At 37.3% G+C, this 72,089-nt stretch overlaps 1 pseudogene; it reads right to left on the bottom strand.

The window, feature by feature from the left end:
- Positions 1 to 24,912: 24,912 nt before the first annotated feature.
- LOC144308861 (small ribosomal subunit protein uS12-like) lies at positions 24,913 to 68,837 on the bottom strand (annotated as a pseudogene).
- Between the last annotated feature and the right edge of the window lie 3,252 nt (positions 68,838 to 72,089).

Raw genomic sequence — 72,089 nt, 5'->3', positions numbered from 1 at the left:
CAGAGTAACCATGTCAGACTTTCTCCAGTGTTCTTGAACCTTTGAACTCTCTCCACCATCTCATTCTGCTTTCTGTTTAGTGATAAGCCTTTCATCATTGTTTTGGATCTTTTCCCATACTGCTTCATCTGTGACCTTACTCCATCAATTATTCTCAATTTCTTCTCTAGTTTCAGCCTCTTCCACCTTCTGTCCCCATCGATCTTAAATATATTCGGATTGTTCTCAGATAAAAAGACAAAAAAAAAATCAAACAAAGCCTTTCCTTGCCTCTATGCCCATCTCCAACTATTATCCTGTCTCTTGTCCTTCTTAGCCAAACTACCAGAAAAGAATGGTATACATTTTATGTTTCCAATTTCTCACCTTCTCCTTTCTCAGCCTGTTTGTATCATTAGGGTTCTTATGAAATTGCTCTCACTAAGGTCATAAATAGCTTCATTGTTGCAGAATCAAATGGTTAACTCCATCTTTACACCTAAGTGATCTCTTGCTAGCATTTAGTCACCTTGTCCTTTATACACTTTATTTTTCTGTGTACAAGAAAACTCTATAATATATTCTTAAACAATCTAAACATTTAAAAAATATATGGTACAGAAATGGAAAAGCTCAGGCACCTGGGTGTCTCAGTGGTTGAGCATCTGCCTTTGGCTCAGGTGGTGATCCTGGGGTCCTGGGATTGAGTCCCACATCAGGCTCTCTGCCGGGAGCCTGCTTCTCCTTCTGCCTATGTCTCTGCCTCTCTCTCTGTGTATCTCAAGAATAAATAAATAAAATCTTAAAGAAAGAAATGGAAAAGCTCTATAATCAGGATTGTTAACAGATCAGTGTTTGTTCTGCCTGCTTTTTTTTCCTATGACAAACTAATATACTGTATTTAATAGTAATCTTTGGTGAAAAGGGGCTTATATTATTCATAACTATTTTGCAACCTCATTTTTAACCTAATATATCTTGGACCATTTCCCATCTTAGACCATATTATAGTTCTCCTCATTCTTTTTATAATTGATTCATCATTTTTCCGTGGAAAAAATAGATTGTAATTTATGAAACACTCCTATACTGATAGATATTTGTTTACAAATATTTACAATTACAGACAATGCTGCAGTAAACATTCTTGCAACTTGTGTAAATGTTTCTGTGGGAAAAATTTGTAGAGCTAGAATTAAACATGTAAATGATATGAGGATAATTTTTATTTTAGTAGATATATATGGTTATTTTAAAAGTTTGTGTAATACACCAAGTTCAAAGAAAATAAAAATCACCACCAATCTTCTATCTATAGATAACTAATTTTATTTATAACTTAGTGTGGGTCTGTGGTAGTATAATGCTGTCATTTTGTAATACATTGACTCATTTAACATCTATGACAATCCTGAAGGGACAGCATTATTATATACAATTTTATAGCTTAAGAAACTAAGTTTATGAAAGGATGAGGAAATTTACTGAAATTTACCGACAATCACATGACTAGTAAGTTTAAGAGTTTCCATTCTGGCTAAGGCACTGTGCTAGTGTCCCTACATGTGCAATACATAGAACTATTATCTCCATTCTCTAGATTGGAAAACTGAGGCTTTGAGAAACTTTAGGTGTCTTGCCCTGGGTGAACAATGAGTAATTGGCAAAGTTGAGTATCCAACTTGGGTCTGACTTCAAAGTCTATGTGTTTTCCTCTAGATTACATTTTCCATGGCTTCCTACTATTAATATTTTGATGGATTTTTTATGATTTACTCTCATTTATGAAATTTTAGAAACCATGATCAAGTTTTTGTGGAAGAAAATGTGCATTAAAAAATCACCTCACTGCCCACTAACAAATACTATTTTGGTATATTTCCTTCCATTATTTTCTATATACACAAGCCATGCCTTTCCTGCCTTATGGCCTTTGCACATTTGTTTGTTTTCTTTCCCCTCTTCTTCCAGAACTTCACTTGGCTGGTTTCTTGTCATTCAAGGCTATGTTTAAATGTCATCTTCTTGGAGAGTCTTTCCTGACCATCCAACCTAAAGAAGTACAAAGTTACTTTCTAGCCCTTACCCTGTTTTTTTTTTTTTACCCTGTTTTATATTCTTCATAGTGCTTGTTGCTTTTTACTTATTTATTTAAAAATTTTTGTTTTATTTTATGTCTGATCCCAGAAGCTAGACAATAGCATACAGCTGGGTGAGGACTATATACATCTTGATCTCTTCTGTATATCTTTTGTGCCTGAAGCAGTGTCTGCTACATGGTATGCAATCAATAAATATTTTAAATGCCTGAATTGTTGAATACTCAAAGAGCAAGAGCAAAAGTAAGAGAGAATACAGATATTCTCTGATAGGTACAGCTGTCCAGACACCACATAACTCTGTTTGCTTATTGAATCATGTTTTTTGGGAGCTATGCTTATAAAGCTTGAACCCCTGAACCATAATTTGCTCCCTTTACTACATTCAAGTGCTGCACTCTGTAAAATATTTTGAATATATGTTTGTTTATTGTATATTTTCTCCAGTTAGAATATAAACTGGGAGATGTTCTTCCCTCTTGTGAACTGCTGTACCTCTAGTACATAGAAGGTGCTTGGCACATAATAGGTGCTCAATAAATATCTGTTGAATGAAGAAGCATCTCTTGCTACCAGTGGTGGATTAGCAATCTTGCCACTTAGACTGAGAAACCTGGATCTGTGGGCCATGCTGATTGTATAGTCAGCATAGTCATAAATATAAATGACTTTCAGAAGGAGAAAAGATGGCATGTGAGAAAAAAGCTAATATGCATGAGGTACTTAAAGTTTTATCTCACAACTTTTTGAAGTAGGTATTATTATCTCCATTATGTAGCTGAGAACACTAAGTTTTTAAAAGTTAAGTTTCTTAATTTAGGTCTCCCAGCTAGGAAGTGATTGAGGAAGGAATTAATATCAAATAGATCCTGAAGCTCAGTGGGCTGATATTCACCACAGACTGTCAGAAGTTTAGTGCAGCCCTCATTCTGGTCACTACCAGTTTTGGAACCAGTCTCAATATACAAAGCTTGTTAAAGCACTACAAAATGTATAGATTGATAGGACAGGTTTTGAATTTATATCAATGTATTATTAAATATCTTACAAAAGTGTGTTTTATAGTCAGAAAATAAATAAATAAATGAAAAATGTTTTCTATATTGCCTAACCATCATTGAAAGGCATATAAAAAGCAGTAACAAAACATTTACATCATATATTATAGAAAGAGGGTTTGTTTATTTATTTATTTAAAATATATTTTTAGAAGATTTTATTTATTCATGAGAGACACACAGAGAGAGGCAGAGACACAGGCAGAAGGAGAAGCAGGCTCCCTGCCAGGAGCCCAATGTGGAACTTGATCCCAGGACCCCAGGATCAGGACCTGAGCCAAAGGCAGATGCTCAACCACTGAGCCACCCAGGTGCCAGAGGGTTAATATATTTTCAAAATGTAAATTCTCATACATTTTACACCAGAGATTATCAAAGGAAATTAACAAGAGATTTAGAGAAAAAAATCAATTTAAAGAGATTCTCTATAGTATTAAACATTTAAAAATTGCAAAGAAAAATAAAAATACTTTTTGACCCTATCAGTATAACAAAGATGAAAAATGTAAATAACAGAACTATTCAGGATGTGACAAAACATGTATTTTTATTCTGTGTGGAAGGCATGTAAATTGCTGGATTTTTGAGATCATGCAGCACTTTCTGCTATAATAAAATGTATTCATATCATTTGGTTCAGAAAATCCACTTTTAGTAATTCATCCTACAAAAATTTTCTTCTAAATATACAAACATGTATGCTTAAAAATTAATTGTGGCAATATTCGTAACACTGAAAAATTACAAATGTGAAACACCAAAAATATTGGAAATCTGAAAACGACCACATCTCTACCAATGGAAGAAAAGACACACACACACACACACACACACACACACACACACACATAAAAGATTTTATTTATTCATGAGAGACAGAGACAGAGAGAGAGGCAGAGACATAGGCAGAGGGAGAAGCAGGCCTCACGCAGGGAGCCCGAAGCGGAACTCAATCCCAGGACTCTGGGATCACGCCCTTAGCTGAGGCAGACGCTCAACTGCTGAGCCACCCAGGCATCCCCAAGAAAGCTATATTTGAATAGAGAGTACTTTGAAACAGTAAAATATTTCACAGATCTAAAGAAAAGTAAATAAGCTTTATTTGTACTGACAATAATAGGTCTAAGACACATTGAGAAAATCTCTTGCAACAAAATTGTAATTATTTTGTAAAAAATACATATAAGTGTATATATGCACCCTCAAATAAATGAAAATATACATAAAATATTCATATTTTTTGGTATTTTTTTATTGGAGTTCGATTTGCCAACATATAGTATAACACCCAGTGCTCATCCCATCAAGTGCTCACTTCAGTGCCCATCACCCAGTCACCCCATATCCGCCCCCCACTTCCCTTTCTACTACCCCTTGTTCTTTTCCCAGAGTTAGGAGTCTCTCATGTTTTATCACCCTCTCTGATTATTCTCACTCTTTTTCTCTCCTTTCTCCAGGATCCCTTTCACTATTTTTTATATTCCATCGTATGAGTGAAACCATATAACGATTATCTTTTTCCTTTCTCTTTGTTTGTATTTTTTTAATTGGAGTTCGATTTGCCAACATACACTATAACACCCAGTGCTCAACCCGTCAAGTGTCCTCCTCAGTGCCCATCACCCAGTCACCCCATCCTCCCGTCCACCTTCCCTTCCACTACTCCTTGTTCTTTTCGCAGAGTTAGGAGTCCCTCGTGTTCTGTCACTCTCTCTGATATTTCAAACTCATTTCCTCTCCTTTCTTCTATAATCCCTTTCACTATTTTTTATATTCCCAGAATGAATGAAATCATATGATGTTTGTCCTTCTCCGATTGACTTACTACACTTAGGATAATACCCTCCAGTTCTCTCCATGTTGAAGCAAATAGTGGGTGTTCGTCTTTTCTAATGGCTGAGTAATATTCCATTGTATGTATATATATATATATATATACATACCACATCTTCTTTATCCATTCATTTTTCGATGGACACCGAGGCTCCTTCCACAGTTTGACTATTGTAGACATTGCTGCTATAAAATTGGCATGCAGGTGTTCCGGCCTTTCACTGCATCTGTATCTTTGGGGTAAATCCCCAGTAGTGCAATTGTTGGGTCATGGGTAGCTCTATTTTTAACTCTATGAGGAACCTCCACACAGTTTTCAGAGCGGCTACACCAGTTCACATTCCCACCAACAGTGCAGGGGGGGGGTCCCCTTTCTCCATATCCTCTCCAACATTTGTTGTTTCCCGTCTTGTTAATTTTCCCCATTCTCACTGGTGCGAGGTGGTATCTCATTGTGGTTTTGATTTGTATTTCCCTGATGGCCAGTGAAGCGGAGCATTTTCTCATGTGCTTGTGGGCCATGTCTATGTCTTCCTCTGTGAGATTTCTGTTCATGTCTTTTGCCCATTTCATGATTGGATTGTTTGATTCTTTGCTGTTGAGTTGAATAAGTTCTTTATAGATCTTGGAAACTAGGCCTTTATCTGATAGGTCATTTGCAAATATCTTCTCCCATTCTGTAGGTTGTCTTTGAGCTTTGTTGACTGTTTCTTTTGCTGTGCAGAAGCTTCTTATCTTAATGAAGTCCAATAGTTCATTTTTGCTTTTGTTTTCCTTGCCTTCATGGATGTATCTTGCAAGAAGTTGCTGTGGCAAAGTTTAAAAAGGGTGTTGCTTGTATTCTCCACTAGGATTTTGAGGGATTCTTGTCTCATATTTAGATCTTTCATCCATTTTGAATTTATATTTGTGTATGGTGTAAGAGAATGGTCCAGTTTCATTCTTCTGCATGTGGCTATCCAATTTTACCAGCAGCATTTATTGAAGAGACTGTCCCTTATCCAGTGGATAGTCTTCTCTGCTTTGTCGAATATTAGTTGACCATAGAGTTGAGGGCCCATTTCTGGGTTTTCTATTCTGTTCCAATGATCTAGGTGTCTCTTTTTGTGCCAATACAACACTGTCTTGATGATAACACCTCTGTAGTACAACTTGAAATCCAGCATGGTGATGCCCCCAGCTCTGTTTTTTTTTTCAATATTCCCCTGGCTATTGGGGGTCTTTTCTGATTCCACACAAATCTTAAAATAATTTGTTCTAACTCTCTGAAGAAAGTCCATGATATTTTGATAGGGATTGCATTAAATGTGTAAATTGCCCTGGGTAGCATTGACATTTTCACAATATTAATTCTTCCAATCCATGAGCATGGAATATTTTTCCATCTCTTTGTGTCTTCCTCAATTTCTTTCAGAAGTGTTCTGTAGTTTTTAGGGTATACGTCCTTTACCTCTTTGGTTAGGTTTATTCCTAGGTATCTTCTGCTTTTGGGTGCAATTGTAAATGGGATTGACTCCTTAATTTCTCTTTCTTTAGTCTCATTGTTAGTGTATAGAAATGCCACTGATTTCTGGGCATTGATTTTGTATCCTGCCACACTGCCAAATTGCTGTATGAGTTCTAGCAATCTTGGGGTGGAGTCTTTTGAGTTTTCTAAGGACAGTATCATGTCATCTGCGAAGATGGAGAGTTTGACTTGTTCTTTGCCAATTTGAATGCCTTTTATTGCTTTTTGTTGCCTGATTTCTGAGGCTAGGACTCTAGTACTATGTTGAATAGCAGTGGTGAGAGTGGACATCCCTGTCTTGTTCCTGATCTTAGGGGAAAGGCTCTCAGTGTTTCCCCATTGAGAATGATATTTGCAGGATCCCTGGGTGGTTCAGTGGTTTAGCGCCTGCCTTTGGCCCCCAGCATGATCCTGGAGACCCGGGATTGAGTCCCATGTCGGGCTCCCTGCATGGTGCCTGCTTCTCCCTCTGCCTGTATCTCTGCCTCTCTCTCTCTCTCTCCCGCTCTCTGTGTGCGTCTTTCATGTATAAATAAATAAATAAAAGCTTTTTTAAAAAAGAGAATTATATTTGCTCTGGGCTTCTCATAGATGGCTTTTAAGATGCTCAGGAATGTTTCTTCTATCCCTACACTCTGGAGAGTTTTGATCAGGAATAGATGCTGTCAGAAGAGGGGCAAGATGGCGGAAGAGTAGGGTCCCCAAATCACCTGTCCTCACCAAATTACCTAGATAACCTTCAAATCATCCTGAAAATCTATGAATTCGGCCTGAGGTTTAAAGAGAGAACAGCTGAAACGCTATAGTGAGAAGAGTTCACGCTTCTATCAAGGTAGGAAGACGGGGAAAAAGAAATAAAGAAATAAAAGGCATCCAAGGGGGAGGGGCCCCGCGAGGAGCCAGGCTAAGGCGGGGGCGAGTGTCCCCAGGACAGAAGAGCCCCGTCCCGGAGAAGCAGGAGCTTCACCAATCTTCCCGGACAGAAAGGGGCTCGCAGGGAGTTAGAGCAGGACCCCAGGAGGGCGGGGATGCCCTCAGGCTCCCTGGGACAGTAACAGAGCAACTGCGCGCCCAGGAGAGTGCGCCGAGCTCCCTAAAGGCTGCAGCGCGCACAGCTGGACCCGGGAGCACCTCGGAGGGGCTCGGGCGGTGGCTCCGCGGAGGGGGCTGCGCGCCCCGGGAACAGCTCGGCGGCGGCAGCTCCGGCAGAGGAAGAGGCTTCGCAGAGAGGCAGCAGCGCAGCCGGGAGTGCGAATCCAACAGCGCAGGCCCCGGAGCACAGGGCGCCGGGACACAGCCCAGGATCCGGCCTCCCCCCGGGACAGGCAGAGGCCGGGAGGGCCCAGGACAGCAAGGACACTCCTGTCCCGAGCTGAGCAGATCAGCGGCCCCGCCCCGGAGCCTCCAGGCCCTGCAGACGGAGAGCTCCGGAGTTACTGTGGGGGCTGAATCCAGGGCTCCAGAACTGCCGCAGCCACTGGGGTTGTTCGTCCTGCGGCCTCACGGAGTAAACAACCCCCACAGAGCCCTGCACCAGGCAGGGGGCAGAGCAGCTCCCCCAAGTGCTAACACCTGAAAATCAGCACAACGGGGCCCTCCCCCAGAAGACCAGCTAGACGGACAAGTTCCAGGGGAAGTCAAGGGACTTAAAGTATACAGAATCTGAAGATACTTCCCCGTGTTTTCTGTTTTTTTTTTTTATTTATTTCTGATTGCTTCCCCCACCCCCTTTTTTCCCTTTCTTTTTCTTTCCCTTTTTCTTCTCTTTTTTCCTTTTTTTCTTCCTTTTTTCTTTTTTCTTTTTCTCTTTTCTTTCCTTCTTTCTCTCCTCTCTTTTGCTCCTTTTACCAATACAACTTGTTTTTGGCCACTCTGCACTGAGCAAAATGACTAGAAGGAAAACCTCACCTCAAAAGAAAGAATCAGAAACAGTCCTCTCTCCCACAGAGTTACAAAATTTAGATTACAATTCAATGTCAGGAAGCCAATTCAGAAGCATTATTATAAAGCTACTGGTGGCTCTAGAAAAAACCATAAAGGACTCAAGAGACTTCATGACTGCAGAATTTAGATCCAATCAGGCAGAAATTAAAAATCAATTGAATGAGATGCAATCCAAACTAGAAGTCCTAATGACGAGGGTTAACGAGGTGGAAGAACGAGTGAGTGACATAGAAGACAAGTTGGTGGCAAAGAGGGAAACAGGAAAAAAGAGACAGACAATTAAAAGACCATGAAGACAGATTAAGGGAAATAAACGACAGCCTGAGGAAGAAAAACCTACGTTTAATTGGGGTTTCCGAGGGCGCCAAAAGGGCCAGAGGGCCAGAATATGTATTTGAGCAAATCATAGCTGAAAACGTTCCTAATATGGGAAGGCAAACAGGCATTCAGATCCAGGATATTGAGAGATCCCCCCCTAAAATCAATAAAAACCGTTCAACTCCTCGACATTTAATAGTGAAGCTTGCAAATTGCAAAGATAAAGAGAAGATCCTTAAAGCAGCAAGAGACAAGAAATCCCTGACTTTTATGGGGAGGAATATTAGGATTACAGCAGACCTCTCCACAGAGACCTGGCAGGCCAGAAAGGGCTATCAGGATATATTCAGGGTCCTAAATGAGAAGAACATGCAACCAAGAATACTTTATCCAGCAAGGCTCTCATTCAAAATGGAAGGAGAGATAAAGAGCTTCCAAGACAGGCAGGAACTGAAGGAATATGTGACCTCCAAACCAGCTCTGCAAGAAATTTTAAGGGGGACTCTTAAAATTCCCCTTTAAGAAGAAGTTCAGTGGAACAATCCACAAAAACAAGGACTGAATAGATATCATGATGACACTAAACTCATATCTGTCAATAGTAACTGAACCTGAACGGGCTTAATGACCCCATCAAAAGGTGCAGGGTTTCAGACTGGATAAAAAAACAGGACCCATCTATTTGCTGTCTACAAGAGACTCATTTTAGACAGAAGGACATCTACAGCCTGAAAATAAAAGGTTGGAGAACCATCTAACATTCAAATGGTCCTCGAAAGAAAGCAGGGGTAGCCATCCTTATATCACATAAACTAAAATTTACCCCGAAGACTGTAGTAAGAGATGACGAGGGATACTATCTCATACTTAAAGGATTTATCCAACAAGAGGACTTAACAATCATCAATATATATGCCCCGAATGTGGGAGCTGCAAAATATTTAAACCAATTAATAACCAAAGAGAAGATATACTTAGATAATAATACACTTATACTTGGTGACTTCAATCTAGCTCTTTCTACCCTCGATAGGTCTTCTAAGCACAACATCTCCAAAGAAACGAGAGCTTTAAATGATACACTGGACCAGATGGATTTCACAGATATCTACAGAACTTTACATCCAAACTCAACTGAATACACATTCTTCTCAAGCGCACATGGAACTTTCTCCAGAATAGACCACATACTGGGTCACAAATTGGGTCTGAACCGATGCCAAAAGACTGGGATCATGCCCTGCATATTCTCAGACCATAATGCCTTGAAATGAGAACTAAATCACAACAAGAAGTTTGGAAGGACCTCAAACACGTGGAGGTTAAGGACCATCCTGCTAAAAGATGAAAGGGTCAACCAGGAAATTAAGGAAGAATTAAAAAGTTTCATGAAAACTAATGAGAATGAAGATACAACCATTCAAAATCTTTGGGACGCAGCAAAAGCAGTCCTAAGGGGAATACATCGCAATACAAGCATCCATTCAAAAACTGGAAAGAACTCAAATACAAAAGCTAACCATAACACATAAAGGAGGTAGAGAAAATCAGCAGATAGATCCTACAACCAGCAGAAAAAAAGAGTTAATTAAAATTTGAGCAGAACTCAATGAAATCGAGACCAGAAGAACTGTGGAACAGATCAACAGAACCAGGAGTTGGTTCTTTGAAAGAATTAATAAGATAGATAAACCATTAGCTAACCTAATTAAAAAGAAGAGAGAGAAGACTCAAATTAATAAAATCATGAATGAGAAAGGAGAGATCACTATCAACTCCAAGGAAATACAAATGATTTTAAAAACATATTATGAACAGCTATACGCCAATAAATTAGGCAATCTAGAAGAAATGGACGCATTCCTGGAAAGCCACAAACTACCAAAACTGGAACAGGAAGAAATAGAAAACTGAACAGGCCGATAACTAGGGAGGAAATTGAAGCAGTCATCAAAAACCTCCCAAGACGCAAGAGTCCAGGGCCAGATGGCTTCCCAGGGGAATTCTATCAAACCTTTAAAGAAGAAATAATACCTATTCTACTAAAGCTCTTTGGAAAGAGAGAAAGAGATAGAGTACTTCCAAATTCGTTCTATGAGGCCAGCATCACCTTAATTCCAAAACCAGACAAAGACCCCACCAAAAAGGAGAATTACAGACCAATATCCCTGATGAACATGGATGCAAAAATTCTCAACAAGATACTAGCCAATAGGATCCAAGGCACATTAAGAAGATTATTCTCCATGACCAAGTGGGATTTATCCCAGGACACAAGGCTGGTTCAACACTCGTAAAACAATCAATGTGATTCATCATATCAGAAAGAGAAAAACCAAGAACCATAAGATCCTCTCATTAGATGCAGAGAAATCATTTGACAAAAGACAGCATCCATTCCTGATCAAAACTCTTCAGAGTGTAGGGATAGAGGGAACATTCCTCGACATCTTAAAAGCCATCTACGAAAAGCCCACAGCAAATATCATTCTCAATGGGGAAGCACTGGGAGCCTTTCCCTTAAGATAAGGAACAAGACAGGGATGTCCACTCTCACCACTGCTATTCAACATAGTACTGGAAGTCCCAGCCTCAGCAATCAGACAACAAAAAGACATTAAAGGCATTCAAATTGGCAAAGAAGAAGTCAAACTCTCCCTGTTGGCAGATGACATGATACTTTACATAGAAAGCCCAAAAGCCTCCACCCCAAGATTGCTAGAACTCATACAGCAATTTGGTAGCGTGGCAGGATACAAAATCAATGCCCAGAAATCAGTGACACTTCTATACCCTAAGAATGAGACTGAAGAAAGAGAAATTAAGGAGTCAATCCCATTTACAATTGCACCCAAAAGCAGAAGATACCTAGGAATAAACCTAACCAAAGAGGTAAAGGATCTATACCCTAAAAACTACAGAACACTTCTGAAAGAAATTGAGGAAGACACAAAGAGATGGAAAAATATTCCATGCTCATGGATTGGCAGAATTAATATTGTGAAAATGTCAATGCTACCTAGGGCAATTTACACGTTTAATGCAATCCCTATCAAAATACCATGGACTTTCTTCAGAGAGTTAGAACAAATTATTTTAAGATTTGTGTGGAATCAGAGAAGACGCCGAATAGCCAGGGGAATTTTAAAAAAGAAAACCATATCTGGGGGCATGACAATGCCAGATTTCAGATTGTACTACAAAGCTGTGTTCATCAAAACAGTGTGGTACTGGCACAAAAACAGACACATAGATCAATGGAACAGAATAGAGAATCCAGAAGTAGCCCCTGAACTTTATGGTCAACTAATATTCGATAAAGGATGAAAGACTATCCATTGGAAGAAAGACAGTCTCTTCAATAAATGGTGCTGGGAAAATTGGACATCCACATGAAGAAGAATGAAACTAGGCCACTCTCTTTCACCGTACCGAAAGATAAACTCAAAATGGATGAAAGATCTAAATGTGAGACAAGATTCCATCAAAATCCTAGAGGAGAACACAGGCAACACTCTTTTTGAACTTGGCCACAGTAACTTCTTGCAAGATACATCCACGAAGGCAAAAGAAACAAAAGCAAAAATGAACTATTGGGACTTCATCAAGATAAGAAGCTTTTGCACAGCAAAGGATACAGTCAACAAAACTAAAAGACAACCTACAGAATGGGAGAAGATATTTGCAAATGACTTATCTGATAAAGGGCTAGTTTCCAAGATCTATAAAGAACATCTTAAACTCAACACCAAAGAAACAGACAATCCAATCATGAAATGGGCAAAAGACATGAAGAGAAATCTCACAGAGGAAGAGATAGACATGGCCAACATGCACATGAGAACATGCTCTGCATCACTTGCTATCAGGGGAATACAAATCAAAACCACAATGAGATACCACCTCACACCAGTGAGAATGGGGAAAATTAACAAGGCAGGAAACAACAAATGTTGGAGAGGATGCGGAGAAAAAGGAACCCTCTTACACTGTTGATGGGAATGTGAACTGGTGCAGCCACTCTGGAAAACTGTGTGGAGGTTCCTCAAAGAGTTAAAAATAGACCTGCCCTAGGACCCAGCAATTGCACTGTTGGGGATTTACCCCAGAGATTCAGATGCAAAGAAACGCCGGGACACCTGCACCCCATGTTTCTAGCAGCAATGTCCACAATAGCCAAACTGTGGAAGGAGCCTCGGTGTCCATCGAAAGATGAATGGATAAAGAAGATGTGGTCTATGTATACAATGGAATATTACTCAGCCATTAGAAACGACAAATACCCACCATTTGCTTCAACGTGGATGAAACTGGAGGGTATTCTGCTGAGTGAAGTAAGTCAATCGGAGAAGGACAAAAGGTGTGTGTTCTCATTCATTTGGGGAATATAAGTAACAGTGAAAGGGAATATAAGGGAAGGGAGAAGAAAAAGACTCCTAAGTCGGGGAAACGAACTAGGGGTGGTGGAAGGGGAGGAGGGCGGGGGGTGGGGGTGAATGGGTGATGGGCACTGAGGGGGCACTTGACAGGATGAGCACTGGGTGTTATTCTGTATCTTGGTAAATTGAACACCAATAAAAAATTAATTAATTTTTTTTTAAAAAGGAATGGATGCTGTCTTTTGTCAATTGTTTTCTCTGCATCTATTGAGAGGATCCTATGGTTCTTGTTTTTTCTCTTGTTGATATGATCTATCACGTTGATTGCTTTATGAGTGTTGAACCAGCTTTCCATCCCGGGGATAGATCCCACTTGGTCATGGTGAATAATCTTCTTAAAGTACTGTTGGATCCTATTGGCTAGTATCTTGTTGAGAATATTTGCATTTGTGTTCATCAGGGGTATTAGTCTATAAATCTCCTTTTTGGTGGGGTCTTTGGTTTTGGAATTAAGGTGATGCTGGCCTCATAAAAAGAGTTTGGAAGTATTCCTTCCCTTTCTATCCCTTGGAACAGCTTTAGTTGAATAGGTATTATTTCTTCTTTAAACGGTTGATAGAATTCCCCTGGGAAGCCATCTGGCCCTGGACTTTTGTTTCTTGGGAGGTTTTTGGTGACTGCTTCAGTTTCTTCCCTGATTATGGGCCTGTTAATGTTTTCTACATCTTCCTGTTTCAGTTTTGGTAGTTTGTGGTTTTTTAGGAATGCATCCATTTCTTCTAAATTGCCTAATTTTTTGGCATATAGCTGCTCGTAATATGTTTTTAAAATCGTTTTATTTCCTTGGTATTGGTTATGATCTCTCCTCTTTCATTCATGTTTTTATTATTTTGAGTCTTCTCTTTTCTTTTTAATAAGGGTGGCTAATGTTTTATCTATCTGATTAGTTCATTCAAAGAACCAACTCCTGGTTTTATCTGTTTTACAGTTCTTCTGTTCTCTATTTCATAGAGTTCTGCTCTAATCTTTATTAACTCTCTTCTTCTGCTTGGTGTAGGTTTTATTTGCTGTTTTTTCTCTCCAGTTCCTTTAGGTGTGAGGTTAGCTTGTGTATTTGTGTTTTTTCCAATTTTTTGAGGGATGCTCTTATTGTGATGTACTTCCCTCTTAGGATTGCTTTTGCTGTATCCCAAACATTTTGAACGGTTGTATCATTTCCATTAGTTTCCATCAATCTTTTTATTCTTCTCTAATTTCTTCATTGACCCATTCTTCTTTTAGTCGGATGCTCTTTTACCTCCACGTGTTTGAGTTTCTTCCAAGTTTCTTCTTGTGATTGAGTTCTAGTTTCAAAGCACCGTTGTCTTAAAATATTCAGGGGACAATCCCAATATTTTGATATCGGTTGAGACCTGATCTGTGACCCAGTATGTGGCCTATTCTCGAAAAAGTTCCATGTGCACTTGAGAAGAATGTATATTCAGTTGCGTTCAGATGTAAAGTTCTGTATATATCTGTGAAATCCATCTGGCCCAGTGTATCATTTAAAGCTCTTTGGTAAAGCTCTTCTAAGTTTCTTTGGTGATGTTGTGCTTAGAAGATATGTCATTTGCAGAAAGTGCGGTATGGAAGTCTCCTACTATTAGTGTATTATTATCTAAGTATCCCTTTACTTTGTTTATTAATTGATTGCTATACTTGGCAGCTCCCACATGAGGGGCATAAATATTCATGATTGTTAGGTCTTCCTTTTGGATAGACCCTTTAAATATGATATAGTGTCCTTCTTCGTCTCTCACTACAGTCTTTGGGATATACTTTAATTTATCTGATATGAGGATGGCTACCCCAGCTTTCTTTTGAAGACCATTTCAACAGAAAATGGTTCTCCAATCTTTCATTTTCAGGCTGGAGGTGTCCTTAGGTCTAAAATCAGTCTCTTGTAGATAGCAAATAGATGGGTCTTGCTTTTTTATCCAGTCTGAAACCCTGTGTCTTTTGATGGGATCATTTAGCCCATTCACATTCAGAATAACTATTGAAAGGTATGAATTTAGTTTCATCATAATACCTATTCACTCCCTGTTTTTTTGGATTATTCCTTTGGGCTTCCTCTTTCTTTTACATGGTCCCCCTTAATATTTCGTGCAGAGTTGGTTTGGTGGTCACATATTCTTTCAGTTTCTGCCTATCGTGGAAGCTCTTTCTCTCTCCTTCTGTTTTGAATGAGAGCCTTGCTGGAAAAAGTATTCTTGGCTGAATGTTCTTCTCATTTAGGACCCTGAATATATCCTTCCAGCCCTTTCTGGCCTCCCAGGTCTCTGTGGAGAGGTCTGCTGGTTTTTTGTTGTTCTTGTTCTTGTTGTTTTTAAATTTTTTATTGGTGTTCAATTTGCCAACATATAGAATAACACCCAGTGCTCATCCTATCAAGTGCCCCCCTCAGTTAATCTAACATTTATCTCCATATAAGATCTCTTGTCTCTCACTGCTTTAAGGATTTTCTCTTTATCTTTGGAATTTGCAAGTTTCACTATTAAACGTCGAGGTGTTGAACGGTTTTTATTGATTTTTTTGGAGGGAATCTATCTCCTGGATCTGAATGCCTTTTTCCCTCCCCAAATTAGGGAAGTTCTCAGCTGTGATTTGTTCAAATATGCTTTCTGGCCCTCTGTCTCTCTCAGGACTTTCTGGAACCTCAATTATACATGGATTCTTTTTTCTGAGGCCTTCATCTATTTCCCTTAACCTTTGCTTATGGTCTTTTGTTTTTCTCTTTTTTCCTCAGCTTCCTTCTTTGCCATCAACTTGTCTTCTGTGTCGCCCACTCTTTTGTCCACCTCATTAACCCTCATGGTTAGGACCTCCAGTTTGGATTGCATCTCATTTAATTGATTTTTAATTTCGGCCAGATTAGATCTAAATTCTGCACTCGTGAAGTCTCTTGGATCCTTTATGCTTTTTTTCCAGTGCCACCAGCAGCTTTATAATTGTGCTTCTGAATTGGCTTTCTGACTTTGAATTGTAATCCAAATCTGTAACTCTGTGGCAGAGAGTACTGTTTCTGATTCTTTCTTTTGTGGTGAGTTCTTTCTAGTCATTTTGCTCAGTGCAGAGTGGCTGTATGAGTGGGCTGAGTCCAGAATATCGGGGTGCCTGGGTGGCTCAGTGGTTGAGCACCTGCCTTTGGCCCAGGGAGTGATCCTGGAGTCCCAGGATCGAGTCTGATATTCAGGCTCCCTGCATGGAGTCTGCTTCTCTCTCTCTCTGCATATGTCTCTGCCTTTGTGTCTCTTGTGAATAAATAAATAAAATCTTTTTTTAAAAAAAGTTTATCAACCACGACCTAAGTAAATTTCAGCCTAGATGATTCTTATGAGGCCAGGGACCAGAAAAACAAAACAAACAAACAAACAACAACAACAACAACAACAACAAAAACAAAAAACAAAGATCAGAACAAAATAAAACAAAAGGACCACTGAAGTGAAAAACAAATTTTAAAACAAAGTAGTAAAAAGTAAAAGGCCAAGCATCCCAAAGAAAAAGAAAAAAAGAAAAAAGAGAAAAAGAAGAGAAAAAAGCAAAAGAGGGAAAAAAGAAAAGAGAAGAAAAAAGGGGGGACTGGGAGATGGTTGTGGTGAAAAAGTTGTAGTGGAGGGAGAATGTAGTTACCTGACGGGTTCTAGAGGGTGTTCCTCTTGGTTCTGAGTGTATTAAGTTCTGTATTTCAGAAGATGCTCATTCCCAAATTTATATAAACCAGCAATACTTGTAGAAAGCCCCAACATTGACCATCAAAACCTAAACGAGATAAAAGAGTGGGGGAGAATGGGAATGAAGAGAGAATATAATGTCATTGGATGAATCTGCACAGTATACCACTTGGTTCTGGGTGCAAGCTGGTCATGTTTTAGAAGATATTAACTTCCACCTTTGCAGAACAAAATGAGTCAGAGAAAACAAAAAACACAAAAGAAAAACCCATGTCTCGTATATCTCCCCAAATTAAATTGAGTATGTTGAAGGGAATCTAGAGATGGAAAATATATCGAAGACATGTATCGTAGAAATATGATAGTCAAAAAGGAAGAAACTTAAAAATGAAGAGCTGGTAAAATATTGTAGTTAAGGTGGGAAAAGAAAAAATATTGGAAATTTTTAGTCTGATATATAAAGGAGTTTTACTGGAAAAAGGGGGTTAAAAAGGAGGAGTATCCTCTAGTTCTATAAACTATAAATCTCTCAATTTCCCCTGGAGCTTTCCCGCGCTGCTTGGTCAAGAACTCACTCCTCCCCTGTTCTTCTAGCTAGTCTTCTGGGGGAGTGGTCTGCTGTGCTGATTCTCAGGTGTGTGGCTGGCGGAGCTGCTCCGCCCACTGCCTGGTGCAGGGCTCAGTGGGAGCTGTTTATCCTGTGAGGCCTTTGTTCCCTGGCAGCCCGGCCCCTCCCAGGCACAAGGTGAAACAGGAGGAAAAACAATGGCAGCGGCCAGATTTCCAGCTCTGGAGTCAGCTCCCCGATAGCAACTAATGCAGTCTCCAGTCGGCACTGGCCTAGATGCTCCCAGGGCCGGCAGGGGTACACTGATCTGTACAGCTTGGGAGCACCCAGCAGCAGCAGAGTCTTCGCTGTCCTGTGCCCTCCCGGCTTCCGCCTGTCCCAGGGCGAGTGCAGGATCATGGGCTTTGTCTGCTTGGCGCCCTGGGATCTGTGGCCCTGTGCTGCAGGAATCGTGCTCCCTGGGCATGCGGCTTTCAAAGGCAGCAGGGCGCAGACACCTCTGTCTGGAGCCACCCGCCTAACTGACTGGCTTCTCCCAAATGCTCCATGGGCTGCGCTCTTCAGTACTTTACCAGATCGGTCCACAGTCTGTGGTGATCTTTCCCCAGGGCGCACTTCACTTCCTCTATTAGTGACTCTGGGAATCTGGAAGTTCACTGCCTCTCCTGCGATTCTGCCCAATTTCCCTGCTAAGCACTTTTTTGTTGGGGAAGAATCCGGTGTAGATTTTTAAAGTTCCTGCTTCTCCAGAATGGGGCTCTCCTGTCCCAGAGGCTTTCCCCACCTGGCCATAGCTTGGCTCCTTGCGGTGCCCCTTCCCCCAGTTGATTCTTTTTTATTTTTATTTTTCCACCTTCCTACATTGCTAGAAGCAAAAACCCTTCTCTCTGTAGTGTTCCGGCTATTCTCTCTTTAAATCTCAGGTCGAATTCGTAGGTGTTCAGGATGATTTGAAAGTAATTTAGGTTAGTTGTTGGGACCAGGTGAGTTGAGGACCCTACTCTTCTGCCATCTTGCCCCAGTGAAATATTCATAATATTTTAACTGGGAAGTAGAAGAGAGCGACTTTCCCCTTTTTCCTTTCATGCATTTCTAAATTTTCTATAATTAATATGTACTATTTGTGTAAAAAGTTAAGGAATGAGAATATATTTTCATCAGAAACTATTAGGGTCTATTATTAGAAGTCTAGGTTATATAATATCCAATACATTCAGTATGTTGTAAATTCTTTTTTGGCTTCATGCATTATAGATGAGAGTATAGTTTCAGAGAATTTATATGTGACACTTTAAAGGGATGAGGCCACACATTGGTGGCCAAAGCCATTTTCAGGAATTGATATTACTTCAGATAATAAAAGAAAAAATAGATAGGAAAATGTAAGTACATAAAAGATGTCAAATAACCAAAGCAATCTTGAGAAAGAACAAAGCTGGATGCATCACTTTTACTGATTTCAAACTACATTACAAAGCTATAGTAATTAAAAGAGTATGGTATGGTCATGAACACAGATACATTGATCAGTGGAACAGAATAGAGAGCCCAGCAATAAATCCACTTATACATGGTCAATTAATTTATGACAAAGAGCTAAGGATATACAATTGGGTAAGAACCATTTCTTCAATAAATTATGTTGGGAAAGCTGCACAGTCATATATGAAAGAATAAAACTGGACCACTGTCTTACACCATACACAAAAATTAGCTCAAATTGGATTAAAGACTTGAACATAACATCTGAAACCATAAAACTCCTAAAGGAAAATAGGTGATAAGCAGCTTGGCATATGTCTTGGCAATGGTTTCTTTTATTTGACACCAAAAGCAAAAGTAAACAAGTGGGACTACATAAAACTAAAAATCTTCTCCATAGCGAAGGAAACCATCAACAAAACAAAAAAGCAACCTACTAAATTGGAAATAATATTTGCTAATCATATATATCTGATAAAGGGCTAATATCCAACATACATACATAAAAAAACTCCTACAACTCAATAGCAAAAAAAAATATCAAAAAATGGATAGAAGCTCTGAATAAACACTTTTCTAAGGAAGACATATAAATGAACAGCAGTATTTGAAAAAATGCTTTACATTACTCATCATCTGGAAAATGAAAATCAAAACCACAATGAGCTATCACCTTATATCCATTAGAATGGCTATTACCAGAAAGATTAGAAATAAAAAATGTTGGCAAGGATGTGTCAAAAGGGAACTAATTGCACACAACCAAAATGTATACTGTTGGTGAGAATGTAAATTGGTGTAGCCACTACAGAAAACAGTATGGAGATTCTTGAAAAAAATTCAAAATGGAACTACCATGTGATCCAGCAATTCCACTTCTGGGTATTTATCTGAAGAAAACAAACACACTAACTTGAAAGGATACATGAACCTTCATGTTCACTGTAGCATTATTTACAATAGCCAAAACATGGAAACAACCTAAGTGTTCATCAATGAATGAACAGGTAAAGAAATTGTGTAATATGGGACTCCTGGGTGGCCCAGTGGTTAAGCGTCTGCCTTTGGCTCAGGGCGTGATCATGGAGTCCTGGGATCGAGACTCCAGGATCAAGTCCCACATCAGGCTACCTGTATAGAGCCTGATTCTCCCTCTGCCTATGTCTCTGTCTCTCTCCCTCTGTCTCTCATGAATAAATAAATAAAATCTTTAAAAAATTGTGTAATATATATAATGGAATACTATTCAGCAATAAACAAGAAAGAATTCTTGCCATTCATGATTACATAATTTGAACTCAGGGCATTATGTTAAGTGGAATAAATCAGACATAGAAAAATACCCTATGATCTCTTTTATATGTGGAATCTATATAATCATCTATATCTATCATCTATCTATCTATCTATCTATCTATCTATCTATCATCTATCTATCTATCTATATCTATTTTTTAAAAGCTCATACAAAAAAAAAGAGCTCATACATACAGTAAACAGATCAGTGGTTGCCAGAGGCAGGGGTTAGAGGGTAGGAGAAATGGGTGAACTGTTTGTGTTTAGTTTCTTTCATTTTTAAATAAATTGAATACAATTTTTTGTTTCTTCAACCAATGGTGATAGAAAAATTAGAAGTCCATATAAAAATATGAACTTAATCACAGATATTATACCTTACAAAATTTAAAGGGTGTTATATACCTAAATGTAAAATATAAAACTATAATACTATAAGAAAACATAGGAGAAAATCCATGTAATCTTGGGTTTGGTGATGATCTTTTAGATATAACATCAAAAGGACAACCTATGAAAGAAAAAAGATGAAAAAATTAGACTTCGTTAAAGTTAAAATCTTTCATTATGTGGATGACACAGATGAACTTATAGAAGCTCTTGTTTTCTAACACTATTCTCCAAATAAAAGGTACTAAGGCTCTTTGAAAAAAAGCCTAATTCTAGGACTGTAGTAGGTATATACAAGATAAGCCTGGAGCATATTGTAGTGCCAGAAAGTAGGAGGAACTGAAAACAAAACAAAACAAAATGCTATACACAACTATTAGAATATGCCAAAAGGCACAGAAGCTAACTGAAAGAGCTTTCTATAGCCAAACCTGGAACAATTTGAGGGGCCAAATAAGTAATATAGTATTGGATTATAACAAAGTATAAAATAAATATCCATAAGCCCATATTAATAGGAATAAGTGAATGACTGAATGAATGAATGAACAAATGAATGAATGAATAAATAAATAAATAAGAAAGCCAAGTTTCCTTTGCAGAACTAATACCAAATAATTCATATAGCTACTCTTCCTCAAGGTGTGGGGAATGGGCATAATTCTCCTCTCCTTAAGTGGGACCTGTGTACAGTGACTTCCCTCCAACAGTACATTATAGAATGCAGTAAGTTTTTAGTGAACAAATTTGAAAAACGCTGACTCCGCCAGGTGATCACAGTTTATATAGTGATATCATGTTGGTAGTATGAACTCTCGCTATGATGTGATGAGAATATCATCTTACCTTCATGGTTCCTTTCCCCAAAAACCATAACTCCAATTTAATTGTAAGAAAAAATGAAATCCCAGTTCAGAGATGTCCTACAAAATATCTCTCTAGTACACCTCAAAACCTTTAAAATAATCAGAAACAGGGAAAGTCTGAGAAACTGTCACAGTCTAGAGAAGCCTAGAAAGAAATATATCAATTGAATGTAATGTGGATTCTTGGATCCTGAAACAGAAAAGCATTAGGTAAAATTAGGTAAAATCTGAATAAATTATGAATTTTAGATAATAATATGTAAAAAGGGGGAAAGTATAAATCCCTTAGACTATGTAAATAAGATGCAGAAGAAATTCCAGCAGTCTCATTAAGATGTGAATGATGGGAAAATATCATGTAAGACTTTCCAGTGAGAAGCTGACTGAATAAAGAGGGTTTGGAGAATAGCCCCAGATCCCACAGAGACTTACTGACCACAGACATTGAAAGTGGAAAATATTAAGAGAAAAGCTGGTCTGTTCTCTGGAAGAAGGGGTCAAGGATAGGGTGAGGGTCGGGGATGGCTCTTGCATACATAGCTTGGTAATCAAAAGCATTCTTTTGACATTCAACATTGACATTTTGAAGCAGCCTTGGCATAACAGCTGCATTAAATCAGCCTTGTCATAATGTCCTGCTTTCCTCTGAGAGAAAGGGCCTTTGTATGGGAAATTCTCATTAAGGATGACAATTAGCATGCTTTGAGAGACTTGGTATTGAACAGAGATCTGTAATAAGAAAACCTACCAGGTAGTCAGAGTAATATATGGCCAAATTCTCCCCCTAGTGACTAGGAATGCACAACCATTTCCTTAACGAGTTTGATGGAACTTGGTTACATGCATGTCATCTGTTATTTTTTAAAAGAAGATGAAAAATAAGAATAATAATATAAATACATGGGAGCTACAGAGAATGCTTTCCCAACCCCCCAAATAATTTGGAAATAAGCATACAACCTGAGACTTTAAGAATAATAATCTAGGGATCCCTGGGTGGCGCAGCGGTTTAGCGCCTGCCTTTGGCCCAGGGTGTGATCCTGGAGACCCTGGATCGAATCCCACGTTGGGCTCCTGGTGCATGGAGCCTGCTTCTCCTTCTGCTTGTGTCTCTGCCTCTCTTTCTCTCTCTCTGTGTGACTATCATAAATAAATTTAAAAAATTAAAAAAAAGAATAATAATCTACTGGGGCACCTGTGGTGCTCAGTCAGTTAAGTATCTCTTAGATTTTGGCTCAGGTCATGATTTCAGGGTCATGAAACTGAGCCCCGTGTTGTGCAACACGCTGAGTGTAGAGACTGCTGCAGATTCTCTTTTCTCTCTTTTCCTCTCCCTCTGCCCCTCCCTGTCTTGCTTGCATGAGCTCTCTCTCTCTCTCTCTCTCTCTCTCTCTCTCTCTCTCAGAATCTACTAGTAATGTAGATTATTATCTGACTCTGGGACTAAAGGTGGAGATAATCACTACATGTATTACTGAAGGATCTGTGTTTCAGTCTTACTACCAAAAGAAACCAGCAGTAATCCTATGGTGGCAGGTCTGAAATGCACTTGCATTTACTGAGAGAAATCCAAATCCAAACTGTGTCCAGGAGACAAAATAGGAGCAGTAATAAAAGCAGACATCAATAGTCCTACAGAAAATGTAGGAAGATATTTTTGGAAGAAAAGTAAGGAATGGATGGCATGACTCATGGGGTGGCAGAACTTTGGAAATATTCAAGAGGGAAAGGAGAGGCAAAATGATCCAAACATATCTAAGATGTGCTGGATTTCTGACCTTTACGGAGAGGGTGTCTACAGGGAAGATGACCATAGTGAGGCACCAGACTATACAATATCCTTGTGGATAAGTGCAGGACTGTAGTGAGAAAGCCTACTAGGTGTTCAGAGGAGGCCTGGCACAGAGACAGTAGACAGAACTTTGTTGCAAAGGGCTGTACATTCAAGTAGATTAATCCCAATACTCATGGGGTCACTGATAACAAACAGATGACCAAGCAACAGATGGGATAGAGATGTATCAGCAGATACCTACTTGGCAGGAGATTCAGAGACCAAAAGATTCTCTCTAACAATGTTCTCATACTATATAGGACTTCACATTCCAGAACTTAGGCACAGCTCCAGGAAATTAGAGCAAAGTGATCTAAGAGAACTGTGTATCCATCTGGCCCAACATGGGCAATGTGATCAGACTGACAATCAATAGATACTCAAGATGAAAATAAGGTCTGCTTAAGAATAAAATAAAGGAGGAGTAACATCTCTTTGGGAGCCTGTGAAAGCAACCCCCCCAACTTTGAATTAAAATCAACTTCTGAAAGGCAAACCATTAAAAACTATGCAATATATATGTAACTAGTGGCCAGTCAATTTAAAAGTTAAAGGTAGGATTCCGTAACTCAAGAGCAAAAATTATAGTAGTGTGATTAGATAAATCTTGGAATAATGAAGGAAAAAAATTACATCATTATTATCTCTTAATTTTATTTCATTCTTCTTTTGACATTGAAAATTTGAGGTTCTTTCTAACATTAATGTTAGCTACATTTATAGTTTAAAAGTAGACAAAAGTGTCTGTCAACTAGAAAATAAATCTAAAGGTTATTTATGTTTGAATTTTGCAGTAGCAACAGAAACAGGTGGCTGATCTGGAATATTACTTCTGAGGGTTGTTACTACACTGAAGAGTTATTTATAGGAGTGGTGCCAAGCATTAGGAAATGAAAATTTCTGTTTTTCCCTGTTAGCTTTTAGCATCTTGAATCTTTTCCTTCACTTGTGAAAAGATAATGATTTCTGCTTCTAAGAGATATTGTAGTGATTTACAAGTACCTATAAGCCTCAGCATAAACTCACTAACGAATACTAAAGATCCATTTGTAACATGAATCAGTGAGATAATAGGCACTGAATTGAGGAATAAGAGCCCTGTCTCTCAACTAACATTTAGGATTTGAATATTGATTGCTTGCATATGCAGGTACATGTACTTATGGACTATACCATCTGCTAGATCAGGTTTTTGTAAAGTATGGCCTGTGGACCAATTCAGTCCACCCACTGCTTTTATAAATAACGTTTTATTAGAACACACCCACTACAACAGCATAGTTGAGACGAAATTACATAGCCCCCAAACACCAAAATGTTTACTATCTGGCCTTTTACTTAAAAAAAGTTTGCCACTCCCTGGGCTGGATGGTTAAAGTAGATATCGACCAACTAATATAATTCTTCCAGCAGGTCCACTCCTTGGTCAGCCTGCCAAATTCTATATTAGATCTTCTGTTCTTTTTGTCCATCCTCTATTTTTCTTGAATTGTTTACACAAAGTTGGAGACTAGTATCTTCATTGTCAATGAATTACAGTCTTCCTAGGGCAATAGGTTTGAGAGATTCATATAACCCTTATTTATTTCAAAAGAATATTTATTTATTTATTTATTATTTTTTGGCATATGAAAATTAATTTTTTGTCATGTTTTCACCACCAAAACTTATGATCTTGGTCTTTCCTTCTTGCCTTTGTATAAGGCCAAGTGATAGACATTGTCTACGTTTTTAATGTACTTTTTTATTGGAGTTTGATTTGCCAACATATAACACCCAGTGCTCATCCCATCAAGTGCCCTCCTCAGTACTTGTCACCCAGTCACTGCATCCCCCTACCCACCTCCCCTTCTACTACTCCTTGTTGGTTTCGACAGTTAGGAGTCTCTCATGTTTTGTCATCCTCTCTGATTTTTCCCACTCATTTTCTTTCCTTTCTCCTATAATCCCTTTCATTATTTTTTATATTCCCTGTATGAATGAAACCATATACTGATTGTCCTTCTCTGATGCTTTGATAACCTTAAATGTACTCGAGGAATGCCACCAATAGCAAGACCTTTGTTACCAAATCTAGCAACCAGAACCTCATCCTTTTCCTCAATAAAATTCGAACAACCATCGCTGGGTACAAAGGCTGTGATTTTTTTTTGCCATTCTTGGTCATGTGGACCCTGAAACACTTCCTGATGGCAGAATTTGGCTCTTTGGCTTCAACCCTTACTTTTTCCAAGACAATTCCCTTTGCCCGGACAGCGCCTTCAAAAGGGTTGGCCTTCAAGATTGTGTTCAAATGAGCTTTCTAGTATTATTTATCATGCCACTTCTGATCTCATCAGTAGCTATGGAGCTTCCTGGCAGTAGGAATACTGGGACATTTGCCCACTCTGTCAGAGCCACAGGCCTGAGCAAAGGAGCTCTAAAGAATATTTTAAAAGTAAGCAAACAAAAATACATAGTATAAAATCTGGAGCTCATAAAATCTGGATGAGAAGCATTGGATGTGGTCATTCTGTCATGGCAGCAAGCAGCATCTAATTCACAAATATGGATGACTGAGGCCTGATGACTCTAACGGAATACAAATATCTAGGAGACAGAGAAGCAAAACTCCTCTTGATGAGGGTGAGAAGGGGCAGGATCTTTGTGGCAGAAGCTTGAAGTGAATGATGGGGAGGATGTCCCTTAGTATTTTGTAGGGGGTCTGGGAGAGATAGTGCTTCAGATTATAGTAATACATTTAGAGAAAAACATAAGCTTGTGAAGGCTCTTGAGATTGAAAATTTATGCAAGGCTTTGATGGACCTTGAGCTTTCTGGCTCACTCCATGAAAGGGCCTCTCATACACGGGGGCCTCTCAGAAGGGGAGACACCAGCTGTGAGATATATTTTAAAGTTCTAGGAAACCGGCTACACAGAGGGTCTGTGTTTATGTTATGAGTCACAGCAGGGACAGGTGGTGGGTCTGGAGCTTAATGTTTGCAAATGATGTCTCTGATTGCCAGGATAGTTCAGAGGAGTTGTTTGTTTGTAAGAGTGAGTTTGGAAAAGAAACGAGGAAATGAAAAGGCTTCTTTCTCCCAGTGACCATTTTAAATATAGGACTCTTTCCTCAAATTTGTTAAGGAAAAATGATACCAGTATACAAGGGATGTTGTAGCAGCTTATTTTCATCAACAAAATGTAGGCAGACCCTCCAGTGAAAAGGACTGAATGCCAGGTAGTACCAGCGTTGGGAATAATGTAAGACTGGATACATAAATGAATGAATGATGGGGGATACTCTGGATAAGGAAAAACAAAAAAAAAAAAATAAACACTCAATTCTTCTTAAATAGAGAGTCAGAATTCAAACATTGGCTGCCTGGAAACTCCATTATCTTGACCTTAAAGCTTTCCCTTTTTAAAAAAAAAAAAGTTTTCCCTTTTATTCCTGGATTTATATCTCTAGAATGTTATGTGCCATATGACAGATGTCCTAGCTTATCATCATAATATCTATCAATATTTTGGGGGTCCACTCCTCAGTTAGCAAGATTGACATCAAGGACATATTATACAGAACTCCCAAGGAAGTCAGGCCAAATACAATTTGCTGTATTTGATTAACTGCTTTGACAAAGATCTCAATTCGAGAACAAAAGAGAAACTTAGCAAGAATGGCAACAACAAAAAAAGAGGAAAATACAGCACTGCTCCATGTAAAAGTATACACACACATGTACACACATAGAAATAAACAGCAAGGGATCCCTGGGTGGCGCAGCGGTTTGGCGCCTGCCTTTGGCCCAGGGCGCGATCCTGGAGACCTGGGATCGAATCCCACGTCGGGCTCCCGGTGCATGGAGCCTGCTTCTCCCTCTGCCTATGTCTCTGCCTCTCTCTCTCTCTCTCTCTCTCTCTCTGTGTGACTATCATAAATAAATAAAAAAATTAAAAAAAAAAGAAATAAACAGCAAAACTTGTTCTGGATAGCCACTCCCCATGCCCTACCACTGGTGGGACTTTCATCACTCAGCCCATTATTAATCAAGGGGTGCTTGAAGAAGAACAAGGAGGAAATGCTCCACAATTCTAATGAGAACATTCAATCTGCAATTTGAGCTAGAGGATAGCAATGAAGAGAAATCTATTTCCTCCAAATTTTGCCCATCTGTTCTTCTAGGCAGATTTATGAAGACCCAATGAGATATCTGACCCATACTTAGCTCTATTTCTGTTAAAATTTGCTTTTAAAATTTGAACTAATTTATGATTGTGGAACAGATAGTGAAGAACATTAAGCCTCCAATAATTTTTACAACCTATTTAGCTTTGCAGTTGTGCTTAACTGTTGTCTGAGATATATAACTGTGCTTTTGACTGAGAGGAACTTCTTAGTCCAAAGACCTTTCTGCAGTATCTAGCCCCAGCAGCCAAGTTCCAGGTCTCAAACAGGCCAAATATTCTCTTGAATTCCATGTCTTTGCTTACATTGTTCCCTCCACCTGCTGTGTCATACACCTACAAGTACTCAATGTTTTTAATTTCTTGATGGTGTTGATAATAGACCTGCCACGCTTGTCATTGGGCTAAGAGGCTAGGGTTGGACACTCTAGGAACTTGAATTAACTCCATGCCAATATCTTGGAGAGGAAAGAGCACAGATTGGGGAAATAGAAAGATCAGATGTGAATTCTAGGCTCTGCCACTTACATGCTGTAAGATTCAATTAATGAAATCTAAGAATGCTATTCCGAAGAATTGAAATAATAAATGTTGTCTCATAGGCTTACTTTAAGTATTAAAGAAGATGGCAATGGAAAGCTTATAGCACACTAGCAGGTACAGTTCACAAGAGTTTTCTTAGTTCTGTAGAGAGCAGGGTCCTTTTCCATCTGAGTCTCATTTGTGTTCTATAAATGTTTGTTGACATTTCATAAATAATTGCCATTTGAGTGCCTAATATGTAATGTTCTGTTATTCTTGCAAATTAATTTCTGTTAAAATAATTCCTTGGCCTTAACAGGTCTTCCCAGCTAAAAACCCAGAGTGTTTGCCCGGCTTGGGTCTTATGGATTTCCACAGCACTCCAGGATGTTTGGGTAGGCTTCCCAATTTCATTTTGGTAATCAGTCCAGGCTAAAAGAGAAGTGACTCACTGAAGGTCCTATCATCAGGATACTTCCAGTCCTGGAATCCAGACAGCTCTTTTGACCCTCTAGCATTCTGCACAGCAGATTTATCACTGTAGCTTTATGCTCCCATGTGCTCTTTTTGGGGCTAAAAGGATAGTAGAGACACCCATACTATGGACTTTCCCAATGTCTACCTTTAAATACAGAAAGAGAAGAGGTGGAAAAGTTAAAGGAAAAAGAGCGAATATTGTTCCTCTCTTCGAACTCAACACAAAAATCATTCTGTTAGATTGAAAGATATTAAATCATTTTTGTAGGTCAAAAATGACTGAACATCAGCAATTTCATGTGGTTCAGTCAAATATAACAAATAATGTGCTATGTTTCCTACCTAATGTAAATGTTTGTGGTTTTTCTTTCTATAGTAGCCATTCCAAATGCTTTTTAACACATAATTATTCAATTGCACTTATGGCAATGTCATCTCTGCCATAGAATGGAGGGGATGGGATAGGAAGTAAACTTCTGCTGAGTGCCTAGTATGGGCCAGAAATGCTGTTAGGCATTTTAGCCACTTTTGCTCTATGCTCAAAAAGGTAGTACAGTAGACACCAGAATCTCTTTAATTTATCCACCTTTTCACTAAGTATGTGCTTGTGAAGCTCAGATAAGTTAATTACATTTTCCAAGTTTACACAGTCAGTAAAAAGCAGAGGAGGTGTTTTAACACATTTGTGTCTGACCTAAAGGCCTAAACTCTCTCCACACTGCAATATAGCTTTTCCTTTATGGTGAGCATTTAGGATACAGGGCCAAAGTTGATCTAAACTTGTTTAGTACAGTCCATGTGGCATCATAGACATTAAGTTGGTTAGCAATGTTTATTTTCTTCAAATGGGAATGTGTGTTAGGGAGTTTTCTGTATGAGTTTGGAATTTAGGAGAAATAAGTCATGGGCTGAAGTGATGGAATTGGACTTCCTATGCCTGACACATAATAATACCCAATAAAAATTTCTTGTGTTAATGAATTATTGTATGAAGTATAGATTTTTGAGAGTCACCAGCAAGTAAAACTGAATGTGTATTTGTCTAACTTTTTTCTATGCATATCCATTTTTCAAAGTATTTGAGGTCATACTATACAAACTATTTCATCATCTCTTTAGAAATAACTTTTATTGATTTTTTCAGTATAACTTTTATTTTTTTACTATTGTAAGCCAATTTTATTTTATTTTATTTTTTTATAAATTTATTTTTTATTGGTGTTCAATTTGCCAACATATAGAATAACACCCAGTGCTCATCCTGTCAAGTGCCCATCTCAGTGCCCATCACCCAGTCACCCCCACCGCCCGCCCACCTCCCCTTCCACCGCCCCTAGTTCATTTCCCAGAGTTAGGAGTCTTTCATGTTCTGTCGCCCTTTCTGATATTTCCCACTCATTTTTTCTCCTTTCCCCTTTACTCCCTTTCATTATTTTTTATATTTCCCAAATGAATGAGACCATATGTTTGTCCTTCTCTGATTGACTTAATTAACTTTTATTGATTTTTAATGAGTACAAATTTCCAGGATATAAAACTCAGCTGGTAAAGAAATCTGTTTTTATTTTGTTTTTTAAAAGATTTTATTTATTTATTTGAGAGACAGAGAAAGTGACAGTGAGGAAGAGAGAGCATGAGCAGGGGGAGGGGAAGTGGACTCCTCACTGAGCAGGAAGCCAGATGTGGGGCTTCATCCCAGGACCTGGTCCTGACCTGAGCTGAAGGCAGACACTTAACAGACTGAGCCACCCAGGTGCCTCAAGAAATCTCTGTTTTTATATAAATAATTTTAGTATGCATTTTGAGCCCCACTCTACCTATTGCAAAAAACCTAGTCTTGTCAGTTGAAGGTAAGCTCAGTCATCTCAGGGTTATTTTTTTTTTTAAATCAATTCAGTGTGACATAAATCAATTAAGGTTGGAATTTAAGTCCCAGAGTTGGGTGACTTCCATTACTTCCCTGAATCATGAATGAGTATTGGTAAGTAAGAATAATTTGTTTGGCAGCAGTTAGGCATGGAAGAACAAATAAACACCCTTAAATGGAGGTGGAGGGGGAAAATATATCCAGTATCCATCCTTATCCACCTGAGGAAGATAACATCCACTTGTTGGTTTGCGTATGGGAATTACTATTGTAGACAAATATTGTATAGCAACCTTATTCTTACCCTTTTTGAGGGATGATAACTAAAGAAATATATTTTCTTTGTAAGGGAAAAAGTAAATGTGGCAAGATGAAGTATTAGCTGATATATTTCCTGCCCCCTCACATACATCTTTTAACTTGTGATATTTCCCTTGCCCTGTTTGGATACCTGAGAAACTATAACCTCACAGGAATTCTAGGTGTCACCATAATGTGGGTATTGTATAATAGAAATGGCTTCCTTTCATATGCGAGTCAGAGAAGGCCCAAAGTAGATCACTGAGTTTACCATATCTCTCAGAGATGTATCACACAGTCCAGTGTTTCTGTGTTCCCAGCAGGGCATGGAACTTAGCTGAGCAAGAGTACTTATGGCCTCATGGTCAAGATGAAAGGTTGCAGCATGGCAACATTAAGCATATAGGTATACATGGGAATTCAAATATCTTAGGGGATGTTACCAAGGACAGTAAAGATCAAGACACTACATGAGCTCTGAGAATTTAGATGTAATATGATGAGAAATGGAGACATCAATTATTTGGGTTTATCATACATTAACAAAGAAAAACAAGAACTGAATTTTTGCTGAATTGGAGACAGTATGCTTCCTATTTATAACAGACTTGGGACTCAAATAGGTATTAGATTCAGTTACAATGTAGAAAAGTACACAAAATAACACTTCTTGTGTACCTGTGTGCTTTACTATGTCTTGAAAACTCATATCTGTCATATTTTCCCCCCTTTGTAAAAATTACATTTACTTATTGGAGGCATTTTATAAAACATAGCAAAATTTCAGTTCTTAATCAGAGCCAGAAATGAAATTTAATGATCTCAGACAAAAGAAGGTAATAAGGGGTGAGGGCAGGATCATTGCTCTAACCCTATATGAAGACCGTCTGGAAGTTTATTCAATAAATGAAACGTTCCTAGAATCCTAGTCATTTTCAGACATGTAACAGAAATAACAAAATTTAAATAATACAGACATACATGAGGTGAATCTGTCTATATTTTAAATGTATTCACGATGATTTTTGCCATATAGAATGTGTCAATATTTTGCTTATGTACAAAGTTCAAGATAAATAAATTTGGACCCAAAACAGTGCTTGAATGCTAATTGTATAAACCACTCTCTTAATTATATAAGACTGAAAGTCAGCTAAGCAGATTAGAAGTCTACAAAATTGAAAGTTTACAAAAGGAAATGTAGGACTTAGTCTTAGGAACAGGGTTTTCAGCGTCAGCCTTAGTTTTGTATCTCTTGTTTCATACTTACATATTTGGTGATCTGGGATAAGTAGCTTTTCTGAGCCTCCAGAATTTTCACTATTATTAAAGGATATTTAAAAAGTTACCACAGTGGAATATAAGAAATAGTGAAAGAGTTTATAAGGGAAAGGAGGGGAATGGAATGGGAAAAATTAAGAGAGGAGACAAACCATGAGAGACTCCTAGCTTTGGGAAATGAATAAAGGGTTGCAGAAGGGGAGGTTGGTGGGGGGATGGGGTAACTGGGTGACGGGTAATGAGGAGGGCACTTGATGGGATGAGCACTGGGTGTTATACTATATGTTGGCAAATTGAATTTAAATGAAAAAAAGTAAAAACTAAAAACAAAACAAGACAAAAAGTTACCAGTATGATGTTCCTCTATTCTAGCTTTTTAAGCTAAAGGGCATAATTACACATCCTCTGTTGATGTCATATTTTTTTTTGATGTCATATTTTTCCTCCTTTTTCCGCTTCCCCTCTGTTTCCTTCTCCTTTTCCCCCTCTTCTTTAATCTTGGGAAACATAGCTAACACATTTAAAACAACACTTCCCTGAACCCTGGAAACACATCTAACAGAAAAGCATATAGAGAGAATGAGAGTCATCCAATTGCCATTTATTATGTGCTCATCCTTAGAAAAGTTATTTACCTTCTATAAGCCTAAGGTTAATCATCTTAAAAATGTAAATTATCGGGGCACCTGGGTGGCTCCGTGATCGAGTGTCTGCCTTTGGCTCAGGTCGTGATCCTGGGGTCCTGGGATCAAGTCCTACATCCGGCTCCCCAGAGGGAGCCTGCTTCTCCCTCTGCCTAAGTCTCTGCCTCTCTCATGAATAAATAAATAAAATCTTAAAAAGTGTAAATTATCACTGCCTTTCTTTTTTTTTAAAGATTTTATTTATTTATTCATGAAAGAGAGAGAGAGAGAGAGAGAGGCAGAGACACAGACAGAGGAAGAAGCAAGCTCCACGCAGGGAGCCCGACATGGGACTCGATCCTGGGACTCCCGGATCACGCCCTGGGCCAAAGGCAGGGGCTAAACCACTGAACCACCCGGGGATTCCCTATCACTGCCTTTCTTAAAGAAATTTTTTCAAAGAGAAAAGGAGTCAATCTAAAGAAAGTGTCTGGCATGTGTTAAGGCTTCTGGAATGTTACTATCTAACCTCATATGGCTTCCTTCAATTACAGAGATGACTGTGATATAAACTAAATAGAATAGTGATCAAACAACATCCCCCTCACTTAAATTAGGAGTAAAAACTTGAGTGAAGGACAACTGAATTTGAACATTCTATCATTGTGTTAAGCAGTACTTGATTCACAGGCAGGGATGGCTGAGGCCTGAGGACTCAACAGAATACAGATGTCTAGGAAAGAAGAAAGTACGACTTTCTCTGGCTGAGGGTGAGAAGAAGAGGGATCTTTGGCAGCAGCTTGAAGTAGATTATGGAGCAAGGGACATTGTAGAGGTGTGGGAGAGATGGTTCTTCAAACTGGTGTCTGTGCCATGTTTCCTAAGATGGTGGCAAGAATGTCTGTCATTCCACATGCTCCTCAGGAATGTGACCTTGCCTCTAACCCATCAAAAAGATGTCTATTTTCCCTTTCATTGAATCTATCCAGAGTCCTTGTATTTATTTTTGGCCAATAAAATGCAGCAGAAGTAATGTTGCAGAGTTTCTAAGGCTGTGTGCTAGGAAGTCTTCAGTTTTCACCTTGACCTCTTGGAATTCTCCTCTTTTGGAGCTCAGTTGACATGCTGTGAGCAGCACAGGCAGTGATATGGAAAGGCCCACATGGAGAATTGAGTCTCCTTGCTGCCAGCTCCAACTGAGCTCCCAGTCAGTAGCATGCATCAACCTTTAGTATGTACAACTGAGGCTATTTTTACACTTTTGACCATCCCAGCACTCCAGCTGAGACCATTTGAAACAAAAAACACCTAGCCAAACCATAGAATCATGACAAACAATAATAATAAACTGTTGATGTTTTGAGCCTTTATGTTTGGGGTGATTTGTTATGGAGCAGTAGGTAACCAAACACTGCCTACATTTGGTTTGGTAGAATATGGAAAAGACTATGTATATATTTGTGAAAGCTCTCAAGAGCTGATGAACTGTGACACCCTGGCCTACCTCATGAAAGGATATCTTTTATATGGGGAACTTTCAGAAAAAAGACACACATTATATTTCAAAATTCTAAAAGACATGGAGTTGCTTACAGATGCTACTACATAGTTAATGAGTTTTAGAGCCAAATGTCTGCATAGGATACTCTATTTTTTTTAAGAGTGGTAAGAATGGTCCCATGGTTTTGAAACATAAAGAAAGGAATGAAATGGCCTCTTTCCCTCTGATTATTTCATATCCTGGACTGACTTCTTTCATTTTGGAAGGAAGAATTTGATCAACATCCAGGGAGTGCTACAGTATTCTATAATCACCAATAGATCCTTACTATCAAATCCAATGAAAAAGACTGTATACACTACTGCTACAATTCAATTTGTTACACAGCAGAAGTAATGGAGAAGAGAAGGAAAGAAATCTTAGAATAAGAAAATAACATACTATATTTTATTAGAGAGAAAAGATTCTGACTATTGGATATTGGGTACCTTATTGTCATGATTACATCTCTAGAATGGGATATACAGTTGTTCCAGACAGTCAAAATAACATTCATTAACATTCAGTATATTCATTTCCCTGTTAGCAAAGATGTTGATGTCAGCATATCCAGAAATGTCAGGGAACCCAGTTCAGATATGATTTTATTATATTCACATAAAAGTGAGTTAAATTATTTGATGAAGGCCCACATTTAGAGATAAAAGAGAATTCCCAACAAGAGGGCAGCAATGAACCTGCAGAAATGCATGCAGAAAATTGTAGGCAGGAGCAGAGATACAAACAGCACATATATGTTTGTGTGTGTGTATTTACAGAACACTGCTGTCTCAGAACAATTCCTCTTTCAAAATATTATCTGTATCAGAGGCTTGCTGGCATAATTAAATGAATTGGCCATATAAAGAAGTTATCTTCCCTAATGGGCAGTCTTCATGGTGTTTTTGGTGGCCTCTGAATTCTATCAGGTATCTTGGGCATTTAAAAGATAAAATTAGGGGCACCTGGCTGGCCCTGTCTGTAGATCATGTGACTCTTGATCTTGGAGTTTTGAGTTTGAGCCCCACTTAGGGTGTAGAGGTCACTTAAATAAATAAGACCTTTAAAAGATAATTATTATTTTTTAAAAAAGATTTTATTTATTTATTCATGAGAGACACACAGAGAGAGGCAGAGACACAGACCGAGGGAGAGGCAGGCTTTCTGCAAAGAGCCCAATGTGGGACTTGATCCTGGGACTCCGGGATCATGCCCTGAGCTGAAGGCAGACACTCAACTGCTGAGCCACCTAGGCATCCCTAAAAGATAGTTAAAGAAGAAAAATAACTAATAGAAGACATATATCAGGTGACTACTCTCTAAAGGCTTAATTTACTTATATAGAATTCTTGTCAAATTAATCCCTTGCACATAAAATAGTTTCTTCCCTCTCTTCTGAGAACTCAGAGTGCTTGCCAAAAATGGGGATCTCATTGATTTCCCTATTTCCGAATGCTTGGAAGTGCTTTGTCCTTTCATTGGATATCACTTAGGAACTGAGGCCCAGACAGCATTCTTGACTCTTGTCTCCTTCCTGCAGATTCATCATTATGCGTGATATTTCTACAATATATGAGCATTTTGAGACTCAAGGAATACTAGAACCTCCCAAGCCATATGTATTCATCATGTCAATCTAAAAGGTCCAAATGAGTTAGGAAAAGCACAGTGATTGAACTTTATCAGCCAACTTGTTCCATTATATGGAAATTATATTATATCGTATTCATGACATAAACATTGTTTAATTTTCTTTTTGTTGTCACATTTCTAAAAGTTCCCTATGATATGTCGTGTTATTGAGTTCATGGCAGAGTTATTTCTGCTAAAAAAGAGAAGAGATGGAGTGGGAAAAATTAATGTGTTAAATTTTCAGACAGAATGGTTGGATGCATTACATTCCATATGCTTTCCTTTGAAACCTGGACAACAATTCCTTTGTACAGATCAGGAAGTTAGATCTTAGAGATACTAAGTAAACTTTCCAAGTTTACATGCCTTAAATGAGTGGCAGAACAGGAATTTTAACTCATGTTTGCTTATTTCCAAACCCTATGCTCTCCGCATGCTAATACCACGTTGATTTGTATTTAGATGGTAAGCTTTCAGAGTTTGAGGATTGTATAATTAGAATTAGCTTGATAAAGTATCCATGCCTCGATCATACATGTAAACACGTATTATGCTGTAGTTGGATAATAGGGCTTGGAACTCTGAAGAAAAGGCCTGTGAGAGAAATGATTTGGTTTGTCAGTGCCTTACATTTACTATGTGTACAGTAAGTATTTGTTGAGGAAATAAAAGAGAAAGAAAGAAAGAAGTTTATATTTGTTAGTCATTGGTTAGAAAATAAAGCTTAAAGAATATTTTTTAATTATGTGATTGAAAACAGAGTTGAGATAATTTTGTACAAGCTATATAATTAAATGCTTTTTATAAATAAAAGGAAATGGGAGCGCCTGAGTGGTTCAGTTGGTTGAGCGTCTGACTTTTGGTCTCAGTTTAGGTCATGATCTCAGGATTATAGGATCAAGCTCTGTGTTGGGATCCTGCTCAGCGTGAGGTCTGCTCTCTCCCTCTCCCTCTGCCCCTCCCGCCACTCATGCTCTCTCTCTCTCTCCTTCTCTCTAAAATAAATAAAACCTTTTAAAATAGGAAAACTTGTTTCTTTTGTTTATGTTGTGAAAATGATATTTTTAGTAGATATAATACATTGTACACTCAGCTAATGCAAGGTAAAAATTGTAACACTTTTAGTATTGTCTAGAACATAATAAACTGTGAACAAATATTACTCCTGACTCCCTGCTTTGTCTTTCCCATTAAATATATGATTTTAATATAAATTAAATAACAAATTTATTATAGAGAATATTTGAAGACGTTGACAGCAACACATGAAAATGTAAATACATTTTTAATAATCTGTGAGTTTCAGCATTATTTCTGAGATGTAGAATGGATTACCTGATAAATATGGGCGAAGGGAAAAATAACCATTATGCTGTTTCCTTTAATTTCATGTGCTATCCTTTCTCTTATATTACCTTCTAGTGGATCACTAGAAAAATAATTTCCTACTGAGTCCAAGAAATAAATGGCAGTCATGACTCCACTGCTTAGAAGACTGGAGATAGATCAGGGGTCCAAACAGCAGATCCATTACCAAGTTTTATATCATGGGCATGTTTCTTCCTCTGGGATGGCCTCATTTCTAAAATACAAAATGCTACATATTAGATTGGCAATAAGATATTGATATTATTTTGGTCAGAAATGCTCCAATATTGATAATTTCAAACAATTCATTTTAATGTAACAGTGGGTAGGAGTATAGGCTTGCTGTGATAAGACCTGGGTTTGACACTGGGTTCCACATCAAACCAATTGAATCTTCTGTACCTCAAGTTTCTTACCTTTCAAATGGGGGATAAGAACAGTATCTACACCACTATGTGTAGTTGAGAATTAAGCATGTTAATGTAAGTTAAATGTTAGATACATTGCAAATGCTCAATAAGTATTAGCTACATTTATTGTTGTAGTTGTTGTTGTTATTCTTGACTTTCCAGAGAGTAATAATGGAGGAAATGTTACTTTTGAGCTATTAAAATATTCTATGAAGCAACAATATTAAAACAGGATAAGACTGATGGAAAAATCTGAGATACCATTTAGTAGAACAGAATAAAAGCTCAGTCCCAAAAAGGTCTTAAATGTGATAAACTTGGTATTTCTTTTTTTTTTTTTTTTTATTTATTTTTTTATTGGTGTTCAATTTACTAACATACAGAATAACACCCAGTGCCCGTCACCCATTCACTCCCACCCCCCGCCCTCCTCCCCTTCTACCACCCCTAGTTCGTTTCCCAGAGTTAGCAGTCTTTATGTTCTGTCTCCCTTTCTGATATTTCCCACACATTTCTTCTCCCTTCCCTTATTTTCCCTTTCACTATTATTTATATTCCCCAAATGAATGAGAACATATAATGTTTGTCCTTCTCCGACTGACTTACTTCACTCAGCATAATACCCTCCAGTTCCATCCACGTTGAAGCAAATGGTGGGTATTTGTCATTTCTAATAGCTGAGTAATATTCCATTGTATACATAAACCACATCTTCTTTATCCATTTTTTTTTTAAAGATTTTATTTATTTATTTGAGAGAGAGAGACAGAGACAGAGAGGCAGAGACAAAGATAATGAGAGGGAGCACAATTGGGGAGGAGAAGGAGAAGCAGGCTCTCCACTGAGCAGGGAGCCTTATGTGGGGCTTGATCACAAGGCCCTAGGATCATGACCTGAGCCGAAGGCAGACACTTGACCAACTGATCCAGCCAGGTATCTCTAAACTTGATATTTCTAACCAGTAGGTAACATGTACTATTCACAAAGTGCTGTTGGGTTTGTTGGTAAATTTTTCATTAAAAAATGTTTTCTCATTAAAAAATGTAACTTTTGATCCTCTTCTCACACCATAAAATATGAAGTTAAAACACCACCATAGTACTCATACAAAAACTAATATACAGCTTAATGGTAAGGAATTTTTAAAAACGCAGAAGTGTAATCAAAGTATACAGTATGTATTTTATGTGTTTGGCACTCAAATTCATTAGTGGTTTCTAATGAAGCAAAAATGAAATATCTCACATCTCATAGACAAGCAAAAATTAGAGTGCTGGATAATGTCAAGTGTTACTGGGAGCTATGGGGACTTGTCACACTGCTGGGAGAAGTATATATTAGTGCATTCATTCTGGAGCTCAATATAGAAGTGCTTCATCATAGCAAGGATACACATGCTCAATGACTCAGTAATTCCGCTCCTGGATGTATATCTCTGAATCATTTTTTATATAGCTAAATAAGGGAATATGTATAAGGATATATTTGTGGTGGTGGGAAATTGAAGGCAAGTTGGAGGTCTATCACAGGTAAAGTGGGAAATACATGTCTGTCTTTTAGAATCATTGCTGATTTCTGTTTCTGATACCTAGCTCTTTGCCATCCATAAATCAGCTCTATCATCAAGTCACTGAACCCCTTCTAGCTTGTTTTCTCAACCAAAAATAAGGAAACAGGATTGATCAAGGTGTCTTATCCTTTTTACATCCTCTGATGTATTATTTCAATGGATAGTCTATATACCTTTATGTTTTCATGCCTTTGCCCTTTTAATATTAGAATATTGGACAATAACTTTGAATAGCAGTTTAAATATTAGGAGTTTGCCTCTCTTTCAAAGAAATCTTTTTAAAAAAGATTTTATATATTTATTCATGAGAGACAGAGAGAATGAGAGAGAGAGGCAGAGACACAGGCAGAGGGAGAAGCAGGCTCCTGAAGGGAGCCCAAAGTGAGACTCGATCCCGGGTCTCCAGAATCACACCCTTGGCTGAAGGCGGCGCTAAACCGCTGAGCCACCTGGCTGCCCCAAAGAAATCTTTACTGTAAGATCTTTATGTAATAAGAATGACCAGTTCATAATTCACTTATTCAGAATGCTGTAAATGGAGATAGCTTAATAGAAAGTATAACTACAGAAAAATATAGAACATGAGAGAGTAGAAAATGGTTTGTTTATTTATTTATTTATTTATTTATTTATTTATTGTCAATTTGCCAACATATAGTATAACACCCAGTGTTCATCTGATCATGGGCCCTCCTTAATGCTCATCACCTAGTTACCCTATCCCCCCACCAACCCCTCCCTTCTATAATCCTTTATTTATTTTCCAGAGTCAGGATTCTCTCATGGTTTGTCTTCCTTTCTAAGTTTTCACCACTCAGTTTCCCCCCTTCCCTTATGGTCCCTTTCACTATTATATTTCACATATGAGTGAAACCATATGATAATTGTTTTTCTCTGATTGACCTATTTAACTCAGCATAATACCTTCCAGTTCCATCCATGTCAATGTAAATGGTAGGTATTCATCTTTTCTGATGTCTGAGTAATATTCCATGAGATATATATATATATATATATATATATATATATATATATATATCTCACATCTTCTTTATCCATTTATATATATTTATATATATATATATCCGTTTTATTTATATATAAATCACATCTTCTTTATCCATTCATCTGTCGAAGTACATCATGGCTCTTTCCACAGCTTGGCAATTGTGGACATTGCTCCTATGAAAATTGAGGTCCAGGTGTTCCTTTCATTTCACTACATCTGTATCTTTGGGGTAAATATCCAGTAGTGCAATTTCTGGGTTGTAGGGTAGCTTTATTTTTAACTTTTTGAGGAACATCCACAATGCTTTCCCAGAGTGGCTGTACCACTTTGCATTCCTACCAACAATGCGAGAGGGTTCCCCTTTCTCCACATCCTTGCCAACACTTGTTGTTTCCTGTCTTGTTAATTTTAGCTATTCTTGGGATGCCTGGGTGGCTCAATGGTTGAGCATCTGCCTTTGGTTCAGGGCATGATCACCGGGTTGTGGGATTGAGTCTCGCATCGGGCTCCCTGTGGGGAGCTTGCTTCTTCCTCTGCCTGTGTCTCTGCCTCTCTCTCAGTGTCTCTCATGAATAAATAAATAAAATCTTTAAAAAATACTTAAGCCATTCTCAATGGTGTAAAGCAGTATATCATTGTGGTTTTGATTTGTGTTTCCCTGATGGCAAGTGATGTGGAGCATTTTTTCATAAGCCTGCTGGCCATGTGTAGGTATTTGGAGAAATGTCTGTTCATGTTTTCTGCCCATTTCATGATTGTATTGTTTGTTTTTTGGGTGTTGAGTTTGATAAGTTCTTTATAGTTCTCGGATACTAGCTCTTTATCTGATATGTTATTTGCAAATATCTTCTCCCATTCTGTAGGTTGTCTCTTAGTTTTGTTGACTGTTTTTTTTTTTTTTTTTTTGCTATGCAGCAGCTTTTTCTCTTGATGAAGTTCCAATAGTTCATCTTTGCTTTTGTTTTCCTTGCCTTCATTAGAAAATAGTATTTTGTTGGGTACTGAAATTTGACTTGAAAAATGGTCAGAGGGAACTAGTGTAAAACTGAGTTTATCATGGCAATCCCTTTTTTCCCTTATTTTCCTTCTTATTTTGTATCTTGGCCACTTAAAAGCTTTATTTTAAATTCCAAATCACAAAAAATAATATATGGTAAAGCATGAAAAAAATGTTGATGGTAATTTTAAAAATTTCAATTATTCTAGGAGTGTCTGAAGTAAAATGTGAAAGTCTAGCTCTCATAGCCAAACAGTATTATGTAATGTCTGTGTCTACTTCTTGAAAATTCTCATATAATATAATGAAACAAACCTAACTTTTCATGCCTCTTTGTATAGAATCTGGGTGAGTAGTACTGTTTTCAGAGGGACTTTTCTGTGCCAAACTATTTGCTGAAAAAGAAAGAAGAGCTTACGTTCAAGTAGGAAAAGTAATGGCTCTGTTTCCAGAGTCTGAAGCAGAATGTCTGGAATTGCTTAACTGCTTTCTGCCTCAGTCATCTGGTCCTTATATAAACCTTTTACTATTTAGAAGTTTCGCGTGGGGACCAATCCAGTTCAATCCAGCACCAAAATCAACAATCTCTGCTCCAGTCATTTGTTTGAAACCTTCTGTCTCTTAGACACCAAAAATGAAAGTACCAATTTTTAGGTTTCAAAAGAGGTGCTAAGCATCCAGAGCAGGCATCTGCACTGTCTTGAAAATTCCAAGCACTTTCTCTTTATCAAGGAATTTTTGGCAATGAGTGTTCAGATAATAAAATGGAGACATATCTTTCTTTCAGAAGATCCTTGTGATCAATGGACAGAACAGTCTCCTTGTGCTGAGGAGGTAAAGTAGGAGAGCATTTGACCCACAAATTGGTTCAATGAGAACTTGGATTAACTGGCTAAATGTGGTGCTGGGCTGCTGGTACAATTTGTCTCTTAACTATAATACAAGGATTTTAAAAACAGTTTTATATATTCTTCATCAAATCGTCACTGTAATCCAAGGTGACTGACTTCAAATCCTGTGCCCCATGCTGTTTTACAATGTGCTAATGTTTAATATTGCCATTCACTACTGACCACTCTGAGGTATATTTACTATTATTGTGACCTTAAAGCTGCTGCTTAGTGGAATCTAAGGCCTGCACTTTCTAACAAGACATCAGTACAGCCATGCTTCTCACTTCCCTGAGGCTTTTTTTCATTTAATTCCAGTTTATGGACTTTAAATTGGTACAACTTTTCTGGGTAGCAGGTAGGGAATTAAATTAAGCATGTGTATACCATTTGAGGCAGCAATTCCATGTCTTGAAATGTACCCTAAGGAAATAGTTAAGAATGTGCACAGGAGCATGGAAACAATAAAATTCATCAACCTAAATACCTAATTTTGGTCTTTACTACATATGTAAATTTATGGAAAGATAAAAAGAAAAAAGGATATCTACCAATGAAGGGGTATATGGAAATATAGATAATTGTTCTAGAAACATACAAATACACATGAGCACTCATGAGTATACACATGAAATTAGTCATCAAGTTCTATTCATAAAAACGTAAAAAGTACCCATATGGGTTTCAGGGGCACAAGGAGGACAAACTCATAAATGAGCTAGATCTGTTCTAAACCCAGTTGTGAAATGTCTTCTTTAGCAGTAGAAACTGACAGTGTCATTCATCTCACCATTATTTACTATAAGAAAAATGCATTAGATGTGTGGTAAGATTATGAAAGATTTATATTCTTTTGATCTTTTGTATTAATTTTTCCTTTATGGGGAAGTGTTATGAGATAAACATAAATTACAGAATGAAGATCTATCAGTAAAAAATTGTGAGTTTCACATTAATATAAGTACACAAGCTCCTGTAATTTTATTTTATTTTTAATTTTTTAAAAAAGATTTTATTTATTTATTCATGAGACACACACACACACACAGAGAGAGAGAGAGAGAGAGAGAGAATGGCAGAGACACAGGCAGAGGAAGAAGCAGGCTCCATGCAGGAAGCCCGATGTGGGACTTGATCCCAGGACTCCCAGGATCACAACCTGAGCCAAAGGCAGACGCTCAACCTCTGAGCCACCTAGGCATCCCACTTTTATAATTGTAATAGCATGTGGAAACTCATTTGGTATGCCCTAAATCAAATTAAATTATAGTGAAATTATAAAGGGGTGAGGATATTCTTTGGTATAGCAAAAATCAGCACTAAGAATCCATATCACTTTTGAACATAAATAAAAATACAGACATGAAGACTTAGAGGTGGAACACATTACAGCAGTAAACAAAACCCCACAGATATCACCCTCACTCTCCTTCAGCTTGTAACCTAAAGGGTGAATAATGAATCCAGCAGTAATTATGAAGATTGTAACTACTATGATAGGGGATGTCAATTTACTGTGGGAGCAGAGTAGATAGCACAATTACCCGACTGGGCTTGGGTGTGTTGGGGAGGCTTCCCACAGGAAGTGATGTTTAATCTAGGACCTGAGGGATAGCAAGACTTTAGCTTAGTAAAGAGAGGGCAGGGCTAATCTGAGACCCTAGCCAAATATAAAAGTCAGGAAATACTCTATGACCTGCTTTATCCCCAGGGAAATCCTGTGTGGAAATCCACTCCCAGGAGTTGGGCATGTCCGGAAAGGTGCGTGAAACTTAACAGTACAATTGTAGAAAGTGCCTGAACTCTGCAGCTCATGCCCAGGAGAGAAACCATGAATGAGACTTCCCAAGATCTGTCTCTTTCTACACCATCTTGGCAGTGAGCTCTAGTTAGAAGGACATAAATCACAGATAGTAGCCACAATTGTTGTTGAGAGTTGCTCAACACAACAAACACAACAATAGAGTTGCTGAATATTATGTTGTACACATGAAACTAATGTAACATTGTGTGTCAGCTATACTCAAAAAAAGTGAATGTATAAGTGAGAAGGTAGCTGAAATGCTCACAACATCAGGATGATTCTATTCTACTACTGCCCCCTTCTCTTTAGGAATGTCTTCCAGGATTCCTGGACTCTGGTTTATGCTAGTAGGCTACAGTGTCTGAGCTGGGTCACATGTGTATAGGTGAACACTAACACTGGGCATATTTTTTTTTTACTTCTTTTGCAATTGCGATTTTGTTTGAGTCCTTTCTTTCTTTCTTTCTTTTTTTTTTTTTTTTGTTTGTTTTGATGAATCTTGCTAGATGTTATCAATTTAGTTGATCTTTTCAAAGAGCCAGATCCTGGTTTCTTTGTTCTATTGTTTTTTTTTTTTTTTTGATTACTGATTTAATCTCCTTGCTGGAAATTGGCCTGTTCAAATTTTTTATTTCTTCCTGCTTCAGTTTTGGAAGGTTATACATTTCTAATAGTTTATCCATCCCTTTTAAAGGGTATAATTTGCTGGCATATAGCTTTTCATAATATTCTCTCACAATTGTTTTTTTTTTAAGTTTCTATATCATTTATTTCTGCCTTAATCTTTATTATTTCCTTCCTTCTTCTGGTTTTGGCTTTTGTTTGTTCTTCTTCCAGCTCCTTTAGGTGTGCGGTTAGTTTCTTTACTTGATATTTTTTCTTGCTTCTTGAGGTAGGCTTGTACTGCTCTATACTTCCCTCTTAAAACCACTTTTGCTTCATCCCAAAGGTTTTGAACCATTGTGTTTTCATTTTCACTTGTGTCCTTGTAGTTTTTTATTTCTTCTTTAATTTCTTGGTTGACACATTCATTGTTTAGTAGTATGTTATTTAACCTCCATGTATTTGTGGTCTTTCCAGATTTTTTCTTATGATTGACTTCTAGTTTCATAGCATTGTACTCAGGAAAGATGCATGGTATGACTTCTATCTTTTTTTTTAATTTGCTGAAGCTTGTTTTATGGTAATATGTGATCTATTCTGGAGAATGTTCCACACACACACATCTCCTAAGATGGGTTGGGGTTGCCTATTTATCCTCTCTCAAGTCATAAGCAGTTCCTAAGTTCATTAGCAATATCTTGCTCTAGTATACTTCCAGAAAGCTCTGTCTGGTTGATGGAGCACGAACAGCTTTCTCATTCCCCAGATTCCTGCTCTGTGATATTCAAGCTGCAGCCCACATTAATGACAATGGTTATTTTTGTAAATTTTATTGAAAAAAATAGTTTCTAGTAATAAAAATCAACAATACTTGAAAAATTAGATTAGAAAGCAGATATATAACATAATCCCAATCCATGTCAAAAGATAAATATGGATGGAAACTTCCTGAAGAGATAAACACATAGTCTCATTTTCTACTATCTCCAAAGTCTCTCATTTATTCATTCATCCTTCCATTCATCATGTAGTGTTTGAATGTCTCCTGTGTGCCTCCCACTGCCAGCCTAAATCTTGGCTTCCTGACCTCATTTTTCCTGTGTTCCAGAAGTATAATAGTCTACACTCCACTAGATCTGCCCAGTGTTAGTGCTCACTTATACACATGTGACCCAGCTCAGACACGGTAGCCTACTAGCAATTTAGTAATCAAAAAAACCCCAACAAACAAAGTACAGGACCAGACAACTTCACAGGTGAGTTCTACCAAGCATTTGAAGAAGAATTAATACCTAATCTTCTCAAACTATTCCAAAAAAATAGAAGAGGAAGAAAACCCCCAAATTCATTCTATGAGGCCAGTATCACCCTGATACCACAACCAGATAAGGATACCACACACACACACACACACACACACAAACACACAGAGAGAGAACTACAGGACAATATCTCTGATGAGCATGGATGCAAAATAATCTCAATATAATATTAGCAAACCAAATCTAACAATACATGAAAAAAGTCATTCACCATGATCGAGTGGGATTTATTCATGGGATGCAAGAGTGGTTAAATATTTGCAAATCAATCAGCATGATACATCACATCAATAAGTGAAAGGGTCAAACCATATGATCATTTCAATAGATGCAGAAAAAGCATCTGACAAAGTATAACATCCATTCATTATAAGAACTCTTAACAAAGTAGGTCTAAAGGGAACATACCTCAACATAATAAAGGCCATATATGAAAAACCCACAACCTCATAGTCAATGGGGAAAAGTTGACTCACTGGGCTTTCCCCCTACAGAGACTATATACATCTTAGAAAAGAGCATAGGCAGTAATGTCTTTGATATCAGCTGTAGCATCATTTTTTCTAAATATATCTCTTGAGGCAAGAGAAATAAAAGCAAAAATAAACTGTTTGGACTACATCAAATAAAAACCTTCTGCATAGTGAAGGAAATAATCAACAAAACTGAAAGACAATGTACAGAATGGGAGAAGGTATTTGCAAATGACATATTTGATAAAGGGCTAGTATCTAAAATACATAGAGAATTTTTACAACTCCACATCCAAAAAGCAAATAATCCAATTTAAAAATGGCCAGAAGACACAAAGAAATATTTCTTTAAGGAAGACATCCAGATGGCTAACACACATGAAAAGATACTCAACATTACGGAGATGCAAATCAAAATACAATGAGATTCACCTCACACTTGTCAGAATGGCTACAAACAAAAACACAAGAAACAACAGATGTTGGCAAGGATGAAAAGAAAAAGAAACCCTTTTGCATTCTTTTTGGGAATGCAAACTGGTGCAGCTACTGTAGTAAATGGTATGGAGTTTCCTCAAAATGTTAAAAATAGAACTACACCAAGATACAGTAATAACACTACTGGGTATTCCTCCTCCTCCAATACAAAAACACTAATTCAAAAGGATATATGCACATCGATGTTTATTGAAGCATTATTTACAATAGCCAAATTATTGAAGCAACCCAAGTATCCATCAATAGATGAAGGGATAAAGAAAAATGGTATATAAATATGATGGACTATTACTCAGCCATAAAAAGAATAAAATCTTGCCATTTGTAAGGGTATGGATGGAGCTAGACAGTATAATACTAAGTGAAATATATCTGTCAGAGACAAATGCCATATGGTTTCATTCATATTTGGCATTTAAGAAACAGAACAACTGAGCAAAGAAAAAAAGAGAAAGGCAAATCAAGAAACTGACTCTTAATTACAGAGAACAAACTGAGGCTTACCAGAGGGGATGTGGTTGGGGAAGTGAGTGAAATGGGTGATGGAGATTAAGGAGTGTGCTTGACATGAGTACCAGGTGTTGTATGGAATTGTTGAATCACTATATTGTATACCTGAAACTAATATAGCACTGTATGTTAACTAACTGTAATTAAAACAAAAAAGGAGATGTGTGTGTGTGTAAATATTTGAAGTTATATATTTTAACATCTTTTACACATATTGGCTTATTTTGAAATAAAAGATATTACTCTATAGTTTATAACTAGATTTTTCCCATTGTAAAGTATATTGTGAGCACCTTTCGATACCAATACATATATTTTGGGGCACCTGGGTGGCTCAGTGGTTGAGCGTCTGCCTTTGGCTCAGACGTGATTCTGGGATCCTGGGATGGAGTCCCACATCAGGCTCCCTGCAGGGAGCCTTGCTTCTCCCTCTGCCTATGTCTCTGCCTCTCTCTCTGTGTCTCTCATGAATAAATAAATAAAATCTTAAAAAAATACCCATATATTTTTCATGATCAGTTTTTTAAATTCAGTTTAAAACTAGCTGTTTCCTATGTGTTGAAAGTATCAATACAATTATTTTTCACATTATGAGATCAATATGTGCTTATTGAAATAAAATGAAATAGTATAGCAATACATTATTTGAAGGCAAAATTTAACTTCTATATTTATTTCACAATGCTTTAATCCATAAAGCCACTACTGTCAGTAGGCTATGTGTCCTTCCAGATGTTTTTCCTTGCTAATTACTTATTAACTTAAATATATCAACAGATTATATATACATGTAATTTTATATTCCTTTGCTGAAAAGGGGTTATTCATAATGTTCTGAAATTATATCCATAATATTCTGAAATATTCTGTTTTATTTTCATTTCTATAATTAATTGTAGTTGAATTCTTTCACTTTTTAAAAAAAGATTTTATTTATTTATTCATGAGAGAGACACACACACACAGAGGCAGAGACAGAGGCAGAGGGAGAAGCAGGCTCCATGCAGGGAGCCCCATGCGGGGCTCAATCCTGGAACTCCAGGATCACACCCTGGGCCAAAGGTAGGCCCTAAACTGCTGAGCCACCCAGGGATCCTGAATTCTTTCACATTTTATTGCTAGTGTTCCTCTGTGAGATTTCTGCCTCTTAATAAGTATTTATAAATCTCCATTTATCTCCATTATTATTTATACATTTTTGATTTATAAGGCAATACAACAAGTGTTTGAAAATGCACTGGTGGGCATGCTTCACTGTCCTGATCATCTGTAGGTAAATTCCAGTGCCCTGAATAATTAGATTCAAAGCCTAGGAGGCTGCAGGTTAATTTGGAAAGATCTTGGCCCTAAGGGACAAATAGGTTTTGAGTGCCTCTGTTACTTATAAGCCTAGAGACTTGGGGCAAATCACTTAATCTATGAATCTTATAGACTTCATATGTTTACTATTTTTTTAAAAATTTTTTTTAATTTTATTTATGATAGTCACAGAGAGAGAGAGAGAGAGAGAGGCAGAGACACAGGCAGAGGGAGAAGCAGGCTCCATGCACCGGGAGCCTGACGTGGGATTCGATCCCGGGTCTCCAGGATCGCGCCCTGGGCCAAAGGCAGGCGCCAAACCGCTGCGCCACCCAGGGATCCCGACTTCATATGTTTAACGGCAATAATTCTAGTTACATTGAATGGTGATATTAAGAATACAGGAGATGAAATATAATGTTTATCCCATATAGTAGAAATTATATAAATGTTACATTCATTCTTCTTATTTCACCTTCCCAAATTGCAACACCAATACTTCTGCCTGAACCCAACACCATCTCAGGAACCAGCTAATTCATGTGACTCCTTGCTTAGCATAAGGTGCACATTTCAGCCCTACAATCATCAATACAAAATATTGTTGCATTAGTTATCATAACGTGTGATATAGATGACACATAAGAAAACAATCAAACCATTTCCTGTTGTTTCACTTTCCACGTTAATTTTAGAAGTTTCCCATTGAGTCCTGGAAAGACTAGATGCTACAGGAGAACAAAGCATAACAGCCAGTCTGTTTGAGAGATATTTGCATTGAGATTCAGGTCATTGAGTTGCAGTTATATTCAAGTCACTTATCTCCTTTCAACTTCATTTTCTTTTTTTTTTTCAACTTCATTTTCATAACAAAATAATGCTGTCTGTAAATTGTTAACGTGGATTTTGAATACACACAATGCATCACCATAAGTTTCCCAATAATCATGTGATCTTGCACAAGTTATTTAATCTAAGCCTTTGTTTTATCTCTAAACGGAGCATAATAGTATTACCTATTCTACATAGTGGTAGGGAAGAATTAAGTAGATATCACATGGAACAGTCTTAGCATAATAACTAGCACATAAGAGCTGTAATTTTAGCCATTATTGCTATTAATGTTCTTCTCATCCAAGGCCAGGATGTGAGGTAAGTGAGGCACCTAGAGCACACAATTTAAGGGGCCCTCACAGGATGGTACAAATGCTGATTCCACACATGGAGAATATGGAGTTTCTCTTTAAGTGGGAGGGCTTCTTTTAGACAGGCCCTACCCTAGTCCATAGCAGGATTTCAGGTGGATGCTCTATTTTTGCCTAGTAAGGAATCCAGAGAACTCTGAGCAACTGCAGGGTGTTTGGCACTGTGATTTTTCCCATATGTATTTTACCTAATTTATTCATCACTCATAACTCTGATGTGAATAACTGTCACCTCCATTTCACAGATTAGGAGACTAAGGCACAGAAAAATGAAGTACCTTGTTTTGGGCCATACATTCACTAAATGGGTAAAGATGAGAACAAGTGTCCTTTTCATTGCCAGCTCCATGTTTCTTCCAATATACAACAGAGCCTCGGCTGTAAATCCCACATTTGTAAACCAGGGTGTTTTCTTATTGTGTTAATGTGTAACAATATTGAAATGCATATGCTTTTTCTGATATGTAGGTCCTACTCCTTTCTCTTTCATTCACCAACTATCTTATTTTGGGCAAGTCATTGAACTTCTCTGGGCTCCATATTGTCACTTGTAAAAGAAAGTAAGTTAGATGTCATTGTCAAGAACTCCCTATTAGAAAAATATAAAAAATGAGACTATAAATCTTATGTTTTATATATACAGAATAACACATAAGGATATAGAGTAATGCAGGGTATATTTATTTGGAAATGTTCAGGATATAGAAAATATTTTTTTGGCTTTGAGTTGTTAAGAAAAAAAGCAAAACCTGAGTGTATTGGCTGTGACTATAAAATAATAACATTGGGGGGGATCCCTGGGTGGCTCAGCGGTTTGGCGCCTGCCTTCGGCCCAGGGGGTGATCCTGGAGTCCCGGAATCAAGTCCCACATCAGGTTCCCTGCATGGAGCCTGCTTCTCCCTCTGCCTGTGCCTCTGCCTCTCTCTCTCTCTCTGTCTCTCATGAATAAATAAATAAAATATTTAAAAAAAAATAAAATAAAAGAATTACATTGGTATTTTTTTTTGAGGATTATAAACTGATTTCGAATTCAGTTGCCAAAGTCTTGATCAGTGATAATTTCATTGCACAGGCATATGGCTTTATGTGAATGGAGGTCTATTTTGAAGAACAAAACTGGTCTGCAGTTCAAATTCTGGCATTGGTGAGAAGAGACAGAGGTGTACCTCATTATTCCATTATCACTTGAATACAGAAAAAGTGAGCCTCGAGTATCGAAGAGGAGGATACCATAGATACGATGAGACGACAGCTAGATTATATCTCTTAAAGCAAAGGACTACTTCAGTTTGACGAGGACTTGAGTGAACTCTGAATGCTTAACTGTTCTATTTTGCAGTAAAATGGTAATCAAAAACTTTAATTCATGGGGATTTAAAGTTTTTCCACATTCTTCTCCCAAAGCTGGAATGGCATTCATAGTAATGAGTCTAAAACTTGTACCTTTTGCAGCAATTAGCTTCAAGATATCATATATTTGGGAACATTTGGGAACACTTGATTATAATATAGAGCTCATTTTTAACCTTCACAATCCTGGATGATTGGTAAGCAGGGCAAGTGGAATCAGATAAGTAAGATCAAAAGAGGTAAAGGAATTTACCCAAACTTGTCACAGAGATACTGAATTTGGTTTGTACAGATCCTGAAAGATCTCCCAACTTAGTTGGACTCTCCAGAAGCCACTCCAAGGAAGGCTTTTTTCCCCCCATGAGTGTCTTGCCTTTTAAGGAACAAAGGAAGAATGATTCTCTGATGTTAATATTTAGAAAGTAAAATAAGAAGACAGGAAAGCACATGAACATAAGAAATGCATGTATAATGCTATTTATTTTTACCTCCCTCCACTCCCCTCTAGAATTTCCTGTGCCCTTGGGAAGGGAACTCTAACTTGAAGCAGAAAAAAATAGTTATCTTCTAGGAGAGGACATTGGGCAAGAAGAATAACAGGAATTCTAAATTACATAGGTCACCCTTCCAGGGGTGAGGTAAGCCCAAATCTCTCCCAAAATCTACCACTGTGTTATGTCAAAAAGGGCTACATAGAAACCCTTTCTTTCTTTCTTTCTTTCTTTCTTTCTTTCTTTCTTTCTTCTTTCTTTCTTCTTTCTTTCTTTCTTTCTTTCTTTCTTTCTTTCTTTCTTTCTTTCTTTCTTTTTCTTTCTTTCTTCTTTCTTTCTTTCTTTTATGAGAATTCACTATGCTCAGATCACGATTAGATCTCAACAAATATTTGTCCAACTTAGTTGCAATTAACTGACTCTTCAGTAAGGTTTTGTTGGTCTTGGTCAGCTATATTCAATTGAAACACTTTTAATAAAGGTAAGCACAAAGTTCTACAAACCCATGAATCGAAAACTCAGCTTGGCAAGATGGGACAAGTAGATAGACAAAAAGCAGAGGGAGTAGCTAAACATGAAATTTAAGATAGTCCACTAGACCACTACTTTATCTATGAGGAAATTTTGTATAGAAACGTAACACAGCTCAGGTAAAAATGTTTCTCTGAATAAATAGTTTCTGAATGAATGAATGAACAAAAGAGGTACAGATTTGGGAATCGTCATCAGGAGATAAAAAGAATATACTATTTCAATATTTAATATCCTTATAAAAATTTTCAAACATTTTGTTTAATAGTGTATATCCTGTTTCATAATGTTATTAAAAGGTACAACGTTTACTAGTGTTTCTTATAGAAATCAAGCCTTTTCTATTGCAGCAAAGGTAGTATATTGATATAATCGCCACCTGCTGGTCAGAGTTAGAACTACATCTCTCGATATCTGGAAGGAGGCTATACAAGGATTTGGGGAGGGAGGGGCCTCTGGTCTGACCCACCAAACAGAGCTTGCTGGAGGCTTGAATCGCACAGGCGGGCCCTCCTGCAGTATCAGATACTGTTTAGATCTCTGAGCTCTGGACAGGAAGTTCCACCCCTGTCTCAGATGAAGAGTAAGCTGCCAGTGTGAGTGTCCCTGAGGGAGTATCTGTGTGTTTGTGTGTGATGTGCATGTTTGTGCATATTTCGTATTTTGGGTCATATATTTTAGACACATTTGCTTTATAATATGTACTTACTCCTACACATAAGTGTGAATAAATAGGATCATATTATACATAGTGTATAATCTACTTTTTATGCTTAATAGTGAATGCTGTTCTAAGTGAGTAGTTCTATAACATTTGTATGAGCTAGATCATAACAAAACGTTTCTCATGCTTTGAGAATTGTATTTCAGTTACTTTTTTGAATTACAAAATTGATATAAGTGTACCTTAAGGACATCAAATCATAGAGAAATGTATAGAGATGAAACTGCTGTTTGCCCGCCTAAGATAAGTGTTCTTAATAGTGTTAATATATTGTACAAATGTTTTTATTCTAGTATAATGGTACTAGCATTTATAAGTACTTTTGTGCACATACATGCACAAAATCTATAGATGCATAAATAAATATGCAGCTATACATATCTATTATTCAGCAAAAAGAAAAGGAACAACATGCTAATCTGCACCTTTTCTTTTTTCTTATGAAATCTTAGGATTTTTATTTGTATTTCTTTCATTATTGTGATTGGGTTATCTTTTCACTGATTTGTTGCACTTTATGCACTTTATGAAAATTACAAGTTACCCTTTACCCATTTCTTACTAGTCAAAAAGAATTATTTATGTTGAGGATGACCTTATAATTGATGGTTTGAATTGGGCAGTCTTGAGAATTAAGGTTGCACTGTTAAACAACAGACATAAATTGGGAGCATGTCAAACCATATGGTCACCTTCGGATGTATCATGATTATTAACTCAATATCTATATATACGTGAATAATTTTCCTTCTCATTTTGTATTTTGTTTTATTTTCTTGCAAGTATTTTAAAATCTTATTGATTTTTATTATTAAAAATAATAGATTAATTATAAATGGTTGAAGAATACACTGAGGTGGAGTAATTGCCAATCTACTGGGAAGTTAGACACAGAAAGCATTCAAAGCCCATGAGGCCACAGGAAGCAGAGATTAAAGGTCAGGTTTTAGAACAAATCCAGGTTTAGAGTCCCTGGTCTGTTATTAACAATATTACTAACCTGAATCTATTAGTTTGAGCTCTAGGTTATGAAAAGGATAGTAATCTCTCTCTTGAAAGTTTGTTTTCAGGATTAAATGAAATGAGATATGAAATTACTATGATATATATTGAATTTGATGAATGTTTATTTTCATCACCCAGGTCACTTTCCTAGTTGTTTAAAAGCCAGAGCTGCTTCTTTTTTTAAAAATTTTTATTTATTTATTCATGAGAGACACAGAGATAGAGAGGCAGAGACACAAGTAGAGGGAGAAGCAGGCTTCATTCCATGCAGGGAGCCTGACGTGGGACCCAGGATCACACCCTGGGCCAAAGGAAGGCACTAAACCGCTGAGCCATGCAGGGATCCCAAAAGCTGGAGCTTCTGTACAAGCTCCACTCACTGTTTCAGGGATCAGCCACCTGATTCGGTCCCATATCCAGGTCCCTTGGCACAAGGGGCGAGATTTCATCTCCTTCGTCATCTTAATCACCCTGAGGGATTGTTGAATGGGTACCCAAAGGGGCAACAATGGCAGGAGAGTGTGATCCGGCCTTTTCTCCAGCCTTAGAAGCCCATCTTCCAGAAGGGATGCTGCTCTGTGTCTATTGTGGAGAGATGGCAAGAGCTGGAACCTCCATTCCTGCCTCTTAGAAGATTTATGTATGACTCTGGAAAATTTCTTTACTGTCTGTGAACCTGAATTCCTCTACTATAAAATGGAAAAAAATTGATACTTTTCCCATAGAGTTGCGTGGAGAAAACGAGAAAACTTAAAGAAGTGCTTGGCATATAGTATGCAACTTAAAAAAAATGTTTGTCCTGACCACCTTGACGTTTCATAGAAGAGACTGACATAAAGCAAAGAGCGGAACTGTCAGAGGGATGATTTGGAAATGTAGCAAAAATAAATGAAATGTTTAGATATTTACATAATGTATGAAGTTGAGTGCCATTTCTGTGCTGTGAAATGAGCTGAGGAATTTGGGGAAATGGAAGACAGCTATTGCACTATTTCCTTTTATTCCATGTGACTTCCTGTCCCTGTTACTTCACTTTCTATTTGAACATCCAAAGAAGCAGTTTTCCCTAAGCCCTAGAAAGAGGAGAGTACAGGCAAACCAAGCAAGATAATGAACCTCAGGACCTTGGATGAATCATTTCCCCTGTGCTGACCTCACCACTAATATGGAGTCACATGCAGTATGACTATGGTTAGGGGTTTGAGTCTTGGGTGTTACCATTTGCTGGTTGCATGACCTTTGGCAAATTATGTAACTTGTCTGAGCCCTGTTAAAAAAATCTTTCAAATGGCTGTTATAACAGCAATAACCTACAATTAAATTGTGATGAAAATTAAATGAAAAAGCACACGTAAAACATTTAGTGAAATATCTGGTACTAAGTGCTCAATAAATGTTTTCTTTATGTTCCTTTCTGAGGCAGGATAAAGGGCTTATGCCTAGGAAGGGATGTAGAATATTATCTTGGATGACAAGATTTTACAAAGATGCAATATTAAAACAGTAAAATCTTGGTGCAAGAATTGACGTATATATTGATACAGAATAGAAAAATAATCAGTAGAACCAAGTGCATAGAAACATTGAGTATTTGATAAATGTGTTGCCAATTGCTTGAGAATTCATAATCAATAAGAATTGGTATTGGATCATTGGTAAATTCCTACAGAGGAAATAGAGATCTTATCCTCACATCATATGATGTAATATGAAGGCAAAAAAATTAGTACCCAATGGCATATATTCATCCATGTGACTCCAGTCAAATAAAATGTATGTATAGCTGACATGTATGTACATATATGTGGGTGTTTTTGACTGCAAGGGGATGCAGCAAACCATGAACACTGTTTTTCAATAAGAGTGAGATTGGAGGTTATTTGTATCTTTATATAGTTGCCTGTGCTTTTATTAATATCCTAAATGAACATAAATTATTTTCATAGTCAAAAAAGAGCTCATGAATGCTTTTATACTTAAAGAACACAAAGCAGTGTGATGAGTTGAAAAGAGAAAAGGCATTGTGGTTATACATACTTTGTGTTCTTATCTGAGTTCTGCACTTCACTAAGGAGTGACCCCCAGGTAAGATACTTAACTCCTCTGTGCTTCAGTTTCCTCATGCTGAAAAGGAGGAAAGTAATCCTTTCTTCACAGGGTTATTGAAGTAGTTCGATGGAATATCAAAACATAGGTTAATGTGCTGTGTTTTATTCTGAAGTACACCTGGGATCCCATCCCATTCTGTTACTCACATCTGCAAGTTTTTTCATGCCTCTGAATCTCAGTTTGCATATCTTTAAATGTAGTGATGATATTGATCTTGAAAATTATATGTTAGCTGTCAAACAGTGTCATAGTAGGCACTCTCCCTCAGTAACTATTTCCGTGAATATTATACATACTAGTAATAGAAAATAAAGAGATGGTTATTTCTGACTAGTGACAGAAGAATTAATGGTAATTATTATTTTTTCAAGTAATTCTTACTTTCTTCTTTTTAATTAAATATTTTTTAAAGATTTATTTATTTGAGAGAGAATGAGAGAGAGTGCATGTGGGAGAGAGGGGCAGAGAGAGAGAGAGAGAGAATCCTGAGGGGACTCTCCACTGAAAGCGGATCTCAACTGGGAGTTCCATCTCATAACCCTGAGATCATGACCTGAGCTGAAATCAAGAGTCTGATGTTTGATTGACTGAGCCACCCAGGTGCTCCAAATTAAATACTTTGTATCTGAGAAGCCTTGATCCAGCCATTCTGACCTGAGGAATTTATCTTACAGCAAAACTTGTTTCAAGAATTTCCTATTTGAAACAATGGTACAATCATGGTGATTGTGTGTATATTTTTAGAACTTGTGTAAGATTTTTCCATAGGATAAATTCCAGAGTAAAAATTTTCAACCAAAGCATATGGCATTGTCAAATGCAGATTTAAAATGTTCAGTACTTATTTCCACTCCCACCAACAATGGGTGAGGGCTTCTCTTTCTCCGCAGTCATCCAGTAAGTTAAGAAGGGGTTTATGCATGTTGACCCAGCAATTCATTCTGCAGGAAATTTTCCTGTAGGACAGTCTTCAGAGTTATATATTGCAGGGGTTTACCCCATGGTTGAGGTGCAAGGACCAAGGGACAAAAGAGTGGAAGAACACTGAAGTGAAACAGTTGAAGTGATGGGCCATGCATTCTCAGCTGGATTGGGAAGGAAGGTGCAGATTTAAGGAGCTAAATCACTGGGAGAAAGTAGAAGGATGAGATGATGGGTTCCATGGTCCATACCCCTACCACCCCCCTCCCCGCACCCTGGGGAACCCAAGGAACTCTGGGTACCTGCTCTGTGCTTGGAGCTAGGATTGTTGCTCTATGCAGTTTTACCTCCCTTAATCCTCATGACAGTTTGCTTTTTTCAGCTCTATGTTCCAGATGAAGAAACTGAGGCTCCAAAAGGTGAAGAACTGTATTTCATTGAATATAAGATGCCATCACTTTTAAGACACATGCTAGTTTAGATATTACCAAAAAAGAGAAAATGCTTGCGGTAGTAATGCTAAGTCACCAGTGATTAAAAAGTGAAACAAATGTGTATTTTAGAATGATGAAATGCAACAGCCTGTGTAGGGTTGTTCATCCATTCTGTGGAAAAATTGTCATTAGAGGGTATCTGTTTCTGATGTCAGTCAGATTCTGTGTTCTTGACATAATAAGAATAAGGCAAATTAAATATTATTTTCTCCTCTTATTGCCTTATTGTGTGGTACAGTAGAAATATTTGTATTCCTATCTGATAGCTAGATGCTAGCCCTTTCCCTCCTGCAGAGTGGTTCTATGATCTTGGACAAGTCACTGTATATCTGTGTGCCATATTTTCCTCAGCCATAGGTATTAAAAAGATGGATTCTGTCATCAGGATCACTTTAACCCATTCACATTTTATTATCTAAAATTCTGACTTTCCTGACACTCAGCCTTACGTTACTCTGCCTCCCTCCAATCTGTTCCTTACAGAACAATTTAAAAAGAATCACTTAATACCTTCTGATTAGGGGCCGGGATTGCTTGAGGTGGAGGGTGGAGGGTGTTCTCTTTGAAAAATGCCTGCAGTCACATGGCTAAGTAATGGGATTTACTCCTTCATTCTTCTACTTAATGGAATCCACATTACCATATATGGAGCTTTCTTAATGCAGAACACGTACATACAGAAACAAGTGGAAAGTGCCAGGGTGTTGGAAGTAAGTCAAGCAAAACCTGGTAAGGGCTTGCCTATAAAAGACATGGAAAGATTGCTAAAAGGTAGAAAATAAGTGGTTTTGGTTGAGCTTTAAAATTCTAGTTGAAAAAAGAGAAAGCTGAGGGAGGATGCAAGCAAAGCCATTGAAAAGTTAAGAATTTTTACTTTCATTTCCTTTTAACGCCATTATTTTAATAATAAAATATTATATTGTTAATGTTGACAATACAGACATGTGTAAAGTAAAATTACAGATTATTGTTTCCCTGTCTTTATTTCCTGATCTCTCTAGATTGCGAAGTACTACCATACAGAAATGACCCTTATATAAGATTATTTGTTATTGTGTGTTTGTAAATAAAAAGTTAAATTTCCCAATGTGCATGGACATGGAACACCATTTTCCTCCTTTTAAAAATGTAGGGACCAAACGGATAAATGTGCTAAAGTCAGACACGTCACAAAACACTTTCAGAAAGGAGTAGGGAGCAGAATATTCCAGGACAAAGACAAGTAGGAGAGCTTCAAAATATAAAATAAGACCATTTTAATGTTTACATTGTGTGCATTATAAAAGTGTATTGTTCACCACATGTACCTTAAACAATTCAAAAGATAAATGAGCATATAAAGTATAATCTGAAAATACCAAGACCTTGTTGTGTAATGTTATGTATCTGCTTCTGTGGGCCTTTAGATCAAAAGCATTTGGCTGATTCTGTTTTCACAAGGACTCTGAAAAACCGTTTCTTGATTACAAAAGAAAAGTGGGGCATCATGTTGCCTCTGACCCATATGAAGGCATTTCTATTACTCATTGCAGCTACTCAGAAAAAGAAGCTTCTCACTACTTCACATTCCATCCCTTTTCAGTCTAAGGGGCTTCTAGAAGTCCATTCCTGACCAGACCTACAGGATGGAGAGCAGAGACCACTTAAAACTGAAAATTGTCAAGATATTTGAATCTTCTAGAACCTTTCATAGACTGTGTGGTGTCTTTTTCTTATTGATTCCTATAATAGATTACATATTCTTCATGAATTCTGGATACTAATCATTTGTTCATCATATTTGTTGCAAATATATTTTTCTAGTTTGAGGCTTGCCTTTTCATGCATTTTAAAATGCATGTTTTGAAAAAAATAAAATGCATGTTTTGATACACAAGTTTTATATTCCATTGTAATTTAATTATCAGTCATTTGATTTATGGTTTGTTCTTTTTGTGTCTTGTTTTAGAAAGTTTCAGAAAGTTAACTCTTATATTTTTACTTTTATGTGTTTCAAGATTTTTTTTTACATTTGGTCTTTAATCCACCTGGGACTGAATTTTTATTGGTGTGAGATATAGAAGCAATTTTATTGTATTTTTTACATATAAATAAACAATTGTCCCAATACCACATATTGAATAACTTCTCTCTTCCCGCTGACCTGATCTGCTACCTCTGTAATAGGTTGAGTTCCCATATGTGTATGGTTCTGCTTCTAAACTCTCTCTGGGGTTCCTATGGCTTATAAAGTTTTGCCAGATTTAGCATATAAAATACATATCCATTGTTTATCTGAAATTCCAATTTAACTGGGCTTCCTGTATTTTATCTGGCAAACCTATTTGTTTGTCCCTGTACCTATATCACGCTGTCTTAATTACTACAGATTTCTAATGGATCATGGTGTCTAGTAGGGCAAGTTTCCCTACATTGTTTCTGGCTTCAGAATTATCTTGGCTATTCCTGGCACTTTTGCTCTTTTCAATACACTTTAGAATCAACTTGTAAATTTTTTTAAAAGATTTTATTTATTCAAGAGAGAGAATGAGAGAGAGAGGGTACAAGAAGGGGGAGGGGCAGAAGGAGAAGCCGACTCCAGGGAGGCTGAGCAGTGAGTCAGATGCGGGGGCTTGATCCCAGGACCCCAGGACCATGACTCGAGTTGAAGGCAGAAGCCCAACTGACTGAGCCACCCAGGTGCCACTAAATTTTTTGAGATTTATTTTATGGGCTAGTATAATATTGATTTTTATAAATGTTTCATTTAGAAAATGCTGGAGAAGAATTTGATTTCTCTAAATATTGGCGCAGAATCCTATGTTAGATCAAAATGTTAATGTCATTTTTCAAGTCTTCTATATCTTTACTGATTTTTTTTACCTGCTTGATCTATCAGTTACTGGGAGAGGAATGCTAAGAACTCTTACTGATTTTTTTTACCTGCTTGATCTATCAATTAGGTAGAGGAATGTTAAGAACTCTTACTATCAATTACTGGGAGAGGAATGTTAAGAACTCTTACTATAATGGTAGATTTGTCAATTTCTCTTTGTAATTTGCCGATTTTTGCTTTGTTGGTTTTGAGGCTGTGTTGTTAGGAAGCATAAAATCATATAACTTTGATACCTTCTGAGACAATTATACCTTTCATCTTTCTGTAGTGATCCTCATTATCCTTAATAATGCTTTTTGCCTTAAAGGCTATATTTTTTCTAGCAATAATATAGCTACATCAAATTACTTTGTTCAGCATTTGCCTGACATATCTTTTTCTGTCCTTTTACTTTCCACATTTTGATGCTGTTATTTTTCAATAGTAAATCTTATTAACTCCATATATCTGGAATTATTTTTTTACTTTCTGTGCCATTATATTTTAGGTATCTCTTGCAAATCAATCAAATATTGTCTTTTAACAAGTGGCTTGGTTATTTATATTTAGTATGATTTGTTATGTATTTGCAGTTATATATGCCATTTAATTTGTCCTATTTTCCTGCTTTTTCTATGATCCTCTTTTTTCTACTTTCTTGGAGTCTTATGGATTCTTTTAGGCTTTTTGCCCTTTAAAATCCTTGGTTTAATTTTACTCCTCTGGAAATTATATATTAACTATTACTTTAGCCATTATCATTAAATTTTTTAAGTAATTTGCTCACGTTAAAATCAGAAAATTTTCATAGATGGGAAAGAAAATAACTCAATATTAACAATTGCTGTCTTAATTGTTTTTAAATGTTTCCTGTGGTTTCTGACAAGTATTCTTCTCTAAGTGTTCTACCAGCCTCTTCAACTCAGAACTGGTCCTAAATATGGTCTATTTTTTTCAATTCAAGTTACTGAGGTTTACTTTACATATAGTCACTCTGACTCTTTTTAGATGTTCAGTTCTATAAGCTTGACAAAGCATGCAGTTGGTTGGCGTTCTCCACCACAATGGAGAGAGATTATAAACATTTTCTATCATCTGGTAAAGTTCAATCCCCTCTCCCCTTCCACCAGTGTCTGACAATCTCTGATCTGATTTTTGTGCCCATAGTTTAATATTTTCCAGAATGTCATACAAAAGGATCAAATAGTAAATATTATTTTTTGGGCAGGGGTCTGGCTTTTTTACTAAGCATAATTATTTTGAAATTCACCATGTTGTAGCTTAAAACAGTACTTCATTTTTTGATTGCCAAATAATACCCTATTGCATGAATATACTACATTTTGTTTATTCATTTCCCTTTTCCCCACTTTCTTGTATTATAAATAATGCTGCTATGAACATTTGTGTACAAGTTTTTGTGTGGACTTAATGTTTTTATATCTTTTGGGATTGTGTCAAATCTGAAGACTGCTTTGACCAATATTGCTATCTTAACAATATTATGTATTCTAACCACAAACAAGGAAGGAATGTCTTTCCATTTATTTGGATCTTCTTTAATTTTTTTCAGCAATGTTTTGTAGTCTTCATTGGACATATCTTTCACCTCTTTGGTCAAATTTATTTTAGGTACTCTATTCCTTTGAATACTATTGTAAATGAAATTGTTTTCTTAATTCCTCTTCAAATTGCTCATTGCTCAAGTATAGAAATATAGCTGATTTTGGTATGTTGATCTTATACTCTGAAACTTTGTTGAATTAGTTTATTAGCTATGGTAGGTTTTTATGGATTCTTAAGGATTCTCTGTATATAGGACCATGTCACCTAAGTAGAAATAGTTTTAAGTGTTCCTTTCCAATTTAGATCTTTTATTTCTCTATTTGCCTAACTGCTCTAACTAGAACTTTCAGTACCATGTTGAATAGCAGTGGTGAAAGTGGGCATCCTTGTCATGTCATTGATCTTAGAAAATTTTCAGTTGCTCTCCACTGGGTATGGTATGATGTTAGTTTTGAGTTTTCTATAAAGGATCTTTATCATTTTGGGGGAAGTGTCCTTCTATTCTGAGTTTTCTGAGTGCTTTTGTCTTGAATGGGTATTCCATTTTGTCAAATACTTTTTCTGCCTCAATTGAGATGATTGTGGTTTTCCCCCTTTTTTTCTATTAATGTGGAATAGTACATTTATAGATCTTCTTATATTGAACTATCCTTCATTCATGGGATAGATCTCACTTGGTCATGGTGTAAAATCCTTTTACCATGCTGTTGGGTTTAGTTTGCTAGTGTTTCATTAAGGATTTTCGAATCTTTATTAATAAGGGATATTGGTCTATATTTTTCTTGTGGCATCAGAGGAATACTGGTTTATAGAATAAGTATTCCCGTTTCTTCTTTTTTTTGGAAGAATTTGAGAAGGATTGGTGTTGATTTTTTTAAAAATGTAATAATCACTAATGAAGTTATCTTGTTCTAGGCTTTTCTTTGTTGGGAAGTTTTTGATTACTGATTCAATTTATTTCTTTGTTACAGAGCTATTGAGATTTTCTTTTCTTTTTGAGTCAGTTGTGGTCATTTGTCTTTTTTTAGGAATTTGTCTATTTCACCTAGGTTACATAACTTGTTGTCGTATCATTGTTCATAGTATTCTCCTATAATACTTTTTTCATTTCTGGAAGGTCAGTAGTAATGCCCTCACTTTCATTATTGATTTCAGTTGTTCAAAGCTTCTCTCTTTGGTCATTCTAGCTAAAGATTTGTCAATTTATCAATCTTTTCAAAGAACCAATTTTTGATTTTGTCAATTTTATTGTTTTTCTATCCTCTATTCACTTATCTCTCTTTTAATATTTACTATTTCTTTCCTCTACTATGTTTGGGTTTAGTTTGCTCTTTTTTTCTTGTTTTCTTAAGGTGTAAAAGTACATTACTGATTTTAAATCTTTTTTTTATTGTAAACATTTATAGCTATAATTTTCCCTCTGAGCACTGTTTTCACTTCATCCCATAAGTTGTTGTAGGATGTTGTGCTTTCATTTTCATTTATTTTGAAGTATTTTAAAATTTATTTTGTAATTTTTTTTACCCATTGGTAGTTTAGGAGGGCATTGTTTAATTTTTACCTATTTGTGAATTTTCTAGTTTTCATTGTATTATTCATTTCTAGTGTCATTCCATTGTGGTCAGAAAAGATACTTTGTATGTTTTTGATCTTGTTAAAGTTTCTGAGGCTCATACTATGACCTAACATATAGTCTATCTTGGAGAATGTTCCATGCAAGATGGAATGAAGAACTAAAAACACAGCACAAGAGGATGTATTCAGTGTAGGTAAAATACCTTAAGAAGGAAATTTGTAGCTCCATTTATATTGGAATCCCACTGTCTACTCCTTTGGTTGTACTTTCCCATTCTACAGAGATGAACAGTATATTGAAATTTTTTTTTTATTCTCCTGGTTTTCTTTATACTTTCGTTATTAATGACTGCATTTCTAATCAGAATGGATCTCACAATGTAGGTGTTCTTGTATTCCTTACTATTATTACACCATCTTAAGTTTCTGAGATGCTGATTCCTGTAGTTATATTTCATTGATGTTTCACCACTATGCATGATTCCAATTATTATACCACAGTGTATTTTTGGTGCTCTACTAATAGGCATTTCTTTCCTAAGGATTTATTATCACAATGTACCAAAGAATATTCTTGTTATTTTTTTCCTTGTGCTTACATGTCAAATACTTTTTCACATTGTGTACCAAGATTGTGCAATTGCTGGATTATTATGTAGGATCACACTCAGCTTTACTACATACTTACTAAGAATTGCCATATTGCTCTCCAGAGTAGCTGTACACTCACCAGTAGAACCTATCATTTCCATTTGCCCAAATCATGCGTCTAAAGGGGAGGTTGCCTTTCTGGTTCCAAACATGGGCTCAGCAGTTAGGTAAACAGGGGAGATAATAATGCTTTTGTCTCTCAGTGACCGAGTGAGACTAAGCAATCTATGTAACTTCTCTCAGCCTCACCTTCTTGAGGTTTAAAAAGAAATTCTCAGCCATTAGAAACGACAAAAACCCACCATTTGCTTTGATGTGGATGGAACTGGAGGATATTATGCTGAGTGAAATTAGTCAATCGGAGAAGGACAAACATTATATGGCTTCATTCATTTGGGGAATATAAAAAATAGTGAAAGGGAATAAAGGGGAAAGGAGAAAAAATAAGTGGGAAATATCAGAAAGGGAGACAGAACATGAGACACACCTAACTCTGGGAAACGAACTATGGGTGGTGGAAAGGGAGGTGGGCGGGGGGTGGGGGTGACTGGGTGACGGGCACTGAGGGGGGCACTTGATGGGATGAGCACTGGGTGTTATTCTATATGTTGGCAAATTGAACACCAATAAAAAATAAATTTATAAAAAAATAAAATAAAAATAAGAAATTCTAACTCCTGCCTCAAGGGAGCACTGTGAATAGTTCAAGAAGAAATCTTTGTAAAGATCCCAACATGGTATTTGGTGCATCATTCACAATGCCAATGTTTGCTTCCTTCCCATCCCAACTGCTCTGATATTTAACAAGGATGTTATTTCTCAACCTCAATAGCATTACCGTGTTTTAGTGAGCATTTGTGAATGTAGGAAGAAGAGAACCACATATACTCACTTATTTAACATAACTACTTCAGTGCCATCTCTGTGATGTGCAGTGTAGTGGAGCTATGCTGGGGCAAAGTCCTTACCCTTTCCATGGAACGATTCTGTTTTTCCTGTCCTCAGTTAGTATCCTCTGTGTTCACATCAGGACTGCACACGACCTAGATGTCTGGAAAAATCTTTATGTCCAGGAAGAGGTGACTGGGGAGCTGGGGAGGGATGCTGGAATGCAGGTCAGAAGCTCTTCCTGGGTCTCAGTACCTGATTCATCCCAGGGTAAGTTCCTTCCCCTGCATGTCCTACACTGTCACATGGGTGTTCACTGAGCATCTGTCATTCTTCACACCCCCGGTGGCCCAGGGGCTGCAAAAGTTAAGGTAAGTTTCACATGGTCCAGGTCCTTATGGAAGTTATGTTAACCTTATGGAAGTTATGTTAACCTCTGTAGTACCTCCTTAATGTATACAGAGGAGGAAGGGAATCGTCAGAGACTTCCCAAACATGAGCTGGGCCTGACTCAGTGGGCAGGACTAATGGGAACTGAATGGGAAGGAGATGATGGGGAGTCCAGCCTGACTCCTAAAAAGTGGGGGCACCCAGTTGAGCAGACATGGCTCCGAGGTAACTAATTGGACACTCCAGGGGGTGAGACCATCTTGGTTTAGGAGCAATTGCAGGATTATTATGTATTTTCCTCTTTGTGAATTACATGATCTAGGAAGTCTGAGTGAAATAAAAGCCTTGCCTGACCTAGGAGATACTTGGTTGGAGGCATGTCCTCCTACCATTATCTCACCACCACTTTTTCTGATGCAGGCTTGGATACTAAGAACAGCCAGGCACCACTTCTTTCCATTTTATTTTATTTTGGAGGGGTGGGGACAGTGTCTAACCTTGTCTGCTCCAGGTCTGAGGTTTCTGCTTTTAGATATGGCCACTGATGGGGGTGAAGTGTCCACATCTAACCACTGTTTTTTCCCAGCACAGGAATTACAGGACAGTGGGATGTCAAGGGAACGTAAATGTTTAATAGAGAATTTTGATTGTTTCTTTAATTTTTCCTCTTTTCCAAGTTCATTTATATATTTTAGAAATGTATTTTCGACAGTATTCCACAAAGTAAATTATTTAAAACTTTCAGACCTGAAATTCTACCTCTAGAAGGTTCATATGCTCTTTGCCATAGAACACTGTGTCTGTAAAAAGAAGAGACTCATTTAAGAGCTGTCATGGGATCTTTTAGAAGAGGGAACCTCAATCCACAGCCTCCACAGCTTCTTTAGAGTACGCGCCCTATTGAACAACTCTGAGGTTCCGTTGCCCAACTGGCCCGTGTCCTGGTCATCCCTCTCAAAAGTGGAAGAGGTGAATCCTAGGACAAAGCTTCAGATAGGACAGTTGAAAGCTCTAGAGTCTTCAGTGCATTGTATGAAGCCACACAGCCCATGAGAATTCACTCTCATCAGGTTCCTTACAAATGTAAACATGTATCTGGAAAGGGTGAGCTGGTGGAATTACTAGATGATTAGAGATAATCAAACCATTATTTGTGTCTGAGGAAACTTCCCACAGGAAGTGAAGTTTAAACTGAAACCTGAGGGAGGCACTAATCAGTGAAAGAGGGGAGCGTAGAGCTAATCTGAGCCCTTAGCCAGGTATCATGATCAGGAAATACTCTATGACTTGGTTTGTCCCTGAGGAAATCCTGTGTGGAAATCCACTACCCAGCAGTTGGGCATCTCTGGAAAACTGTGTACCTTCACAGAACAATTATAGAGGTACCTGAACCCATTCTTTCTTTGCTCTGATCCCAGGCCTGTATTATGATTTTCATCAGTGGAACCATAGAAAAGAAGAAAACTGCTGAATGAAGAGATTTAGTCATGATTTTGTTTTACATACTCTTTTACAACTCACAATGCAAAATAGTTTTAATAGAAACTTTTTCCAAATAATAGTTTTCATTGGAGAAAATTAAAAATTGGAGACTAATATCATCTAATGATAAAATCCAGAATGGTGACATGGACATCATTTACCAGGAAAGGAGGGGCCCTGTCAGAAAGAATTTTCTAGAAGTTTACTTGGAAAATGAAATAATCTAGACGGAGCCCCCAGACATTAAATCAAATTAAATCATGTGACAAGAAATTTTCTCCATCTTCCTCCAGCATATGAAAAGCTGTGTTTATGTGTGTGCATGTATGTGTGTGTGTGTCTGTGTGTGTGTGAGAGAGAGAAAGAGACAGAGATAATGTTAAAAATGTATAGATATATAGTGAGGCACATGTATAAATGGTTGCATACAGATATATATTTTGTAAAACTTTCTGTAATTTCCCTTTAAAAATTACATGTGTATGTATATTAAATGTGTGTACATATAATATAAAGATATATTTTGACAATATTATTTTTATGATCAAATTCCCAATAAAGAATAAACTACAATGTTATGAAACCTTATCTCACTTTTTCCTGATTTCAAAGTTATATGCATTTGTTTCAAAATTAAATGCAGTGGAAAAATGTGTATTTATGTTAAAAAGGTTTTTGTTATATTTCTTTGATTCTAATACATAGCAAGATGTCCATCCTTGGTAATTTAGTTTATATTCTCCAGATATTTGTCTATGTGTATAGTACTGTATAGGTAGGTTTACATGAACACATATATTGTGTTCACCTAAATCTCTAGATTTTAATCAGTACATATTGTTATTATTATATCCATCTATGAGATGAGGAAAGATAGACACTGAGAGGTTTAAGTATCTTCCCTAAGGCCACACAATTGTTATGTGTGCAGAGCTGTGACTGAAACTCACCATATTACCTCCAAAGTCTCTGCTATTATTACCTTCTTGCTCATCTCCAAAGCACCTATGCCATCTCATGTATTCTACATTTTATTTCTTGTTTACTGTCTATTATCAATTCTACTATATCATGAGCTCCATAAAGGCAAAGACTTTGTTCATGGTTGTATACCAAAGCATAGACACAGAGTCCTGTAGGCACCATGTAAAAATCTGATATTAATATAGCCACCACAGTTTTCTTATGCTTACTATTTGTGTGGTATATCTTTTCCTCTCTTTTTATTTTCAGCCTATTTGACCTTTATATTTAAACTGCATATCCTATAGACATCACATATTTAGATTGCATTTTAAATCCATTCCTATATTTTAACTGCAGTACTTAGTCTATTTACACTTAAAATAAATATCAATAAAATTAATATTTTATTTTTTTAATTTTTATTTATTTAGGATAGTCACAGAGAGAGAGAGAGAGAGAGAGAGAGAGAGGCAGAGACACAGGCAGAGGGAGAAGCAGGCTCCATGCACCGGGAGCCCGACATGGGATTCGATCCCGGGTCTCCAGGATCGCTCCCTGGGCCAAAGGCAGGCGCTAAACCACTGCGCCACCCAGGGATCCCAAACATCAATAAAATTAGATTTAATTGTAATACTTTGTTATTTTTAATATATCTCCTTTAATTTTTTTTTCTGTTCTTTCTTCATCTTCTTTTAGATTAAATGGATATATTTTAGAATTCCATTCTAAATTCCATTTGAGAGAGTGAGAGTGAGAGAGCACAAACAGGGGAGCAGCAGAGGGCAAAGGGGAAGCAGGCTTCTGGTGGATCAGGGAGCCCAATGACAGGCTGGATCCCAGGACCCTGGGATCATGACCTGAGCTGAAGGCAGACACTTAACGGCCTGTGCCACCCAGGTGCCCCTTTTAATTTTTCTTTATATGACACTTTGTTTTGCTTTGACTAGTGACAAATATTTTTGCTGAATAAAAATTTATAGATTGACAGGTTGTTTTTTTCTTCTTTTAGTTCTTTAAAGATATTTTCCAACTATCTTCTGGCCTCCACTGTTTCTGAAGAGAAATCAGTTATTATCATCTATATTGTTGCTACTCTGTATATAATGGGATATCTTGACCTCAACTGCTTTTACCATTTTTCTCTTTGTCTTTGGCATTCACCAGTTTGTCTGTGATGCGCTTAGGTATGGTATTCTTTGTCATTGTCTTGCTTGGGATTTTCTCGGCTTCTTGTATCTGTAAATGTATGTCTTTCACCAAATTGAGGAAATTTCCCTCATTATTTCTTCAAACACTTTTTATTCCCCCTTGCCTCCCTTGTCTTCTTGTCTTCTGGCATTCAGGGTACACGTATGTTAGACCTTTGGTATTGTCCTTAGGTTATTGTGACTCAATTTTTTCTAATATTTTTCTCCTGTTATTCAAACTATATAATTTCTATTGATCTCACTTTAGGTTTACAGACTCTTTCCTCCATTACCTTCAGTCTTTTGTGAAGCTCATCCAGAAATTTGTTTCCTTTTAGATATATTTTTGAGGTCTCACATTTCCATTTATGAATATTTTCCATTTCTCAGTTGAAATTTTTTATATTTTCATGCATTATGAGAATATTTTTCTTTATATTTTTGAACACTGCTATAATAGATTTTCTGCTGTTTCCAACATCTAGCTCATTTTGGGGTCAGTTCTATTGATTACCTTTCCAATTTAGTATGGGTTACTCTTTTCTGCTTTTCTCAAATGTAAAATAATTTTGGGTTGTATCATGGATATTATGAATGATACCTTGTAGATTCTGAGTTTTGTTTCTCTAAAGATTATATTTGTTTCAGCAAGCAGTTAACTTGGCTCAATTTTGAATCCAATCTTTATCTCTCTTGCAAATAGCACTAACTGAAATATTTCAGCTCAGGCTAAAAGAACAGAAGCTTAGCATTTTCCTCATCATGTGTATGTAGTTCAAGGGTCAACCAGAGGTTTGGGCAGAAGACTTTATGCAGATTTTGTGGTACCTTCTTTGTGACTTTCACTTTTCAGTGAATTCCTTCCTCATTTTCCAGCTGCTGTGGTTGTCCCCAAATCTGTCCATTGAATCGTAAACTAGTAAGACTATATAGATGTCCATCTGACACTTCATGTGTAACAAGGCAAAAAGTCATAAAAACAGGCAGTACTATTTTTTTCCAGAGTTCATAATTGGGAGCTATGGGAGGATTGGTCCAATATGAGTTACTCTGCCATTACTGGATTTGAAACATATACTGTGCCTTTAATTATGAAAAAAAATGAGCCATTGGATGTCTTGCCCAAAGAATTTGGGAGCTATTTAATTGTGTAAGCAAGGACTGTCTACTTCAGTGGAGATAGAGGACAGAAATACAGATGAATTCTTTAGTTAGTGAGAAAAAAATATATGGATTTCACATATATACCTCTATATTTAGGAAAGTGAAACATAAAATGAATCATTTTTACTGGAATGCCTTGCAAGGAAATGTGTGAGCTTTTATAATCAATTATTGGATCTGTCTTTCTTCTACAATGCACACTGTCTTAAACCATAGGAAGTGACAGGAAGCTCCCCTCATCTATACTCTTACCAAAAAAGAACTCTGCATATGTGTGAACATACATACACATGCATGTGTGAGATATTTATATATTTATATATAGTAGAAGTATAAAGATAGATATATTTTCTTTTTTAAACTTATTAATTAATTTCTTTATTGGAGTTCAATATGCCAACATATAGCATAACATCCAGTGCTCATCGCGCCAAGTGCACCCCTCAGTGCCCATCACCCAGTCACCCCAACCCCCACCCCACCTCCCTTTCCACTACCCCTTGTTCATTTCCCAATGTTAGGTGTCTCTCATATTTTGTCATCCTCACTGATCTTTTCACTCATTTCCTCTCCTTTTCCCTTTATTCCTTTCGCTAATTTTTATATTCCCCAAATGAATGAGACCATATAATGTTTGTCCTTCTCAGATTGACTTATTTCACTCAGCATAATACCCTCCAGTTCCATCCACGTCAAAGCAAATGGTGGGTATTTGTCGTTTCTAATGGCTGAGTAATATTCCATTGTATACATATACCACATCTTCTTTATACATTCATCTATCGATGGACACCAAGGCTCTTTCCACAGTTTGGCTATTGTGGACATTGCTGCTAGAAACATCGGGGTGCAGGTGTTCCAGTGTTTCACTTCCTCTGTATCTTTGGGGTAAATCCCCAACAGTGCAATTGCTGGGTCATAGGGCCGTTCTATTTTTAACTCTTTGAGGAACCTCCACACAGTTTTCCAGAGTGGCTGTACCAGTTCATATTCCCACCAACAATGCAAGAGTGTTCCCCTTTCTCCACATCCTCTCCAACATTTGTTGTTTCCTGTCTTGTGAATTTTCGCCATTCTCACTGGTGTGAGGTGGTATCTCATTGTGGTTTTGATTTGTATTCCCCTGATGGCCGGTGATGTGGAGCATTTTCTCATGTGCTTCTTGGCCATGTCTATGTCTTCCTCTGTGAGATTTCTGTTCATGTCTTTTGCCCATTTCATGATTGGATTGTTTGTTTCCTTGGTGTTGAGTTTAATAAGTTCTTTATAGGTCTTGGAAACTAGCCCTTTATCTGATAGGTCATTTGCAAATATCTTCTCCCATTCTGTAGGTTGTCTTTGAGTTTTGTTGACTGTTTCTTTTGCTCTGCAGAAGCATTTTATCTTGATGAATGAAAAATAGTTCATTTTTGCTTTTGTTTCCCTTGCTTTTATGGATGTATCTTGCAAGAAGTTACTGTGGCCGAGTTCAAAAAGGGTGTTGCCTGTGTTTTCCTCTAGGATTCTGATTGATTCTTGTCTCATATTTAGATCTTTCATCCATTTTGAGTTTATCTTTGTGTATGGTGTAAGAGAATGGTCTAGTTTCATTCTTCTGCGCATGGCTGTCCAATTTTCCCAGCACCATTTATTAGAGATTGTCTTTTTTCAAGTGGGTATTATTTCCTGATTTGTCGAATATTAGTTGACCATAGAGTTGAGGGTCCACTTCTGGATTCTCTATTCTGTTCCATTGATCTATGTGTCTGTTTTTGTGCCAGGACCACACTGTCTTGATGATCACAGCTCTGTAGTACAACTTGAAATCCAGCATGGTGATGCCCCCAGCTCTGGTTTTCTTTTTCAATATTCCCCTGGATATTTGGGTTCTTTTCTGATTCCACACAAATCTTAAGATGATTTGTTCCAACTCTCTGAAGAAAGTCCAAGGTATTTTAATAGGGATTGCATTAAATGTGTAGATTTCCCTGGGTAACATTGACATTTTCACAGTATTAATTCTTCCAATCCATGAGCATGGACTGTTTTTCCATCTCTTTGTGTCTTCCTCAATTTCTTTCAGAAGTGTTCTGTAGTTTTTAGGGTATACATCCTTTACCTCTTT

This window comes from Canis aureus, chromosome X (assembly GCF_053574225.1).
Source record: "Canis aureus isolate CA01 chromosome X, VMU_Caureus_v.1.0, whole genome shotgun sequence".
Taxonomy (NCBI): Eukaryota; Metazoa; Chordata; class Mammalia; order Carnivora; family Canidae; genus Canis; species Canis aureus.
This window is presented reverse-complemented; position numbering and strand designations above follow the sequence as displayed.